We start from the raw sequence: 60,948 nt of genomic DNA, 5'->3' as shown, positions 1-60,948 counted from the left end.
TTTGCATAATTATACACTACTGCACTTTTTCCAAGAATCATTCTCTATTCTCTTAACATGTCACCTGTTCAATATAGGAGCATATAGTCTATAGTTCTCAGAAAGTGAAGCGCTGCTCTCTTTCAGGGCCATTTTCATTAGGACTACATTGCTTCTTCCCCATGCAATAGGTATAAAAACCTCAAGTCTGCCAAGTTTAAAATGTAGCAGTTACAGCACACCTGCTATCAGGACTCATTTGTATATGCAAGTGTTACCTGTAGCCTGCTGCACAGAAAACTCCAGAAATGCAAAACCAATGACATTGAGAGATGAGACAACTGGAACAAATTTAGACCAAAAGCAGTGGACATTTATTCCTCATTTGTGCAAGAGTGTAAATATGCATTTGAAAATGGATGGGACAGATCCCTGTGGCTGGAGAGCTGGAGGCTACAGCCTCTCCTTCATTTTGATGGCTTGGTTTACAATTTACTAAAGGAGATAAAATTGCAGACTCACCTACGTCACATGAATGTTGCTGGCAAATACACTTGTTTACAAAGTAAAATTTCAAACTACATTTTCACTAGATTCAAGTGAAGACTGTTCAAATAAAAGACACATACAAATACAATTTTAAACCATATGAACATTTGCAAGTGTTTAGTGCAAAGTAAGCATGTAAAAGCTACATTTTATGAACGTTTGTGCTGATGTGTTCGATAATTTTTACCCTTTTACATCCATTACTTTGTTACATAAGGTTTCACTTACCTACATATGCATTGCGTTAAGTCCCATGCAAGTGGGAATAATACCATTAGGCTTCATAAAATGTTGCTCAGATCCTTATTAAGTAAACTGTTTTTTGATTTAACAGTCAAGTTGCTGGCACATTACACATCATGATTTCCTGTAAGTGCTTTAACCTTACGTTTGTCTTGTTCAGGTGCATAGCCTTTTCTGATGCAAACTGAATTGCTTCATGATTCTGAAATGCAACTGTTTGTGAATGCAGCCTCCATTAATTTTAGCCTGTAACAAACTGGTCTTAAAATTAAAAGCCTATTCACACAAAGTTATATGTAATGACTGTAGTAATCAGTTTATTACACAGATTAATCATTTTTGAACGTACAAGCCCCAGGGGAGCAGTTGGGTCTTTAAATATACACGAGTTTTCTGTCAAATGAATTTTTACCCTTACATCCAGAAAGACCTAAGCGGTTAAAAAAATTAAGAAAAATAAGAGCTATTAGCTAGGTATTAACTGAGAAACCACATACAAACCAAAAAAGTATGAGGGAGGGGAGAGAAGAGTTGAAATAAATCAACATCACTTGATGCACTAATAGCTCCAATCCATTTAAATGTTGACCATTTAAACTTAGACCTTAAACACAGGATGTGGGCACGGGTTAATCTTGTTGGTCATAACTTTTACCTAAGATGTAGATCCTTCAGAATAAAATGAATACAGAAACAGCTTTGAGTTCTTCACCTTGTTTTCCATAACTGTTATGAGTTTAAAAGGATTCCATTTAAAAAAAAATCCTCCCACAAGTCAGTGAACTGTCCCCAGAAAAACATGAAACCCATCACTCCTCCCCCCTCATTTTAATACCTAATTTAAATCAATAAAGAATGCTTTTAGGCTCACAACTAAGTTATGATTGAAGAACTGGCTTTTCACACACACACTTCTCTGCTAGGAGTCAATGTTGGTACGGGGAATACAGTATTTCTATTTTGTTGTTCCAAGTATGTACAACACGCAGCACTGCTGTATCAGGTAAACATGTGCACAGGGGAAGATGAGGCGTGGGCTCATAGAAAGCAGTCAAATGGAAATCAAAAGGACTTTCTCTTTCAGAGTTCCCCTATCTTTATTTGTAGAGGTTATCCAATAATTTCTTTAATTACATCGCATACTTCTGAGTCCATTCCCGAGCTATTCTGTTGTACCTGTATGTATAAAAAGAGGATTTGCTTAACATATATCATCCACTCAAATGCAATTTTTATGTTTTTTTTTTAAAAACTCCAGTGGCATGTTCTACACATGCCTTTAAGCTAATTTTTCTTCAGCAATATCAGAACTTTGTCAGGTAATTTGAAGAGCAAAAAAGTTTCATGCAAATAAGTGACAACTTTGTCAGGGCATAGAGGGTAATATTCACAATGTTTATAAATATTTCAGTAAGCAGCAGCAAAATAAAGTCTTTGGGGGTAGAGTTCATAAAAGATCTAGTTTTTTGACAGGAAGACTCAAATTTACCTGTTTTCTAAGCACTATCTTTGGGGAACAGTGTGTTACTGTTGTAGATTTTAAATTCACAGGATTCTGAAAGCTCAGTATGATGCAATAACTGTTTTGCAATGTTTTGCTTTTGCTTTCTCTCCAGTCATCTTAGGTTGTAAGGAAAAAGTATTAACAGTTTTCCATATATTCTGAGCTGAAAGATACTGCCAGACTCAGAATAGTGTTACATTACAGCATTTGTTCATTTTGGCTCCAGCTGTTATGGTTGACTATTTTGAGGTAGCAAATGAGGGACGAAACCTGGGCCATGACAAGATTCAATTTCTAAGGAGCAATGTGCTCCTTACAGACCCAATCCTACAGCTGTTTTGCACCCAGTACACCCACTGGGGTCAGGAATTGTACACACAGGACATTTAGGATAGAGTCTTAAGTAAAAACTGCAATACCATCATAATGTTTAAATTGCATTACTGGTATTTGGGACATCTTAGTTCCTCCAGTCACAAAAATGTGAGCTATGTTTCTTTTGCAAACACTTCACTCTGGAGAGTGGGAGCTGAGTGCATTCTATTAACACTTGGCCACCATTATAATGCAGAATTCCAACTGGATCTTTGTTCCAATTAAGCTATTTAGTCAACTTAATCTAAGAATGGTTCTTTGCGACATAACAGGTTTTAGTCGGACAACCTATTATATTTAACTTCAACATTGTTCAGACTGTTCAAAAGCCAAGTTCAAGTGTATTGACAGCACAAGACTAATGTATTTTCATATTCCTTACAAGAATATTCTGTGGATTTTTCACTTCTACAAGTGTACCTCTTGCCAAACTGCTGCCTAATGACCATGCAGCTTTGACTGCAGACAAGATGCACTGACTTTACCCAATACCTGCTTCTGAATTACCAAACATATTATCCAGAAACTTGCTTAATTTCACCTCCCTCCCTACTCACAGGTTGCTGAAGTGCTGTCTTGACTTCATTAGATGGTCGTGTAAGGGAACTGCTGATCAGTTCTGGAGTGGGAACAGCTCAAGGTGGGGAATTAGTTTACAATAATCATTAAGCAATTGCTCAGACAAGAAGTTCCCTTTTAAACTGAAGCAGTTTGAGTTACATTAATGCAAAAGTTTGATTTTTGCAATTTGTGCCTTAAAAGCTTGTAAGTCTTCCCCATATCTCTTTACCACTCTTATCCTTCCCTTGCACCCTGTGTGTTATCAATGAAGCTGAATCGGGGTATTGATTAATTATGTGTTCATGCACCACCATTACCACTATCTAGAATGTTAGCACTTCTGTGATAGGAGTTTAACTTGTTCTCCTTCTGCTGGCTATATAGAATTGAAGCACAGACAGTGAAGGGCTTTTAAAGTGTGTAACTCAAACTGATGCTGCAAAATCTGTCTAAAATATGGTTCTTAGTACAGATTACATTTGAGAGATTTTTCAGTTGTATCAAGCTATAAATCATGAGGACGTAAACCTGTAGCTAAAGCAACTAACAGACAGAGATTTGCTTACGGGCTGAGAATTTAGTAGAGTTTGTTTGGTTTATCATCGCTTAGCTACAAGTCCCTGAGTATAGACTTGAATTAGAAATACAGACTTCCCTCTAGCAAAGCAGGTACTATTATATTAGGATTAGAATCAATGTGCACTGTATCTACAGTGCCTTTTCTGAGCAGTGTCTGTATAAGACCAAGGTTTCCAACTGATCAAGACTAATTTAACAAATTGAGAGATTAGCTTTTTATAAAAAGTAATCCCATTTTCTTTTACCTCTGTTCTTTGAATACTGATCCTGCGGTTTTCTCATTAACTGAAGCATTTAACAAGTTTTTGGCTTCCATACTCACTTTTCTCTATCTGTTTTGTAGATCCGTGCAATCTCAGGCACTAAAGGATCATCTGGATTGGGATCACACAACAGAGAACAGATGGACAAAAGTACTAGAGAAAGAAAAACACTGCATTAGAATTTAAGTGCAGCTGAAAACACGTGTAGGAAGTGAGCCTACCTGGGTGCTATGTTAGCCCTTGATGTCTGGAATCAAGGTTTGGTGACCAAAACAAAACAGACATTAGCACTAAGGAATAGTAAATTCAAGAAAATTTAGCCAAATGGCTTTATAGTAAAGTAATTTTATTTCACAGATGAACTATGGCTTTGTATGACCATAAAATTTTATTTTGAGCATACCATGCTAGTATGGAGACAGCTGGACATAACTGTCCAATTACAAGTTGAAATCACCTTTAAAAACGTGGCATGTAGATAAAATATTAAGTGCTACGTATAAAGTTGTCTGAAAGGTTTCAAGACAGGATTTTTTTTTTTTTTTTTTTAAATTAGAAATTTAGGTCCTGACTTGCCTGGAAGATTATGGTAACTGGAGAACCAATGATATGACAATCAAAGAGTGAACGACCAACTGAGAAGGGTAAGATTTTAAGCCCAACTGTTCACAACTTCATTTTAATGCTTAATATTCTTTATCAATAATATTACTCATTTAAATTTAAGATTAGACAATTGAGGGCACATCTAGATTAGGAAGCGAGATCATATTTGCCAACATATTTTAAACACTGTTCTGCATCTAGTGTAAACAGGGAAAGTCATATTTAGAAAGTAACGCGACCGTCCCTGTTTGAAACCCTGTTTAAAAATACTTAGCGAAAGTTATAACAAATGGCTTTAAAAACAACCAATCTACCAAGAGTAAACATAGCCTGAGACATCCAACAGGCCCTCCAGCAAAGCCAGGGAAGGACAGAGTTGACATTGATATTTCAGAAGTTTAAAAATAAGCAGGAAAAAAGTCCTGATCTTTTTAATACACAGGAGCAAAACTAGGCACACATCTTAAAAAAAACCACACATTTTTACATCTTGCTATGACCAGTCCATTTTATCAGTTGATGCAGCCACTGCATTAGAGACAAGGTCTCCCACTCCTCACTCTAGATGTTCCATAATTGCTACCAGGAGTTCAGCTCCATTCATGGTAGCAACAGGAGTCCTAGCAGACACAAGGCCTGCTCAGGTTTAGATGACAATGTTTAAAGAGCCAGCAGCCCACCCAGCACCTCATCTATGCGGGGGCTCCCATCATCGCCACTACTAGTGGAACTGACATGTTGGCAGTGCTAGGAAAGCTTAAAGGGTGTATCTACACTAGCCGCTTGAATGCAAAATGAAATTAAATATTTGTCTAATAATATTTTATGTCTGCTCCACAGTGGTTTTTGGAAACTTCTTGTATAGGGTCTTCTACTTATTATTGTCCCAGATGCTGAGTGCAAGAGTAGGATGGATTTCTCACATTCTCCTTAGCATGACAAATTGAAGATGAACCTCAGAGCTAGACTGAAAAAAAAAAAAAAAAAAGAAGTGATCCCAGGTTTTGGGCCAGGTGCTTTCACTAGCTAAGTTGTGTTGGATAGGGATGAGAGAACAAGAGGTAATCATAGATGTTTGAGTTAATGCAGTTTTCATTGTATTACTGTAGACCAACTTTACTAGTGGGGTATATTAAGTGTCAAACTCTAATTCCAGGTTTAGAGAATTATTTTAGGAAAGAACAAGTTTGATTGGTATAAAAATCAGGTTCTGTATTGGATAAATACCTCCAGAGTTGGGATTTCTGAAAAAGGTCATAATTTTAGAAACCTTTAAAGTTCAGGAACGCTCACACTGTTTCAGACTGGTAGTCCCTGACAGCTCAGTCAAGTACTAGATGTTTTGGAGGAAGGTACAAGAAATCCTGCAGCAGGTAGTTATGGAATGGGGATAGAGCTTCCCATACAAGCAGACTAATACTTGTCAGAAGCTGGCTTGACATGACATGGTATATTGCTTCCAAAAAACTAATATCCTTATTACTGTAAGATCTGGATGTTATCCATAAAGCATCCAGTCCTTTCAAAATTCTGCTAAATTCTTTGGTCTCAATACCTTGTAGCAATAAGTACCATAGGCTAAATGAGCATTTAATAAAAGGAAATACTTTTTCACATATTTCATTCAATGTTCCCTTATTCTGCTATTACAAGAAGGTGAAAAGCAGTGCTTGTTCCATCTTTTCTATACCATTGTTCTGAATATCAAGCCCTTTATTCAGTAGTTTCAGTCTTTTCAATCTCTTCACATGAAGTTTCTGCTTGGCTGTAGTCACTCAACTTCTTTCCCTTCCCCAGGTGCCTGCCTTCTCCCCTCCCCCCAATTTCATTTTTTGTGACCTGAATAAAGTAGCATTCCAGGTGAGGTCATCTCATCGATTTATATAGTACCTTTATTTTCAGTGTTGGCCATCCCTTTCCCCTAGGGATTTTAACATTACATTTTCATCTGTACAACAGCAGAGGTTTGATTTGAGCAGTCCACAATGTCACCTTGATCTTCCCCCAAACCTACGTTGTTAGAGGATTTAGAACCCACCAAGGTTTCTCCTTAACCTCTGAGGACAGAGGAGAAGCAACGGGTTTAAACTGCAGCAAGGGCAGTTTAGATGGGACATTAGGAAAAACTTCCTGTCAAGATAGTTAAGTACTGGAATAAAATGCCTGAGGAGGTTTTGCAGTCTCCATCACTTGGAATTTTTAAGAGCAGGTTAGACAAACATCTGACAGGGATGGTCTAGATAATGCTTGGTCCTGCCATAAGTGCAGGGGACTGGACTAGATTACCTTTGAGGTCTCTTCCAGCCTTATGTTTCTATAAGCAGCTTCTCCATTTTGCACCACTGGGCATGTTAAGACTTTCATCTGCCATTATGTTGCCTGTTCACATAGATTGGTTAGCTCTTTGACAAAGTCATTAGCAAGTTTTTCCCCTTATTCTTTACCTTGATTTTGAAGACCATTAACACAGACATTTATCTTAGTATAGAACCTTAGGACACTCGTTACCTTTTTGTTGGTCTTAATTCCAATATAGCCTGTAGACCTTTTAAAGAAAAGGCAAACAAACCTAAACATCTGCTACCCTCCCATCGTTCAACAGAGTAGCTACTTCAATGAGGTCATCTGGTTTGCTAGCAACTCAGCCACTTCCGTTCTTAAGTGCTTTCAACACTCTTGGATATAGAGAATCCAGTCCTGGTGACTTGTGCTTTACTTTAAATCAAGTTGTTCCAGCATCTCTGCCCTTGACCACACTTCATTACCTGAGATGAGCAGTATCTCCCGAACCTCTGAGGTGAAGACGGATGCAAACAAGTCATTTGGATTCTCTATTGTATCCTTATGTTCAATTGCTCCCTTTAATCTCTGGTGATGCAAGCTATCCCTAGTTCTCTTGCAAGCTTCCTGCTGCTAGTACAATCTGTAAGGGTTTTCTACATTTAGCTACTTGCTCTTCATAGTCCTTCTTAATTTCATTCTTAGAAGTTTTGCCCACTGAAGTTACAAGTGTTCTTGTCTTCACTAGGCTTGGTTTTCATTTTCAGAAAGATACCAGTTTTGCTCAAGTAACCTCTTGAACATAGCCATTTATCCAAATTTGTTTACTACATGGCTTTCCACTTCCCTTTCCTTTTTAAAAACGTCTCCATGTCACTTTCAAGGATTTGTGGTTTCCCTACTTTTGATTGGAGGGAATTTAACTTTCAAAAGCCCCCTCCCCCTTCTAAAGTTTATCATGCGAAATCCTGTCATTTTCTTCACTGAAGAGGAATTTAATTATGCTTCAGTCACTATTACCTAGTGCTCAACCTATAGTTACTTCCTAAACCAACTCTTGTGTATTACTTTGGACTAAGGAGCACTTGTACCTAAGGAGACCTTGTACTCTGGATCTAACTGTTCCAAAAAAATCATAATTTAAAGTGTCACAACATTGCTTCTCTATACCAGGTCTCATTTGACCAGCTTGAAGTCTTCCATTACAAACCATTTTAGATTGCTGCCTATTTAATCTCAGTTTTGTGCACTCACTTTTTTTTTCCCTGATTGTAAGGCCAGTAGTGTAATCTTAAGTACATTTGTAGAGCTTTGCAAATCTGCAGATTTCCACGGACCATGTTTGAGGATCCATAAAAGTCACCTGATCTTTCCAATCAATTTTTCTCACTAGATTTTATGGAGTCTTTAAACATATCTACAGCCTTATCTGTCCAGTCTAGTTTATAACCTGGCGTTAAGGTACCCCAGCATTTTAGGCAGTGTGGAAATATGGTGGGATGCCAATTTCAAGATCTTCTATTGCCAGGCATTCTAGTTCACTAGAAGCTTAAAAGCACAACTATATATTTTAAAAGTTTATTTTTGACCATGTTCCTATTTAACTCAGTCCAACACCTTGCGAATTTCACTTCTAATCTCCACATGCTCCTGCTCCAGAGCAGCTGTAATTTGTTCTATCCTTTACAGAAAGGGATTACTGCCATACTTAATATCAGACTTGCATACTCCTCAACACACAGCAGCATTCCCCCAGCTTCTCATTTAAATAAGTTATCGTAAAACCTTAGTTTTCTTTGCCAGCAGTCTAGTTCAAGAGCAGTAAAAGCAAAGCCTATCACTTCAATGTGGGCTAGCGTCTCCAAAAATATATCCTGGAAATTAGTACTTTAGTAAGGAGATTTGACTACTTTTAATTACTTCCAAGAAAAAAAAAAAAGACTTGAATTTTGAAATATTCATCTTAGACTGGTTTGATAACCAGATATCTTACTGTTGCCATGAAAGTTAAGACTGAAGAGGCAAAAGACCCTTCCTCATCTAGAGTGTAACAATTAGAAGTTAGAGAACTTTTTTACTTAAGAGACATGCTTCCCTGTATACTTAGTCATTCCATTTACAGTTTCAGCGTTTACTTCACTGTCAGAATAGAATCCAGCTCTCAGTTCTATCATCTCCACAGTGCTGTCTTACTTATCAGCAACAGAGTTAAGTCTGACTGAAATTTTGGTAATAAGAATCCAGTTCCTTCTAGCTTGTGCATATCTCAGACTGTGTTTGCAGGAAGGCACAAATTTGATATGCAAATCTATTATAGAAATATGAACTCCACAGTATTTGTTTTGGACTACTTTAAAGAGCAGAACAGCACCTTCAAATAGCTGATGAAATTGGGATAAGATTTTTGTGTCCAGCAAGATCCCACTGCACCATTCTAGCAGCATAAAGGGGCTGTAACCTAACAGGCTAGTTAAGGATTCTTTCAGCATGGGGGAATCCCCAGTAATGATAAGTGCTTGGAGTGACTATGCAATCCTGGCTAGCAGACTTATCCTTTGGGGCTTTTCACAGCTTTGAGATAGAACATTCCTGAAGCCAAAATGCCCCCTGGATCTGGGATAGGCACGCATAAAGTTACTTCCCCCCCACCCTTCTAGTTCTGCCTCAAGCACAGTTGTATAGACCTCAATCAAGCCATGCAATACTTGAGTTAAAACACAAAAGTATCACTTCCAATGGATTTTATGTTGTGCCCTAATTCTCATCTCCCTCCCCAAAAAGCCCAATTAACTCTTAACTACATTCCGCCCTGTTACGATTTGAGTTTGGCTATACATAGTTAGGGTATTCAATATACTAAAAATAGGCTGTGCTATTTACTAAGTCATGAGTATATTTTAAGTAAAACTCTTTCAGCCTGGCATCATGGGCATAATACTGCCTCCATTTCACCACTGAAGCCATCACAAGTTCTCCAAGCCTGTTTGTATTTTCCAGCTTGTCTTCCCACTCTGCAAGTCAGAGTTCAATGCTCGCGGAAGATTTCAAAGCTCATGGACTAAGGAGACTCTCTTTCGTAATAAAGAGGCTTAAACTTTTACTCCTAGAAGATGAGCTATGTCCAAACTATCATGCTACAAATACAGGACACACTGCCCAATAATGGGATGACTATCTAGGTGCCTTTATTTTCCTTAGCTAACCTGAACTTTTATTTGTGCCTCTAATTTTTAGGCTACACAACAATAGGCTTGATTTGTTTTAAAAAGAATGGGGAACATTGCCCTATTTTTCTGAAGTCCAAAACAATGGTTCGGGTTCATTCAGCAAGATACAGGCTCCTATCAGACCAACTTCACTATACATGAAATGTGTATGAGTTAAAGTAGTATTCTTGGTACACCTGGTGGAATTCAGTTCAATATAATTATTTGTTTGGGTTTTTTAAAGCAAGGCCAAGTTGGGCACAAAGAATTTAAGTGTTAAAAATTGCAGTTTTTTAATTTGAGGGAATCAGCTCAATTGTGAGGACAACTTAATTTCCTGACCTGAAACTTTCAAGAGTCACATTAGAAACTGATAGCCTACCAATAAACTTAATATTTAAATTGGAATGTAGTCTATTTTAAATTTGCTATTTAAAAAACTAGGGGAAAAGTACAGCAAGCTCAACCTATAGATGAATCCAGATATTTTAGCCATGCTTTACTTAGAGCAAGCAATCAATTATTAAGTTCTTAGGTACACAACACTAGTGTAATGGTATTTTACCATTATTTTCACAAGAAAAAAAAAAGCAGAGGAAAGAGTCTTTAGCTCCAAAATCCTTCTAGATGTCAGTCACCAGGAATAAGGAAAGACTGAGCTTCAAAACAACCTGCCATGAGCCTAGCAAGCACCAAATTTGAGTCTGAAAATAGTCAGGTTTCAAACTTAAGTTTACAAAATTTAACCTTTATAGGAACAGTTTCAAGAGGAGATTAACAAGAGACCCTCTGAACAGGAATATGGCAAGCTGAAATGATTGTCCATTAATATCAGGGTTTTCTTTCTGCATTGCCATCAGGAATAAAATGGAACCCAGATGGACAGGATTCAGGGTAAATTATTTTAGCTCAAGCTGGGTCAATGTGCTTTCATTTAGAGTACAGATAATGTTTTGTTACAAAGGTCCTATATTTCTTGTCCATGACTAAAAGAATCCTCCAACACCATAGCAATAGATCTGCCAGGTGAAAGGTCTTCATCTCAACACACAACACCTAAGCCTTTTGCTGTTAAAGTGTCGATTAAAAAAAAAAGGGGGGGGGGGGGAAGCTATCAAGGACATTAGTAACCTTAGACTGAACTGCTGCTTGTCAATCCAGAGTTCCATACCAAGGGAGGTTTTACCAATGCTATTCTAGCCATTCTGACATCTGTATCATAGCAGCTTAAGTACCACCTTGATATTTCTTGGCCTTCCTTCATAATTACTAGGACTAATATCCTGTGCCTTTTGGACTATCATCTGCTCAAGACAGTTTGGCCAGGACAAGAGGCCTTGCTTACAGCTTTGACCTCACAAACTGAACTGACTAGCCTTTTCCAAACATTCAATTTCTTGGGTCCTTTTTGTCTCCCAGAGCTAGAAAAGAGAGGGCTTCCTTGAACGGGCTGTATGCCAAGAAAGCTTTAGCGTCTCTGAGGAAACTAAGAAATTTCTTAGAGACTGTTTCTGCAGTACCCATACAGGCTCCAAAGCCTTCCCTGTGGAGGAGATCCATACTCCTTCGCCATCATTTAATGTATCAGTTTAAAATGAGTCTTAAATTGTCTAAAGAACTCTTTAAAGCTGCCTTCACCCATCATACTCAGGCCTTTTTCCTACTGCTCTCCCCTAGACATTGTAGAAAAAAAAAAGTTTCCCCAATACAAAGTATGGTGATCAGCTACAGGAGCACTATTACATTCATCAGCTCTTCTTGGGATAAGCTATTTTTATTTTGTCTACACTGAATTACACTTGCCATCTATTGACAGTCACTTAACCATCCAAATCCTCTACCTGAGGCTAAAAGACAACATATAAGCACCAGTTTGTGCAATGCAGCAGTTTTTCCCCACATCAGAGGAGAGTTGCTAAGATATCTTACAAGAGCTCCATGCCCCCTAGAGGCTTCCCATTAGTTTCTGGATATAATTAAAAAATTTGATCCTATTCTTGAGGGCCTCAATGGGCTATGAATTTGCAATGTCAGAACATTATAACATTCATTCCCTACTGTGACAGCTGCACCCACCACAGGGTCCGAAGGTGGAAGTTTCAGGAGCTAGAGACAGCATTTTCCTGAGGGCCCTAAACTTTAAGGAAGTTCAGTTGAGAGCCTTAGCTAGAAGAAAAAGTGAATAAAATCTTAGTTCATTACAGAAGTTCTTAGTTATAGGTGGCACAATTAGCAATGCCTATAGTTAAGGTTGCCCAGCACTTTCTGTATGAGAAATGGAAAATAGGGTCTTAACTTTGTTAGCCAACCATTTCATTTCGGCTGAAGTTCTTCAGGCCAGGTATTTGCCTCAAAATCTGAGTTTGAGAGAGAGAAATCTCCAGCTAGCAGTTGAGCGATTCATGAGAATGAGATTAGGGGAAGTTTTACCTGTTCTTAAAAACATTACAACTATCTCACTAAAAAGTAGCGGTGCCTCCATACTGAAATTTGGCAGAGGATCAACTGTATTGTCAGAGAAACCTTTCCCCATCCCTATAAAAATCTTCCCAAATTTGGCCAAGTTATAAGGCTCTGAAAAACATAGTTCACACATGCTCAGTAGAAACTTGTTCAAAGTGTGGCAACTAAATTCTTCAAAGATTCTGCTGAATGCGCTCCGGCTGAGATGCAGGGGCTGAACAGGATACTCCCTGCAACTGCTCTTCCCAACCACTGGGGCAATGCGTTGCTGGGCATAAGAATGCTTTCAATGCTCCCCCTGCCTACTGGTACACAGGCATCCACCTGACTCAAATACGGAGGAAGATTAGGGCAGAAGGGCTTCTACAAACCATTAGAGCCCATTCCCTTCCAGAATTTGGAATCAAACCCATTATTCCCAAATTTAAACATTCCTTTGCTGTCAAGCAAATAGCTGTGAAACCCACTGGCAAAGTGAGAATGTCTCCATCCTCCAAGATGGGGGACAGGAGGGGAAGGGAAGGTAATATGCTGTGCTGAAGAAATAAAGATACCAACTCCCATGTTCATTCATGTGGAGGAGAGGCCAATAAGATTCTACACAGCTAAAGAAAAATCAATTAACTTTTCAAGTTTCACATTTAGGAAATTATACAAAAAGCTACAATGAAAACACAAACAAACAGATTGTTAAAGTCAAGCAACTCAAAAGCTAAGAAATCCCAGAGAGTTAAAGTTGCCCATGCAACCTTAGTTCAGCCCCCTTGTGCATAAGCATTATGCTACAGTCTTTAGTTACATGATCACATACTATCTCTTTCCCACACTCCCCCTCTCATTCAGTATGCAGGACACTCTACTCTGGGAATGAATCAGGGCTGTGTGGTGAAGAAGACTGTCTGTAGGATCCCCTGCTTCCTTTGTTGAGGAAATTGGAAGATGTGCAGGGAATTAGGCAGGAAACTGAAGAGAGGATGGTCTCCTGGGTTAAGGCAGTTAAAAGCTGCCTTGGCGAACTGGGTTCTATTTTTGCACTTACCACAGAGGTTGTGGTGTTGGGCAAGTGAAAAGTTTTGGTGTTTTACAAGTGGCTAATAATTGTGTGTTCCTCATTTTCTGGGTGCCCCATTTGAAACGCCTGAGGTTTGAACAACAGAAGGGCTGAGCACTCAATTGCAACTCCCACTGGAGACAATAGGAACCATGAACATATCTATATCCTAAAATTCCAGGATTGTCAGTCTGAAGCAATGGAAACAGCTACAAGCATGGCTGAAAGCTCTTTGGTTTAGAATATCACCAGGTTCAATCACTGGGATTCATAGTCTGTTACTGTCCAATTTTTAAGTTCTCAGATATTTTGAACTTACAAATTACACCTGTGTGACAGCACAGGCTTTCAGCTATTTGTAAAACCATAAAATGCCAAGTACTCTGAAAATTCAGATCCTAGGCTTCTCAAATGGGGCACCCAAAACTAGCGGGTACTAATAATTTTGGCTTTAATCTTTGTGCCTCAGATCCCCACATGTAAAAATGGGGATAATCTCTCACTTCAAATGGGTTATACAACATAGTATCTTAATGAGTTAAAACACAAAGCATCACAGAAAAGCTCCAGAGGAACTTAATTCTGTATTCAGTGCAAGGTTTAATTGGCGTGAAGTAATATAAAGAGCCACACTGAATGAGGTTAAAGAGAAATATTGAATACCTACCCATTCAGTGGGCACAGTCTATTATGTGCAGTGAATGAAGTAGGGGTCCTGAGGAACAGACTGTATGTGATCATGTAAGTTAAAGATTGTAACAATACATACCCACAATAGGGCTAAACCACAATTGCATGGGCAACCCTCACTGACGTTTCTTGTCTTAACTTTTTAACAAAAAGCCATACGTTAAGAATGTAATCTATATGTAATTTGGCAAGTGAAGTCATTGCACACAACACACAAGCAAAAGCCACAACCTAGAAGTGGTTGAAGAACAAGTTGCATTAAATTCGTCCAAATTAAGAGGTCTTGAATTTATCCTTCCTTTATATCCTATGGTGACAGGAATCACTAATGCACTTAAGAACGAACAGTTACTTACCTTGTAACTGTTGTTCTTTGAGATGTGTTGCTCATGTCCATTCTGAATTAGGTGTGTGCATGCACCACATGCACTAGTGTTGGAAATTTTTCCCATAGTCATACCTGTAGGGCTGGCTCTAGCACCCTCTGCAGTGACACATGTAGGCGCCCGTATATAGGGCGCTGCCAGCCCCCCTCCCTCAGTCCCTTCTTGCCAGAACTCTGAGGGGACAGAGGGTGGGTTGTGGAATGAACATGAGCAGCACATCTCGAAGAACAACAGTTATAAGGTAAATAACCAATCTTTCTTCTTCGAGTGCTTACTCATGTCTATTCTGAATTAGGTGACTTACCAGCCGTATCCCAGAGGCAGGCAGGCAGTTCACGGACATGATGATTGTAACACTGCTCTGCCAAAAACCAGCGTTGTCCCGAGCTTACTGCGTGAAGGCATAGTGGGACGCAAAGGTATGGACTGAAGACCATGTAGCGGCTCTGCAGATATCCTGTATTGGTACATGAGCCAAGGCGGCCACTGAAGATGCTGGAGCCCTCATGAGACAGACAGGGATGTTGGGGGTACGGCACCTACCTGCTCATAACTGGCCCGTGATGCAGGCCCTTTCATTCAGTCAGCAATTGCAATGAAGAGTTGCGTGGATGGACAAAAGGACTTTGTCCTGTCAATATAGAAAGCCAGTGCCCTTCTTACATTAAGAGAATTGAGATGCCTCTCCTCACTGGAGCAATGTGGCTTTGGACAGAAGACCGGTAGAAAGATGTCCTGGTTGACATGGAAATGGGAGACTACACTGTTTTTTTTACAAAGATACGGTCCAATTACAACTGCACCTGGCGTTCCTGGCGAAAGTAGAGAGCTTCCAAGGTTAGGGATCTAATTTCTGAAACCTGCCTCGCAGAGGTGATAGCCACTAGGTGATACCTTCCATGACAGATGCATGAAGGAGCACGAAGCCAATGGCTCAAAGGGTGCTCCAGTGAGCTAGAAGAAAATGAGGTTCAGGTCCCCTTGGGGAACCAGATGTTTGAGTGGAGGGAAAAGCCTCTCCAGGCCCCAGAGGAATTGAGCTGCCATCTTGTGCGAAAAAACTGTTCTGCCTTGAATGGCACTTTAACAGATAAGAAAGCCAAATCTTCCTGTTTCAGGTAGAATAGATAATCTAAGAGCACCTGGATAGGTGACATCGTAGGCAAGACGTTTTGGCGAGTTCCCCACCAAGTAAGAGCGCTTCCAGTTAGCCAGGTAGGACGCCCTTGTGGAAGGCTTTCTACTTTCCAGTAGAATCCTCTGTATCAGAGTTGAGCAGCGCCGCTCTTCCCTGTTTAGCCATGAAGCCTACATGCTGTCAGATACAGGGAAGCCAGGTCCGAAGAGAGCAGTCGACTCCGGTCCTGTGAAGAGTCCGGCCGCAACAGGAGCATCCAAGGGCGGGCCACCGATAACCCGAGAAGCATCCCGAACCAATGCTAGCGAGGCCATGCCAGGGCCACCAGGATAACTCGTGCCCTGTCCCTCTTGATCTTCGAGGGCTTTGTGTATAAGAGGAAACGGGGGGGAAAAACAACATATGATACCACCCAATCATGACAAGAGAAAGGTCAAAGCAACACTGTCAAGCCTCTGGAGGGAGCAGAAGAGATTGCACTTCCTTTTCTCAACTGTCATGAAGAGGTCCACTAGGAGAGTGCCCCACCTTCAGAAGATCAGGTCGGTCACCTCTGGATGTAATGACCACGCAGAGTGAGAGCAAAAGGACCTGCTTAGGTAATCCGCTAATGCATTCCTGGCCCCGAGAAGATGTATTGCCTCCAGATGAATGTCGTGGCTCACGCAGAGATCCCACAAGCGCAAGGCCTCCTGACAGAGGGCCAAGGAACTGGCCCCCCCTTGTCTGTTGACGCAGTACATCGCAGCTGTGTTGTCCATGAGGACTTGCACAACTTTGTTGGAGAGGTGGGGCAAGAACAGCTCGCATGCTAGTCAGACTGCTCTGAGTTCTTTTATACTGATGTGTAGATTCATTTTGTTCTTGGTCCAGAGACCTTTGGTATGGAGTTCCCCAAGGCAGGCTCCCCATACTAGGGCTGAGGACTCTGAGACCAATGATAACATCGGCTGTGGAGCCGCAAAAGGCACCCCTGCCATCACGTGATGTGGATTCATCCGCCATGACAGAAAGGTAAGTATCCGTGCAGGGATCATAAGTCTAGATGTCTCGATGGGGAGTATACCATCACCAGCCACATCTGCAATGGTCTGAGGTGCAGTCTGCCATGTGGTCCAGAAGGCTGACACACACCCTTGCCACGGTGAGGGGATGGGCTATGAGACATGAAATTGCCCTTAGTCTGGCCTCTGGTAGGAGTGCTCTGGTTCATATAGAGTGTAGGACTGCTCCGATAAACTCTATACCTATCCAGAGGATAAGCATTGATTTCTGTTTGTTTATTAGCAGGCCCAGTGTTTGACATGTGCCTCGCACAACCTCGATGCTGTGCAAGCCCTGCATGCTCAACTGACCCCAAATAAGCCAGTTGTCCAGGTACGGAAAAACTTGTACACCCTGGCACCTGAGATGGGCCACCACCACCGCCATGCACTTGGTGAATACGCATAGTGCTGTAGACAGGCTGAACGGAAGCACTGAGAACTGGAAATGCTGCTTGCCCACCGTGAATTGCAGAAACCGTCTGTGGCCCAGGAAGATGGAAATAGGCATCCTTTAGGTTGAGAGCGGCATACCAGTCACCTGGATCCAGAGAAGTGATAATGGCTACCAAAGAGACAATATGAAACTTCAACTTCTTGAGATATCTGCGGAGGCCTTACAGGTGCAAGGTGAGATCCCTTCAACTTTGGGATCAGAAAATATTGAGAGTAGAAACCCTTCCCCCTCAGATCCTAGGGACCTCTTCTACTGTGCCCACCTGCAAGAGGCCCTGAACCTCTTGTATGAGGAGTTGCTTGTGAGAGGGGTCCCTGAAGAGGGACTGGGGAAGGGAGTGTGGAAGAGAAATGAACTGAAGGGTGTAACCGGTAGCTACTGTGCTTAGTACTCAAGTAGTCCGATGTTATGGTAGCCCAGGCTGAAAGGAAAGGGGCAAGGCAGGAGAAAAATAAATGGGAGTCTGGTAGGTTGCTGTCGGGCACACCCTCAAAAGTTTCATTTCCCTCCCGAAGCATGTTGGCTTGAGCCCAACTGGGGGACAAAGACTGGTGAGTGGCCCTGGTGATTTTTGAATGCCTTATTCTTTTTCTTGTAGGGCTCCCCTGACGCTGTGCTCTGAATCGCTGCAGTTGATAAGGTCTAAAATGCCTTCTGGAAGAGGAAGGAGTATAAAGACCCAGGGAAAGCAACCTAACCCTCCACTTCCTCAGCTCATGTAGCCTTGAGTTTGTTTGGTCAATGAACAAGGCTGTGCCGTCAAAGCGGAGGTGTCACAGCTGGACCTCTGTGGAAAGACTGGACGAGTGGAGCCAGGAAGCTCTCCTCATAGGTATCATGGACCTAGCTGCAGAATTCGCTGCATCTGACGCTGCTTGCAGGGAGACCCTAGCTACCATTCTCCCTGCCTCCAGAATTGTCTCCAATTCTTGTCTGGGGGCCTGTGAACTTTTCCAGTGACTGCCAGATGTTAAAGTGGTATCGCCACAACAGCGCTCGTTGGCTGTATACCCTCAGTTGTAGGCTTGCTGTTGAATAAACTTTACAATGGAATAGATCTAGTTTCTTGGCCTCTATCCTTCGGAGTGGAACTCATCTGGCCCTGCCTGTCGCACTCATTGGCAGCCGCAACTACCAAAAACCCAGGGATGGTTGGATGGAGAGGTACTCAAACCCCTTGGCCGGCACACAGTACTACTACTTTCCTTGTTTGGACATGAGGGACAGAGGCAGGGGTCTGCCATAGCGCTTTGGCCAATTTTATTACCACTTCGTGCACTGGGAGAGCATCTCTGGATGGGGATGCTGATGCCAGTATGCCAAAGAGTTCGTCCACCAATTCTTTAAGCTCCTCTATGTTGAGGTCCAAGCTAGCTGCCATGTGCTTTAGCAGCTCCTGGTATGCCCAAAAGTCATTTAGTGGGGCGGCAGTGGAGGGGTCCCCCATTGCCTTGACTGGTGAAGAAGAAGAGGCTGGTAATTGTGGGGAGGCCGGATTCTCTTCCCTAGTCAGGGTAGCCTCTGATGGACCATCCGAGTATCCCCTTCTGGTCGGAGGACACTTCTAGATTTGGTGCCATGCTTGGGGCTATTGAGGATCATGGCACCAAAGCTCCTGTAGAGGAGTGAGTTTGTGGAACCACTATCTGTGGGAACCCCCATGGGTTCCAAAACTGCCAAGGATGGGGTCACTGACCCTGGGGCCAAGCACCCATCAGTGGTAGCATAGGGAACCTGGTTGGAAGTCTGTCCTTTTGTAGGGTCTATGACCTCTCCATCAGAGGATGAGAAAGTGCTCCTGGGTGACCATGGGGGCGCCAACACCGTGTGCCTCTCCATGCCGCCCTCTTGTATGCTGGCGCTCCAGTGCTGGGAGTCCGAGAGCCAGGTATCCTGCTACCGCATTTTGTCCTTAGGCTGGGTGAGCGGTGCCAGAGGATCCACCTCTGAAGTTGGCTGACTGGCGCCAGTGCTCCAGGGACGGGATCCCGACCTCTCACAGTGTGGTTCCAGGGAGCAGTACCAAGAACTTGTTGGCCTGCCAAACGTGTCCTGATGACAGGAAGCGCTGTGCTGATGTTAATGCAGGCTTTCCTTTGACAAGTCCCCCAAAGGGGTAACCTGCTCTCGGTGCGCAGGCCTCCCTTCCTTTGGTTTAGGAAGCACTGGGAAAGTCAGGAGGTCCTTTATCACTAAGAACACCTCAGGTGTAGTGAGGACCATCAGGTGCCGGGGCCATGCAGGAGACCTCTTCAAAATCAGTGGGGACGAGTGGCCTGAAGCAGGTCTCACTGAAGTCCCTGTGCTTTTCTTAGCTGACTCTGGTGCTGCTGAGCGTCCTCTTTCAGTGTGCCCCGTCTTTTTCATGCCTGGACCCTGGGACAAACACACTAAAATAACTCTAAAACTAAACAAGACTAACTAAATACACTGGGTAAACAATCGAACCACTAGGTCTTCTAAGATTTGCGGGGAACAAGATAATATTTCAGCATGGTCACAGGCAATAAGAAGGAACTGGGGGGTAAGGAGGCCCTGGCAGCACCCTACATACAGGCACATACACGTGCAAGCCCTACAAGTACCAGTAGGGGAAAAATTTCCAGCACCCGTGCACACCTAATTCAAAATGGACATGAGCGAGCACTCGAAGAGGTGTACTTAAACTGAAGTCTATACATTGTTGTTGACGAAACACCCAACTTAGAGAATTTTCAGCCTGAGTCTTCAACTACCATTGTTACTAGACCCAAAATCACTACAAAACAGCTTACAGAAAAAGTTTCTCCATTTCAGTTTATGAAAAATTAAAGGAAGCTATACATAAAGAAACAAGGAAAAGAAATTAAGACAAATTGCTATCCTGCAAATTGGCAAGGCACCTCCAAGGTGCAATACCCAAAGCTACTTTTGGGAACATGACAGACCACTAATGTCAAGCCCTGCAGCCTGATCAGTACCAGATGCCTCAGAAGGTTATGTAATAATCATTGTAGTGCAGTTATGCTACAACCTGACCTACAGAAAGCTTCTTCCTAACCCTTCCCCCTTACCTCCATCAGTTAGTGGTTGGCTTAGACTCTGGTGAATAAGGCTTTATATGCTATTTTCTGCTAAGCTCTTAACCTCAGCAACAAGCTGTAGTAATGGAGCTCTACAAATTAATTATGCTTGCTATAAAAATTATTTCCTTTTATCCATTTTAAGTTCACTGCCTTAAAGAACAACTTGATTTTAAATCGCTGTTCTTTAAAAAGAGCACTGATTATTCAATTAGTCACATCTTTAAAAGAAGATTCTCTTGATCTAATGGCTTTAACTGATTGTTAGAGCTGACTGAATAACCTGACAGAACGGATCTGTCAGAAAATGCAGTTTTGTCAAAATCTGAACACTGTGGAAGTGTCAATTTCGACAAAGGTTGAGAAGATAATATCCAAACAAATTGCTTAGATCATATAGTTAAGATATTAAATATTTTTGTATTATGTCTCAAACTTATTGAAAGGATTCAATTTTTTTCCAAACAAATTACCTCTTGTTGTGAATTAGAATAAAGTAAAAATTTACCAAAGGAAAAAAATGTTGAATTTCCATGATTCAGCTTCTATTTTTTGATAAACTTTTAATTGTGCACCAAGAAGAAAGTTTCTCTAAGATCCCTGAACTTCTTCCAAGAAACTTAGCTGATTCCCCACTCTGCTTCTACATTGAGAAAACAAGGTTACTTGCCAGTAACTGTTGTTCTTCGAGATGTGTTGCTCATATCCATTGCAATTTAGGTGTGCGCGTGCCCCATGCACAGATTCCCGGAACCTTTTTCCCTAGCAAGCCCCGCAGGGTCAGCTCAGGCGCCCCCTGGAGTGCCGCGCTCATGTCGCGGTATAAAGAGCGCTGCTGACCCCGCGGGTCCCCAGTCCCTTCTTTCTGCCGACTCCGACAGCGGGGAGTGGGTTTGGAATGGATATGAGCAACACATCTCGAAGAACAGTTACTGGCAAGTAACCTTGTTTTCTCTCTTCGAGTGATTGCTCATATGCATTCCAATTTAGGTGATTGAGTAGCCATACCCTTGGAGGCGGGTAGGAGTCACTGACGAGCGGCTCTACTCAGCACAGCCCTGCCAACCGCTGCGTCGTCTCTCGTCTGTTGAACAATGGCATAGTAGGTCGTGAAAGTGTGAACTGACGACCAGGTGGCTGCCCTGCAGATGTCCTGCAGTGGCACGTTCTCTAGGAAGGCCGCCGATGAGGCCTGAGCCCTGGTCGAATGTGCCGTTACCATTCCTGGCAGTGGCACTTTCGCTTGCTCACAACATGCCATAATGCATGACATGATCCACGAAGAGATTCGCTGGGTGGAGACGGGAGAGCCCTTCATACGGTCTGCCACTGCTACGAAGAGCTGAGTCGATTTCCGGAAGGGCCTGGTTCTCTCCACATAGTGTGCCAGGGCCCGCCTGACATCCAGCAAATGCCATCTCCGTTCCTCATCCGAACCATGTGGTTTTGGGAAAAACACAGGGAGGAAAATATCTTGGTTACAGTGGAATTGGGACACTACCTTGGGAAGGAAGGCTGGGTGGGGCCTCATCCTGACCTTATCTTTGTAAAAAACAGTATAGGGGGGTTCTGAAGTTAGCGCTCTTAACTCAAAGACCCTCCTGGCCGAAGTAATGGCCACCAGGAATGCTACCTTCCACGAGGAGGAGCAGGGAGCATGCAGCCATAGGCTCAAATGGGGGTCCTGTCAACATGGTGAGGACCAGGTTTAAATCCCAGGGAGGGACAGGGTCTCGAACCTGTGGGAACACTCTCCACCCCTTTCAGGAATCTAACCGACATGGAGTGGGAAAACAACGACCGTCCCTCCTTCGGCTGATGAAAAGCCGAGAGAGCCGCCAGGTGTACCCTCAAGGAGGACAAGGCTAGCCCTTGGAGTTTAAGATATAGAAGGTATTCCAGGATCACCTGTATAGGAGAGCAGGTAGGTGTGATACCCCTGGTCTCCGCCCAACTCGTAAAGCGCCTCCACTTAGCCCGGTACGTAACCTGCGTGGAGGATTTTCTGCTCCCAAGCAGAATCTGTTGGATCTGTAAGGAACAGGCCCTTTCACCCTTCGTCAGCCAGAGAGTCTCCAAGCTGTCAGATGGAGAAAGTCCAGGTCCGGGTGCAGAAGGCGCCCCGGTCCTGGGAGAGCAAGTCGTATCGGTTGGGAAGTGTGATCGGCGTGGCAATGGATAGGTCAAGCAGTGTACTGTACCAGAACTGCCTCAGCCACGCTGGGGTGATCAAGATGACATCCGCCCTGTCCCTCTTGATCTTGAGAAGGACTTGAGGGAGGAGTGGGATGGAGGGAAGGCGTACATCAGGGACCCTGACCATTCTATTAAGAACACGTCGGACAGGGAGCCCGACTCGCGACTTCTGAGTGAGCAGTATCTCGGGCACTTCTTGTTGCACGAGGACGCAAAGAGGTCCAGAAGGGGAGTGCCCCACGCATGGAAGATTGAAGTCGCTACCTCGTGGTGAAGTGACCACTCATGCCGGGGAGAGAACGACCTGCTGAGACGGTCCACCGTGTCGTTCCTGATCCCGGGGAGGTGAGAGGCAAATATGTGAAAATTGTGCCTCACTGCGAAATCCCACAGAGTCATAGCCTCCTGGCACAGGGCCGAGGAGCGCGCTCCGCCCTGCCGGTTCATGTAGAACATGGCTGCTGTGTTGTCCGTCAGGACCCGAACCCCCTTGCCCCTCAGGAATCTGAAGGAAGGTTTTGCAGGCCAGCCGGACCACTCTGAGCTCCCGAACGTTGATATGTAGAGCTCTCTCCTCTGGTGACCATAACCCCTGGGTGCTCAGGTCTCCGCTGATGTGGGCTCCCCATCCCACATCCGAGGCGTCCGTGATGGAGTCAGGTCTCTGAACGGAACTCCCTTGAGCACCTCTCTCGGATCCCTCCACCAATTGAGGGAGGACAGCACCTGTGGGGGAACCGTGACCACCTTAGTCAGCGAGTGTCTGGAGGGTGCATAGACCGACGCTAGCCATGTTTGTAAGGGCCTTAGTTTAAGACAGGCCAGCCTTACCACATACATGGAGGCTGCCATATGCCCCAACAGCTGCAGACAGCGTCTGGCTGTCGTCACAGGAGACATCTGTAAGTCTGCGATAAGGGATCCCATCGCCTCAAAACGTGGCCGAGGTAGGAAAGCTCTGGCCTGTATGGCATCCAGGGTGGCTCCTATAAAGTCTATGCGCTGCACCGGGGCAAGTGTAGACTTCTGCTCATTAATGAGCAGCCCCAGTCTGGTGCATGTGGCGCAAACCAGCTCCAGGCTGTCCTGCACATGCTCCCATGATCTACCTTTGATGAGCCAGTCATCCAAATAGGGGAAGATTTGTACCCCCTTACGGCGCAAGTGGGCCGCCACTACCGCCATACACTTAGTGAAGACTCTCGGGGCTGAGGACAGGCCAAATGGGAGTGCCGCAAATTGGTAGTGGCCTCCCTGTATCCTGAACCTCAAGAACCTCCTATGTCTGGGCAAAATGGAGATATGGAAATAGGCATCCTTTAAATCGAGGGCAGCGTACCAGTCCCCTGGGTCTAGGGCGGGAATTATGGAAGCAAGGGAACCATACGGAACCTAGTGTGTCTGATATATTGGTCTCAGTCCCCCCTTGGCCTTGGGGATCAGGAAGTATCTAGAATAAAACCCTTTTCCCCTTTCCATCTGTGGAACCTCCTCTACTGCTCCAAGCTCCAGGAGTGAGTGGACCTCCTGTAGCAGGAGCTGTTCGTGCGCAGGGTCCCCCCATGGGACGGGGTGGGAGGTGACTCCGGAGGAGAAGTCGTAAGCTATAGGGCATTGCCCTTAAGGACGACACCCAGGACCCAATGGTCCGTAGTGATTGCTTCCCAAGCATGATAGAATGGCCGAAGCCTATTCGTGAAGGGTTGGTTAGGGCTCAGAGGGAAGGAAAAAGTGCCACCCTCATAATCGCTGTCAAAAGCATTTATTACCATTTGCGCCGCCGGTTTTTCCACCCTGTTGCACCCATGCTGAGGAGCCCTGCCAATCCTGGCAGTTAGGCCCTCGAAAGCGGTCCCGCCCCCTCCTTTGCTGAGCGGGTCTAGGGGCTGGCCTGGGCAGGGGAGGTGGCTGGTGCTGAGGTTGTGGGCGAGACTGGTGTCTTGCTGCTTGAGGGGTGTACCGCCCTAGGGTCCTCAAGGTGGACCTCGAATCTTTGAGGGCATGCAGCTTCTCATCCGTCCTCTCCAAAAAGAGGGCAGACCCTTCAAAGGGGAGGTCCTGAATGACTTGCTGGACTTCCACTGATGGCTACAGGCGTCTGGACTAAGAACAACGGCGCATGACGATGGCCGAAGCCATCGCCCTGCTGGCAGTATCGGCCGCATCACAGGCCACCTGCAACGCTGCCTGGGCCACGGCCTCTCCCTCCTGTGCCACCGTGGCCAGGTCTGCTGCCTGATCAGGGGGAAGAGCAGCAATCAACCGTTTCAGCGATGCCCATAGATTTTGGTTATACTTGCCCAAGAGGGCCTGGTGATTAGTCACCCTCACTTGTAATGCCGCTGTAGAGTAAACCTTGCAGCCAAACAAATCTAACTTTCTCCCCTCCTTATCTTTAGGGGTACTCCCCTTGGCCACCTTGGCGATCCCTCTGATTCGCCGCATCGACTACCAGGGTTCCTGGAGCCGGATGGCTATAGAGGAATTCGAAGTTCTCCTTGGGCACATAATATTTTCTCTGTGTTCCCTTGGATGTTGCGGAACAGAGGAAGGCGTTTGCCATAGGGCCTTGGCAATACTCATGACCCTGTCATCTCCTTAAGTGGTAGCCCTAGATTATTAGCCACATGCTTAAGGAGTTCTTGGTGCACCCTGAAACCAAAAAGGGGTGTCTTATGGTCCCTGGAAGTACCTTCATCAGGGGATGAAGAGGAGGACAGGGGGAGGGGCCCTGTGGAGGGACCTTCCTCCGGGTCTGATTCCCCATCAGAGGGAATGTGCAGAGGCAGCTGTGAAGGGGGAGGTGGAGGCTGCATCACCCCAGAATGGAGCGAATCAGCTCCCTGAGCCGGCTGAGCTGCCCACAGACCCCAGTACAGCTAGTGCCAAGGTCCTTGCTGCCACCCTGGCACGGGTAACTGCAGGGCATCATCCTGGCGAGCTCGGCGCTCTGAGTCCCAAAACAGTTTCTTACGCCGCCTTTGCGGGGAGCGGCTCCGGGAAGAGGAGGAAGAGTGGCGTCGATGTCTACGATGCCTCCTGGAGAAAGACCGACTAGACGAACTAGTGGATCTCCTCCATCTGCAGCCCGACCGCTTGTGTCTACGTTTCCCGCCACGGGAGGGGGAGCGGCGGCTTCTGCGGCTACGCGTCAAGGACTGCGACCGTGGACATTGCGCTGCTCCCAGCGCGAAGCTCGGTGCCGAAGCCGTCGGGACAAGTGTGTGCCTCGGTGCCAACAGGCTCAGTGCCGTGTACGACGGTGCCGACTAGCTCGGAGCCGGTGCCGCTGGTGCCAGTGCTGTCGCCTCTGGTGGCGGTAGGGTCGGTGCCGGAAGCCCTGGAGCCGTCGACAGCTGGGTCGTCGTTGGTCGAGACACCAGAGGAGCCCGAGGCATGGACGGCGTCGACCACGTCAGGGAAGTCTGCTGCCCCGTTGGGTCTGTCAGCGTTGACAGCCCCGGTGCCGGTGCTCCCACAGTAGCAGATGGTGCTGATACAGCCGGTGCCGTCTTGGGGGCGGGGGGGTGTCTCCCGGACATCGCTACAGCGTCACGACGTTCCATGCTCGAAAGAGCTCGAGTCCGACCCCGGGGTGGAGCTGGAGTCAACTCTAACACCCCTGTGCCGGCTCTTCATGTCTCTGGACTGCCCCTGGTGCCGAGGCGCTCGACGACCTAGAGTTGGAGCTCGGAGGGGATGCGCTCTCCGCCCTCCGTGACCGTCTGGGTGAGGGTTGAGAACGTTGGTCCCTCCACCCACCGGGGCTACCCAGCGTGGGTTTGCCCCGAGACACAAGTCCCTCGGCCAAGGGGGGGATGGAGGCGTGGGCAAGGCCATGAGGGCCCTTGCCGCATTGAACGCCTCCGGCGTCGACGGCCCTTGTAGAGGCACTCCCCCACCTTTTAGAGTCGGGGGAGGCTCCCTACAAGGAGACATCAGTGCCGGAAGGACCTCCATGGCACATGGCTGGGGTGTCTCCTGCTCCTCTCCTTGCTTCGGTGGTCGGGAGGAGTCTTTGGAGGCGGTGCCAGCTGTCTTGATCTTCTTCAGCACCGAAGCCTTCGGTGCCACAGCCGATGCCGGCTGTGCGCTCTGCACCGAGCATACACTCGGTGCCGGTGACCAGGACAGCTCGGATGCCGGTCGGAGCGCAGCCTCCATGGAGGAGCGCCTTCAGTCTCACGTCCCGTTCTTTCTGGGTGCGGGGCTTGAAGGACCTGCAGATCCTGCATTTCTCCTTTCGATGCTGCTCTCCGAGGCAACGGAGGCAGCGATCATGGGAGTCGCTAACTGGAAACTGCTTAGAGCAGAGGGAACAGCTCTTGAAGCCCGCGGAGCCTGGAATGGCTCCAGTCAAAAGCCCCTAAGGGCCCCTGAACACAAAGTCAGTGGTTTCAACTAACTGTCCTTGAATAACAATAGTTTCTTAACAACTGATCTCTAATCTTCTAGTAGATGCAAATAGCTAGGGACTGCTGCTTGCAACGGCAAGTGGCAGAAGTTCCAGCAACCGTCAAAGGCGGAAAGAAGGAACTGGGGACCTGCGGGGTCAGCAGTGCCCTTTATAACGCGACATGAGTGCGGCACTCCAGGGGGCGCCTGAGCTGACCCTGCGGGGCTTGCTAGGGAAAAAGGTTTTGGGAATCTGTGCACGGGCCGCGCACACACCTAAATTGAAATGCACATGAGCAATCACTCCAAGATAGAACTGGCATTTAGAAATGAAATGGCAAAGCTAGTATTTCCCACTGCCTCATTTTTAGTGGGCTAGTGGTTTGTTCTTGTATGACAATTTGGAGAATCTGGGTAAATTTATGAATTCCAGTTTGAGATGAGCTCTTTATCATACCATTTTGAATGTGGGGCTGTATGCTCATTGTATTTTTACCTCCATGCTAGCTGAATTTCCAAGGGGTAGTGACAGGGCTAACACTGGAGAGTCATTAACTCATGATGGTCTCTAGTCACATGGAGGCACCCTAGGACAAAGATGGCTACCAATCAGGGATCCCCAGTTTAAGTCTGAACTCCAGGAGGGCATAACTAAACCTAGTGGGGGACGGTACCTGATGATGCTGATCAGGGGTCCCTTGACAAAGGGGACTGGAAATTATTAAACATAGGATCTTGCTGGCAATTTTGGGAGAACAGGGAAAAGAGACCAGAGAAATGTCATGTTCCAGAGAAGCAATCTGCAGGAGGGTAGGAGTGATAGAAGACTGACAAGTCCCAAAGAATAACTGAGTGGTGAAAAAACTGAGGAAGGGAAATATATAAACAGATTCATGTATGCATCTATATTTCTTGTACTATTTAATATAAGGCATAATTGTGTAACAAACCTTTGCAAAGCCTGTGTATTATGTGCTTAAGTTACGTGCCCTTGGAGAGGTACTGTAAACCAGATTGATCAAAAGGTTGGATCTGTGAAGGGTGTAACTTGAGCTACTGGGATATCTTGGGGTCAGTACAGAAACTAGGGCTGTTGGACCTGAAGGACCGACTTCCATGGAAGAGTGACAGTCTGTATGAGGAAGTGTGCAAGGGAATATGGAGCCCAAGACAGTGGCTGGAGCCCATCAAGACCCAGGAAGCTTAAGAAGTGTGTAATTCCAGCATGTGGGGATCCAAACAGCATGGGAAGCTTTACCGGAGCTGTGACAGCCTCCTTTTATTTTATACCATATATTATACATAAACAGCCATTTTCAGTTGTCCTGTTATCTTACACTTTGCTTTTAACAGTTTTGTTTCCAGCTTCTCTAGTTTCCTTTTTTCTATTTTATATATGCTATTTATACTCTTCGCTCATTGTTCCTCTTAGAACCTTCCCCACATAAAGAAAAGTGTATTTGCTTTGGAGAACACTGTGTGGTAAAGTACATAAAAAAAACTGTGTGGTGGTGATCAAAGTTACTTATTCTTCCACGCCTTGATAGATTTCATTGATATGACTTTGTCTACAGAAACTTGTAAGTAAGGAAATTGGTATCTTAATTTGACAGTCAAAGATATTGATCTCTATTGATACTGGATCTTCACTTCACAGCAGTAACCGCTTCACTTTCAGCTTCTTGCACTAGCAGTGATACCTGATTAGCTGGCAAGTCACATGGTACTAGCTCTATTTCGAACTGCTTCTGCAGATGTACAGGTTCTTAAAGGCCACACTATATATGATAGAGTAGCTGAAGTGAGCCACCTTAACTGCCCCCACTAGGAACCTTTCCTATACAAGAAAAGAGGTAACAGGAGCTGCCTTCATGGACAACCACCACCAGCATTAGATGAACATCCAGGAAGAAGGGAAATGGGAACCTGGAAACCCATGTAGTGGCTTGGGAGAGAAAGGTTCTATCAAATTGGACATGAATGGCCCTTTAACAGAAGATACTGCATGCCCAATACTTCATAAATTAAGATCCTCTACTCTCAGAGAAAGCCATTTATGCCGTTGTGTGTGGCCCACTGTCATAAAAATAGGACATACCAAGATGAGATTTTTCAGGACATGTAGGGCTGTATATTGTTCCAAAACAAATTCTTATTCTCAACAATGTGATTTGAGCAAACCCATGCCTCCATGGTTTTATCATTCAGCCCCACTAAGATACAAGAGTTTGCCTGTATGCACATTTTCCTCTGAATAAAGGAAGCCTGCTTTAAGATGTTTTACTCATGTAAATTGATTTAAGTAGTCTCATTTTAACAGCTTGTTTTATTATATATGGCTATACAAGTTATTCTAGAAGAGCACCTATACACCATGAGTTGTTATTCCTTTCCAAGTAAAAAAGACTACCAAAACAAGACATTCCACTGCATATGCAATTACCCATGGAGAGAAAACAAAAGAATATGTATCTGGCACATGGTATTTAGTCATATTGCTAAGCACACTACATGGCTCGAAACCAACAGAGACATCTCTTGCCCTTGACGTGGCCAGTATTTTTGTTCAAGAGTTGGACTTGCATCTCATCAGCATGCAGGAAAGTGCTAGTTTCTCTCTACAGTTATCGTTTCTGGTGGACAGCCAAAGAATACTATGGTCACGTGTGGTATGACAACTTATCACTACAGACATTTTCCCTGCCTCACATGCTTAAACTCCTAAAACATTAGTTCACTGTTCAAATGCATTTGAACAAAGTAGAGACCAGCGAGAATGGGTTATGAGACAGTTACCTTTACTTATATCACTGGGATAAATCCTGGGCCCATTGTTATAACTGAAATACTGTCTTCCTATGGTCAAGATTCTAGATGTACAGTATATCCAACACTCATGGTATTAAATAATGAGCTAGAAGTTGGGCTACAAGACTAACAAGTTGTGATCACATGAGTAATTAGTAATAGACATGCAGCAGTTTTCCATATTAATACATCCAAATCAATAATTTAACAAAAATAAGGTTACCTCCAATGCTCATTTAGTTACCTTTTGAAATAGTTAGTGCTGGAGACCACTGTGACCGTAGAATATCAAGACAAATGCTGCCATTACTGTTAATATTTGGATGATAGATTCTTGTTGTGAATGCAACCTGAAGAAGAGGGGAAATTTCAGTTTAGGCTCATTGATATAGATAAACAACATGACACGAAACAGATTTTATACAAGCCACTCACCTTAGGTGGTTTGAAGGGGTAATCTGTTGGGAAGTGAATTGTCAAGAAAAATACTCCACCCTGATAGGGACTGTCATTCTGTTAAAAGAAAAGAATCATTATTAGAGGAGAATCAATTTCAAGGGTTCTTTACAGTGAGATGTAAAATTCATATACTTACTGGTCCCATTATTGTAGCTTGCCAATGGAACACTGAAAAGAGGAAAACACAAGTTACTATTATTACTAAACTTAAAGACCAAGTATTTGCAGTCATCACCAAAGCACTGGTCAGTAAATTGTATGCATATGTAAAAAACCTACTGAAGAAGGGGTAGAGTGTAGTAAGCCAAGAAATTCCTACATGAAGGCCCAAGACTCCACACTTACATGAGCTGAAATACTTAATACCATACCAGCAACACAATCCCTAGAAATCTACCTAGCCACATGCCCATCCTATAAGCCACCACACATTATGCTACAGTACAAATCTACACTGCCACACATCCAACACCACAATATCAAGGTCAAATATTCAACTACATGGGGGTAGTTCACATGATTTTAAGCTAGCTTTTAAAAACTTTTTGTACACTACAAAAGTGAATAATCTTTAGATATTTTATAAAGGAACTTTTGGGCAAGAAAAAAGCCTGACATCATACAGGCAAAAAATGAAACTTACTACACAAGTTAAACTACACAGTTAAAAATGAGTGCTTTTTGTTAACTTTCAGTTTTAATGATACAGAGGTATTAATTCTAGTATCTTGGTATCAGTAAAGGTAACACCTTAGAATACAAGATTCAGACAACTGTAATCCTCGAGTTTACTACAGCCTTTTAATTCCTACTTTGGACATGCTTGAATTTTTTAGAATACTTCTGACTTTCATAAATGTCTATTTTAAACAAGAGAAAAATATTATATATTTATATGAAGCAAATGAGCCCTAATCTTGAAACTAGACCAATTTTGGATGTGTATGTGTAGAAACGGTAGGGGAAGGCACATGCCTGCACAATGGGGCTCCACACAGGCATAAAGGTCAGCTGCATGGGTCCGTGTGCAGGATCTAGGTCTAAGTTTAAAGACAATGACCAACATGAAAAGTACAAGGAGAATATGAAAGACTGATTTCAGAGACTGTAAATTGACAGTAGATCAAAGAATTTATAATGAGTTAAGATTATGCACTTCACTAATTGGTTATATATTATGTAGAATGTCTAGAGTTACACAGGATACAAGGACTGCTAAAAAAGTCTGTGGGCCTCAACCCTTTTGGGCTCAGAACTCATTTGTAAACCTTGATGGCCAGTCACAACCTAGAGATTTCCCCAGACTGCAGAGACTTCCCCAAACTTCAAGCTTCATAAATTCATCACAAAATCATGTACTGCATTAAAGTTTATTTATGTATATACTATACTATATATTTAAGTATATATTTTCAGTCTTTATACTGGAATGAATGCTGGTATTTACATTTTGCCAAAATTCTTAGTCTGTTGTGCAGAAAAGCTTTTTAAATCAAGGTTTCCTGCTCATTGATTTAAATGAGGATTAAAATCAATTATTTAAGTTACTGATTTTAATCAAGTCACCCCAATAGGAACTGTGGGATGTTCAGCATTTTTGAGCTTCAGAACACATTTAGGAGTCTAATATTAGACATGCAATTTAGAAAGTACTGGCCCCAAGCGACTGCATGTTTGTAGGCAGAGCACTGGGAGAAGCCTCTGATTGTAAGGAAAGCCCAGGCCTTTCATTTGTTCCAAAATACAAAAATGGGAGAAGGGGTGGTTAAAGAGGAGCCTCCTACAGGGTAAGGAATGCCTTGTAAAAAAGCTCACACGCAGAAGAGGAAGCCTTCTCTCTTATGTAGATGTTCAGCAAGTGTGCAAGCAGAAGCTTTCTGCGAGCTTAACAAGGGTGTGGAGAAAAGAACTCTACCTAGTCTACTCAACTGGACTGGACACATGGTTGATTTGTTAATTCTGTCAGAGATATAGAGCCTACATTTTGCCCTTTTTGGGAACGGACTAGATTTTGCGTATATTAACTAGAACAGTGGTTCTCAACCTATTTACCATCATGGACTGCACATGCAGCTCTCTGTGTGTTATGTGGGCTGCATCCACACACTACCTGTGTGGCCTTGAGGACGTCACATGGGCTGCAGCTGTGTGCTGACTGGGCCACAAGCCAACCACGACTTGAGAACCACTGAACAGAGATAAAAAGCTTCTCAGTTAATGGAAGAGTTGCTTTCCCTCTTTGGTTTGTAGTGTTTTGGGGGCAAAATGACTACATTTCAGCAGTGAACAAAAGATGCCGATATGTAGTTTGTAGGGCACTGAGATTTTCAGGAGGAAAGATGGTATAACTATGAAAAAAATCTGATCTGCATGTTTATAAAGAACCACCGAGTTGGCAGTCTTATGATGGAGAGAGTAGTCTCTACACATTTCAGTCTGAAGCTGGCTTTCCATTATAAACCTATGTAGGTCCCAACTCCCTCTCCAATTCCAACTCTGCTAATAAAACCATTTCACCCGAAAAGTTGGCATGCATGACTATGTCATGGTAGTGGAGTGGCACTCCCATGTTACCAATCCTTTAATAACGCTATAAATAAAGCTCCAAGGAGAAGCAAACTGAACTGCAAGCATATGCTGGAGAGAGATTTCTTTTCACATTTTGCAAGAAGTAGGGAACTGAGCGCACTAACATTAGGGATGATCTTTTCTGCCAGGTCTGAGTGATCTGGAAATAGGCAAAGGTTACAGGTTCCATTTAGGTCATGTAAGGGTATTTGAATCCTGAGTTCTTTCTAACTTCACACAGTACCATCTGCTCATGTACAGTGCTGGCAGTTTCCCAGTTCACTGGACACCAGAAGTATTAGCTTGTCATTTTGATTTGGTCATCAGGGAAAACAATCTTTAATCACTCACTCTATCAAGTTTTGTTAACTTAGAACCCCAGAAGAAGTCAAACTCCTAGGATGTTAACATGCTGTTTTTAATACACATGGTGGACCCCTAGTTTTTCTTCCCCTTTTTATATAAAAAAGTGAGCATGACCCTTGATACAACAGTAGTTTGATGCTGAGATTGAGGATGTAGATTCTTTTAGCATCTATGTTTTTTGACCACAGAAAGAATGGGCCTCACATTCTTCCTCAGAAAGGATGATATGTAGTCCTCCTCAAGGCTAAAGTAGAGGTAATCGGAGTGTGCAGTTTGTATCAGACTACAACACTGCATTGTTATTAATTCTTTAGGTTTTTTTAAACTAACGTTCTTGTCACGTATCTTGTGCAAGGATTATATTATTTTATGAAGGGTTACATTTAATGTGACAACTTTAGTTCAAAGCCGCTCCTATATACATTGTAGTCCTGATGGCACCCTCTATATAAAGGCAGATAATGCATCATAAGTTCACAAACAGTTGATTTGTTATGCCTGGGTACCTTGCTGGTTTGGCTGGAACTCTGATAGCTACTCCAGTATTTCACCTGCTGCTGTAGAAGCAAGGCATATCTATCACTGTTCATACAAGACAATATGTAACAAAGGGTAAAGAGAGTTTAAGATGTCTACAGTATAGAGAGCTGCAATAATTAAGAGTGACTGGAAGATCTGCACGGTATCAGGAGGAAAATATTAAGGTGTTGGTAGTATCTGGAAGTATATATGGAATAATATCTAACATTTATTTAGGATCTTCCATTCAGTGAAACCTTTACAAGTATTTCCTGGGGCTGGCGACTCCTGTTAGTTAGGATTCCCATTTTAGAGATAAGAAAATGGAGGCCATTGCCAATATTGTCTAATGCCTTACTACTCAGGCAGTACTTACTGTCATCTCCAACAGGCCCTGCTGAACACTGCGCTGGGGGATCACGTGCCAGGTCATTCAACTCCTAAAAGAAAAAATGGATGGACAGTTGATGTTTCACTTAATCCAAAAAATCAAATCACATTTTGCCCCTCTCACAAAAGATTGACAACAGTACTTCAGCAGCACTTTTCCCTCAGTGGTGCATTCCTAAACCTCAAATGGAACTTCACAAGGGAAGAAATGGGCCTCACCAGGTAAATCAAGTTGATTTTGAAGTTTAACCAAAACCTGCACTTATGACACCAACATCCATCTTTTGTCCCCTGTAGGCAGTGCTGAACTAGCCTCCCTTTCAGCCAACATATTCATAAGACCCCATGTTCCTTTTTAGCCTTAAATTCCCTGTACTTCTGTTACCTCCCTTTAGACCAATTATTCTCAACCTGTGGCCCAATCAGCACACAGCTGCAGCCCATGTGACATCCTCAGGGCCATGCAGGTAATATATATTGTGTGGCTGCGGCCCACATAACAGAGAACTGCATATGCAGTCCACACTAGTAGACAGACTGAGAACCACTGCTTTACTGTTCCACACCCTATCCATAAATTAGGAATAGGATCTCAGATAATATAGAACCTAATCAAGTCCAAAAACTATTATCCTGTCTCAAGTTAGCTCTGTTTAGCTATTTGCTCTGATCATGAACATTTAAGAATGCCTTACTAAGTTAAAATAGAGAGCATTAAATCCCACTCTTTATGCCTGGGCATAAAAAACAAAATTAGGAACACAGCCTTAATCCACAGCAGAACTCACAAAATCAGACTTTTACACAGGGGGTAAAAAATGGCCTAGGAACAGAGAAATGCAAGTAACCTGCCTGTTTCTACTGTAGTGATCAGCAGCTATTAGTTCAGTATATGCTGAACTATGTTCAGTCCCTGCATGCTCTACAGCATTAAGGACAGTGATACCTTTTTGCTGGCCCAATCTCCTCCACTCCCATAGATTAGGGAAAGAATGTTATCTTCAGAATTTAAACGTGTTATGCATGGAGTTGCTGAGGAGCAACTTTACTTTCTTTTTTTAAGTTACAGTGTACACTAAGTGCCCAATGGTCAAATTAGGCTGAAGAATCCCTTTTTTGAAGTCTCAATCATAGGGCTTGTCTACATTTACTGCTACAGCAGCGGAGTGCTTCAGTGTAGATACTAGCTATGCCAATGGAAGGGATTCTCCCATCAGGGTGTAGATAATCTTCCTTCCTGAGAGGCAGTAGCTAGGTGAACAGAAAAATTCATCCACTGACCTAGCACTGTCTATGTGTGGACTGAGGTCATCTTAACTACACCATCCAGGGATGTGAAAAATCCACACTCTAAGTGAAGTAGTTCTGCTGACCCTAACTTTCTAGCATAGACCAGGCCTATGCTGGAGTCAGTGTTCCATGGCTCAGAACATTTCTGAAGGAATTTCAAGTTTTACATAGCTATAGAATTTTGAATTTCAGAACAAAAAAAATCAAAAAAACAAAATTCTAAAAGCTTCATGCTTTATGAAGATTTCCAAAAGTGACTGACTATATAGGTTCCAAAGGAGTAGCCATGTTAGTCTGTATACAACAAAAACAACGAGAGTCCTGTAGCACTTTAAAGACTAACAAATTTAATTTCTGCAGGCATAAGCTTTTGAGGGCTGTAACCCACTTCGTCATATGTAACTATAGAGGTTTATATTTTATGTAAGTAATCGATTATCACTGCTAACCCAAATGTTAGTAAGTTGGTCCCACTTGTTTTTCATAGCCATCTTATTCTGTACGAGAAAGTGTCTCAAACACTTCAGAATACGGGAGGTTTAAGCAGGAAACAGTGTTGCCTAGTAGACAGAACTACTGACTAGAACTCAGATGTGGGTTCTATTTCTGACTCTGCCTCTGTCCTGCTAGGTGACCTAGGGCCACTCATGCTGCCTGTGATTCAGCTTTCCCATCTGTGAAATGGGGATAGATAACTTCCTTTGTCAAGCACTACTGATGAAAGGGGCTATGAGCTAGATATTAGGTGGACTGGAGATGTGTAGTGCCAAAAGCGGTTCTTGTTATGAGTTTCCTTGTATTTACTGAACTCCTTACCTTCAAGGTGTTATAAATTAGCTATTCTGATTACAGCATTAAGGTGGTTTTGAGAATTCTAGGTTAGGGCATAGTGCTTTTAGTTAACTTTTGGCAGAATTGGTTCATTGCACAAAATACTACATAAGCAACATGAAGTTATTTGCCATTTGAAATATTACCACATTCTTCTTACTAGCCAGTAGATTATGCCTACACAGGTAACGAGATCCAGCACCCTCCACCCTCCCCCACAAACGGGGTTCACTGTGTGTGTAAGGAGAAGTCAGTCTTCCCCAGCCAGAAGGAACCCCTTGGAACTTCTGTTCCTTCTTATGCCAAAGCCTGAAGAATTCGGCACTCCCAACCTCCTACCGCTGACAGAAGTGCATCATCAGACTCTCTCCTACTGCCTTCTGGACGACAACAAGCTTGGGGAGACAGAGCTTCCTTTCCTGCTCACACCCAGATGGCCTTTCCCACTAATTCAGTTCTAACTCTGCTGTTTAGCGTTTTCCACAAACTGTACAGAATAAAAGTCATCTTCTGCTGAATATTGCTCAGGCTATAACACCCGAGAACGAGTGGAACAGAAGCATGACCCAAGGAGCATTCATATGGAATCCCAGTTTCAAGAGCCTTCTATTTGCAAGTTTCTGGCAAGTCTACAAATATTGTGGGTTTTTAATCTAATCCATACTGACACGATTAAATTTTTAGTTATAATGGAACTGAAACCAGTCACCTAATAAATCAAGAAATATTTCATTAAACAGTTCCATCAAAGTTTAGTTACACTAACCTGCTGTTTATGCACGTTTCCTCTATAAATGTCACTGGAATAGATTTCTAAAATAAATCCTTTATGGACTTAACTTCTACCTCCCATATCACAGCCAACTAGGGTAATACTCAAGCCTCAAAGAGAGGCCTTGAATCAAAATGGAAAGTTTTAGTGGTTCTTAGTAGGATTTACCCACATTAGAGTATCTATAGTTAGAGACAGTATTTGAGGGTTGACAGGAAACAGTGGTACTGAAGAGCAAGGATCAAGACAGTTAGCTGTAATGGGAGGAAAGTTTGCTGTGTAACTGCCCACAATGGATCTATAGGTAATACCATTAGAAAAGTTAAACTGAGTAAGTTTTAAAATCCCCATCTATCCCCTACCTCCTCTAGGTTGGGAGGCAATTTAATAAAGTCCACATTTAATTAAGGGTCAAATCTTTTTATTGAGGTGTGTAAGTGAAGCTTTATTTAGATTTACTTGCTATTTCATTTCTGTACTGTGACTTTGCAACACAAGAATTCTCTCTTGGGCTAGACACAGTGGACAACTAAAAGCTTTTAGATCAGATCTTGTTCTTAAGTAATCCACAGTTTAACTGCTTCCAAAATTGGATTAAGACAATCCTAAATTGTATGTACATCCCTACATAGGGACCCCCATGGATCCACTTGTGCTTGGGGCAGTGGTAGTTTGCATAGGTGATCCCTACCAGGGGTCTCCAAGTTGCAATGCTCATCAACTGAACTTGTGCCCATTCAGAAAGAGTGATGCTTCAGCCCCAATCCACCCCAGCAAAAGGACTTATGTGATAACCCAACCCCTCCCACACCAGGCAGTCTGAAAACAACTCCAGAGTCGCATGGAGCTGAGGTCCCATTCCCATCCCTCTATCTCCTTGACTGGACTGAGAGCATGGGCTCCAGCCAGCCTGAAAACAAGCAGTGGCAAGCCCACTGCCTGTCATTCTGTGCAAGAGAGGCCCTTTTATGCACCATTACAGCAGAAGAACCTATGCTTGAATGTAGTGTTGGCTGCCCTGCATCAAGCCCTATAAGCATTAGTCACTGCATCCCTCCACCACCTAATAGCAGCAGCATCACCCAGTTCTGCCCCAGCCATTTTAACTACAGAAGCAGCCCTCAAACCTCAAGTGTTTAGCTGAGAGCCTGAGCTACTCAGGCCTCCTTTACTGCAGACAGCCCTGACACAGGCACTGTGCTCTGTCCAGACCCTTAGGCTGTATGTGAAGATACCACATGACCCCAGTCCCAAAACATACAACCCTGACTATCTTACTTTCAAGTAGATAGTAACCCAAAATAAAGACTAAAGACAGATACCTTTAAAGTGATACGGGGGTCTACATCATAATAGTGTCATTATTTGAATGGAGGTAACTAAACCAAACTAAAGCTAGGACTGACAGTACTTAAAATTCCAGCTCCCCAACCATATCTTCTACCCTAAACTAGACCTCCCTCTTACCACTCTTCAACCCCCTCGCTCCATCTTAGCTATACACTTGTATTGCTGGACCCCTACTACGCATAGGATCAAGACTACTACACCTCTTTCACAGGCTACATTCCTTATGGCCTGTATGTGAAAACTCCAATAAGTCTTCTGATTCACAACCCCACTACAGGCCTAGGAACCCACTACATAGCCTCACCACTATAAAGCGGAGGCAATAAGCTCCACATACAAGCTGTAGTTTTAGCATGAAACCTGTTCACCCAATGCACTGTATAAATAAGTCACATGACTTTTCCAAACTATACTATATCATCTTGCGGAGTTGCTGTTTTGAGTTTCACTACAGCACTCATTAGGCACCATATATAAGTCTGCTGCTGTCATGCTGACTTGTGAGATTTTCTGATGTATATTTTGAATGGTAGATGAGGATACAGGGTACAGTTATGGCTGTCATTAGAAGCTGAGCTGTTACCACAGTGATGCTATTTCCCCCACCTCTAATTAAAAAGGAACTCTCACAATGAACAATGCTCTGCGTATTAGTTTCCCAAGGAAAGCCATGATTCAACAGAACAATCAAATCATATTTATGTATTATGTTAATGATGCAACTCTTACCCTAAGCTGCAAGTTCAGGTTTGGTCTACAGACCTATGTCTGTGTACACCAGACATTCCGAAGAGTTGTGTGGAATCTAATGCATAAACTCACTGAACCTGGTAGAAGTAACCAAAGTCCTTTATTTCAGGCCTTGTTTCAGGAAAAAAGTAGCAAATTTCATGAAGCACTAGAATGACAAACTTGAGGAATTAACCTCCACAAAATATTCTCTTCAGAGTTCAGGTCATATTAGCCTCAGTACGCAGCTGATTGAGTTTGAATCCTGAAGAGACTAAGATTACAAAACCTGCTGGCAAAGCAAAGGCACTAGTAATCGTTAGGTACCGGCACATTGGCAGTTTGATTTCCACTAATTTTTCCACGATTCGGCACAGCTGCATTTGCCCATGCAGTTACAATTGCATGTGAAACTAGTGTTGGGGCAGGCCCACTTCTTAAGTGTGTGCCAAAAATACGTGCACCCACCAAGTGGGCTGCCTTCTGAAAACATTGTGTACCACACTTAAAAGAACTTCCAGCAAAATTCCAGAATTTAGAATTGGTGCATCCTTTGTTTCTAGATGTCACTGACTTCTCAACTCTGAAAACGTTTGGACTTCCATGACCTAAAATTAATGTTATGTAGTCCTGAATCAAGCATGAGCTTAGCTCCTGAGATGCACAATGCACTTTACTCAGTTATGTGTCAGATGATACAAAAATCAATTGTCACCACATGACAGAGACATCCATGAGTTACAAGACCCACTAAAACACCCACAATTCCTATGCACCTTGGTCCAAATTGAATGAATCATGAAGTCTGCCATCTTGCTGACACTACTTCTAAAGCCAATTCCTGACCGAAATGGTTCTTGAGGGTTATTAGCTCTACCAGTCTACCTGCACTATGTGTAAAACACACTCAGATTAAGAATTGACTGCAATCTTGTTCAGCTTTATAATAAGACCCCTATAGCTTCCAGGAGGAATTTAGTTTCAAGTTCTGCCAGCTCACCTATAAGAGACTCCATGAACCAAGTCCTAAATTAAAGCCTCAAAGCTTCTGCAAAACAGAGTTTGATCAAGGTTAGTATTTACCTAGAATGGATAGAAAAAGACCAGACATATTCTGCAAGTTAACCCACAGTAGTACAGTCCTATCCCAAGCCGCAAAAATATAACAGTGGTGGTCCTCCTTAAACTAAGTCACAGGGTCCACCAGTTGAGCTACTAAAACCACATTAATGCCATAAGCTGTTGGCTTTGCCAGAATGCACTATTTGTAAGAGTCACGAAACAGTTATTTTTCATGGCAGTTAAAAGCTCTGCATGTGCCTAGCAGTTAATAACCATACCTACTTTTCAATGTACTTTTATATTCCATCGCTTTGCCAGCAAAGCTTTAAAGTACTACGTACTATAAACCACAGGAGATTTACAATCTGCTGTCATAGCTCATAAGTTCCATGAAACATCCCGCATGGGACATAAAGCAAGTTCTCTTTTCACCCTCATCTGTAGCTTTGTCTCACTGAATTTTAGCCCCGCAGATACAATACTTGAGTTACTGTTCACTTTAATAAGATCTATTAAACTAGTGGCTGTAGATGTTTAAAGTTATGCATCCAAAAGAACTAATTTTTCCCCCACATAGCCTTAGTAAAGAGTAGCCGCTCATTAAGGATTTAATATTAGGCAAGTGTGATGTTTAGGCAAAGTTACCGGTATGACGAATATAGAATAGTGACATTTGCCTCTACCTTAAAACTGGTCAGAGCAATTTCCAGAAAAACTTATTCTCTGGAAAGAATAGATAAGGGACCATCTGTATTACTTCTACAGAAACTATTTCATTTGCCTGGCCACACAACATTGAATATTAGTTGACAGTTTGTGGACATGTTCAGGACAAGCCCTACATTCCATAGGCTGAGGATATAACAAATATCCTATTCCCCCTGCCCCAAGTTACTCTATACCCACAGATGCCTTTGGAGCTGGATTCCAGAATGGAGGAGTGGGAGGAACAGATTACTTCCATACAGACATACTGTTCTGAGAACAAGACTTACTGCTTATAATGAGTACTGCTGCTTTGGTCAGTTTTTATATTTTATCATCTGCTTGTAAGAGTCTCAATACATGTCAAAAGTGCCCAGAGCTTTATGTAGTCTCCCTTTGGTGTGGAATTTTAATAGAACTAAAGTCTAAGTAACCAGTTAATGTTTTTACCAGTACAGACTGATCTGGTGTCAGTGTTCTGACAAGATAAAATGGTTCACCTAGTCCTTCCACTACTGTCCCACAATACATCAGTGGTCTTGTGAAGTCTCCCAAAATGCACTGCTTCTGGAGCAGAGCTGGAATTGTGGACTAAGTACCCACACGGTACTGCAAGTGAAAGTGTTTGAGTATAGTGTGAAGACAAGAAAATTTAAATTAATAAAGCATAGTGGCCACAGCGATCTGTGCTTGAGTTAGCTCAATACAATCTATTCAGTTACCAGTGGGTCTGTTCTCTGGTTATGATGGTAGCCCTGGTGCTGGCAGTTACTGTTGTCCAATTTGAATCTGAGCTGATACTTGAGCCTTTGCTTTCTTCCACATGTTGGTAAGTTATCCCCAGAGCAGAGATGCCCTAAAGCTGTTCTTAGGGTTGGATATAGGTATTATACTTTGCAAAGAAACTACATGGATTTTGATTTCTTCATATGTTTGCAGAGATTCAGACAACACAGACTATTGAGCCTCTCAGGGATAAGGAAACACTAGAATAAAAATCTTTTCCCTTAGTAAGATTCAGGCATCACTTCTATAATATCTGTTTTCAACAGGCCTAAGACCTGGTCTACACTAGAGAGTTTGTCGACAAAAGGTGACAAAAGCTGCCCTGTTTTGTCGACAAAATAAAACCATCTTGACAAAAGGCATAGGACTTTTGTCAGCAGAGATAGGGCGACAGTGTCAGTGTAGACACTATGTCCCCTTAGAGAGGTGAAGGGGCTGTCATACCTGTCAATTTCACTGCTTCGCTAGTGAAGGGGAGGCTGGAGCCCGGCTCGCAAGCTGCTTGGCTCCAGCTGCGGGTCGCAGGCAGCTGTCACCTGGCTGCGAGCCTGGGCAACCCAGGCTCCCAGCTGGGGCAAGCCATAGGCGACTGCTGCTCCGGGATGCTGGCAAGCCACCCAGGGCTTGCCAGCATCCCGGGTGCCAGCGGGGCTGCAGCCGCCTGTGACCGAGCTCATAGCTGGGCAGTTGCAGCCCTTCTGGCATTCCAGCTGCATCCCACTGTCAGCATCCCCCCCCGTCTCAGCTGCTGCCTGGGAGCTGGGAAGTCCCTGCACCCTGGCTGGGATCGGTAGTGGGCGGGGGCAGCCGGGAGCTGAGAGATGGCTCTCTCCACTCCGCCCACACACTGCCCCTTAGGTTGGTGGAAGTGATCCTGGTGAGGATGCACTCCACCGACCCAAGGAGAGCAGTGTGGACATCAGCCACCACTTGGTGGCTGAAGGTCAATATATCTTATGCTGACAAATTTCTGTAGTGTAGACATAGCCTAAGATCTTTTATGAAAGAAGTTTCCCATAAGGATTCATGAAGAAGCACGTGAGCTGGAATAAGCAAAACGTATCTTTGAACAAGACGACAAGCAAAATGGTTTCCCCTGCCTGAAGGAGTTGGAAAAAAGTGTTCCCCAGATAGTGGAGAGGAAGGAGACTCTGGATCTTCTGATTGGTTTGGGGTCCTCCAGCACACCCTCAGGTTTGTCTAAAGATCTGCCTCTTCCAACAGGGATGGAAGTGCTTTCCAAAGTTTCTAGATATGTGAGCCAGCAGACATGCAGATAAAGTCTGCTGAAATTGCCCCTTGTGTAACCTGAAGGAAGATTTTCTGCAAGAAACAGACCAACACAACCTAAGAGATCGGACTAGTATCCTTTAATTTCTCCAAGACCTCATCTATTTTAGGATTAAGTTTCTTCAAAGCACAAATCTATTACTTTGACTAGAGAATACAGAAGAACTCCAAAACCAAGTGTTTCTCCTGTGGACACCTTCTAATAGAGACCTGGCCTCTATCAGATTTCATACTAGACCCTCTAGAAGTGCCTAAACGCTTGACAGACTTCAAGCAACTTTGCTTTGTCCTCTGATATGACCTGAATCTGAGGATTCTGTTCCTGTGAACTGATCAGCGGCTTCAACTTTTGGATGACACACGTAGGTACTTCTGTAACTCCCATCCCCACAGTATTAGAATACCTCAGTCATTAGTGAGTTAGTCATCCAACCCCCCACTTCTGAGACAAAGACAAATTAGACAAATTGACTTTGCCCAAGGTCACACAGAAATTCTGTGGCAGAACTAGGCACTGAACCTTGATATCTCAAATCCCAGTTCACAGTGCCTTAATGAACATCTCCCTGCAGGACAAAGACTGATACCCCTATTTATTAACATAGTTAAGAAACTTTCATCTTATCTACCCTGTTCCACAAAGTCTATTGAACTGCTTTAGCCACTTCTCACAGCTTGTCCTCTAGTAAAGTGTGAGAGAATTAGCTATTCAAGCTTTGAGGGGGTTTTTTAAGGGAGGGTCTTCCTCCATGAAGAACTCCACTGCTTCTGCTGGACTAATTTAATGCAAAGTACTAACCTTTACTGCATTAGTCAGTGCCTGCAACATCAACACAGAAGTTACTCATCAGCACTTCAGTGCACACTGCTATTCACACCCCACAGTCCAAACTGCAAAGCAGTATAGACATGGCCTAAGTGTCAAGATATTTTAAAGGGCTAGAAACTTTTTCAATGAAAGCTTGAATTCTGTAGAAATGTGTGGCTTAGGCATTCCCACACAAAGGGATGGATTTTGCCACCACCACGCTGTTTTAAGTTAGCATTTTACTCTACTGGAATGTCTCCTATATTAGATAAAAAAGGTTATATGTAGCTTTCGTTGTTACAGTACATGTGCCATAGCCATTTTTCAAACATTGAGACACAAGTTGTCTAGGGCCAACATTAGGCTTACACAGTCATGTTACAGTATCCCATCCTTCCCCAAAATTCTTATAATTATCGTGGAACATAAAAAACCAGCATTCATGAGCAACCACCGTACCAGTACCCAATGCAAACAGATGAAAGGATCATTAAGAAAATTCAGTGTCAGTCTTCCCTCTGTTACAAGGTCTGAAACTTGTTTAGGCCTTGAGTTGTTAAAACACAAAGAAGTAAAGGTGGAGTGATTAAGCCATGCTATGACCTAACCACTTAGGTATAGACTTCAACACTGAACCAAATACCTAGTACAAATGGTGAAGTCCACACTAGCCATGCCTACTAGTGTTCTGCATGACATTCCCGCTATTGCTATAGCCAACTTCCTCTGGGTACTTCTCAGTTCCTGGCACAAAGCAGCAGAGGCAGTGGACTCTGGGAGACTGAGAAGGCCACAAGGGCATTGGGGGAGAACTGTCTGAACCACTTATTTTAGTGCTGTCCACATGGGTGCTAGAATGGTGTAGTCTGAAATGATACCAATTAAACTGGAATTTAACCCGGTTAAAAACAAAGCTAATCCAAATGGTATTTGATAGGCCTATCAGTTTAATGAACTTGTGTATACCCAGTGCTACCTTTAGCATAGCGTACCTGTAAAATCACAATTATTTTCAATATGGCAAATTACCAGCTAATGATAGTGGTATAATTCCAATGTGTACAGTCTTATTCCAGAAGAAGAGTGCCTTTTTCCAAGTTAGCTTAAGACACTTGGAAAGTTCTGCTAAAGCAACAAATTACACCAGAAAAAGGCACTCTTATCCCGCAAGTACAGATCCACATGGGGTAATTATATTGCTATAGGTAACCTGGTATAATTATGCCAATAACTTTCCCCATGTAGACAAATCTTAAGCTTACAAGCTTTTTTCAAAGTGGTATTTTTTGGTACTCAATGAGCTACTTTAATTTGATCAATGCAAAAACATTAAATGAAAGCTTCCTGAACACTTAAAAATGCCATGCAATCACAGCAGAAAAAATTAGTCTGCATGTGCAATTCAAATCTATTGCTGGGCACATCAGAGCAGAAATGGCCCCAAAGATATCCACATCAGCCACCAGTTACACATTTTATCTAATTTTTGAGTTAGAATCTAAACAAGTAATCCACAGTTGAAAACATAAAGGAAGGTTACACATATGGGGCTTGGGCTAAAAGTTCAAAATTCAGGGCTGGATCTTGTTTTGGGGAAGTGTGCTATTTGTTTGGCAATTAAGCAGAGCTGCAAAAGATTCCTAAATAGTCTACTCTGGGACAGCTATCCTTTGCAGATCTTTATTAAGTAGTATGGAGATGGCTACTTAAGAATTTCTTATAATGTTTTTCAGAGTACAAGAGAAACTGACAGTCTCCTGCAAAAAGACTAGGAGACAATCGTCTGGAGACATTTCTGGCCTACAAAGAGGTGTATTTTCCTGCAGATATGTTAAGTGACAATGTTCTGATGATACCCCTTGTAAATCAGCAGTAACATATAATAAATAGCACAATTATGACTAGCTAAATGTATTCCATTACTCAGTTTGACAACTATGGTCCCTTCACCCTCCACTAACAGACAACCTGGTAGCGTTATAAGGCAGTGGTTATCAAGCCAGGGTACACCAGCTCATTTAGGTATTTGGCTAGTTTTGCAACCGGCTTCATAAAAAGCACTAGCAATGTCAATACACACTAAAAAGTCATGCAATGACTTGTTTATACTGCTTTATATACTATATATTGAAATGTAAGTACAGTATTTATATTCCAAATGATTTTATTATATGGTAAAATGAGAACGCAAGCAATTTTTCAGTAAGTGTGCCACACTTTTTGTATTTTTATTTCTGATTTTGTAAGCAAGTAATTTTTAAGTGAGGTGAAACTTGGGGTATACAAGACAAATTTTCCGCCTTTTCAGGAGTCGAGCCACTGTTATAGAGGATTAAAAGGGAGGAATAGATTAGGAGACTTCAGTAGATACCACCGCCTACCAGATTCAAGAATCTGATACAGTGTAACTTTAGATTAGCAAATATTAAATCTGAAACTGGGCAGACAAAATGTTTATGCAGAGTAAACATCTATTAGATGTCAGTTACAAAGCTAAACTAAAGCTAAATTTCTCCCTAAAAGGTTTAAAATTCTTACTGGGTACTTTTTCCCAGTTGGAAAACGTACACACTTAATACAGCAAATAAGTGTATTTATTAATGCCACACACAAACTACACTGAAGTTAAACAAAAGCAAACTTACCCTGAAATTCAGGAAGTCCTTCTCAGGTGCATGGGGTTAGTTGGCAACTCCTACAAAAAGGAATTACCTCCAGCCTCAAAAGAAAACTCCTGAGGAGCACCTTACAAGTCCTCCATAGAGGAGATTTTTGGGGCCTTACTCAGATCCTAAAAGGATTTCTGCTCTGGGAGTGACCAAAAAAAACACACCATCTTCTTCCTCAGCATTTTTATTCCTTGTATTAGAGTCTTGTTTAACTTTACTGATCAAAATGAATTTACCACTTTTTACTCCTGTGGACTATGCAGAAACCATACAATTAAGGATTCTGTTCTGCCTCAGATATGTTACCAACTAATCTTTTTTAAGCTGGGTTTGTGTCCTTCAAGTTATAGACGAGATCTAGAAGTTTTTCTGCTTGTTTACCCTTACAAATATCAGCTACTGGGGATGCGTATTGTGAGCACTAAACCCCTAATTGAAGGCAAAGTATTCAATATTTAACAATAGTTTTCTTTAGTCAAGAAAAGTTATTGACCTAAAATGTGTCCACAACACCCAGGCGGTTGGAAGAGTCTGGCTACAATCCTTCATCGTCAGGTTTTCAGCTTTCGCTTTCTGCTCTTACGATGTCACTATTTCATTCGTCTCTCCCTCTAACCTATATTTCTCTTGTAAGAGAGACTGCAGGGGTCTTGGCAAGACACCTGCCAGGCCATCTTCGGGCCTCACAGCAACAAAGAGACGCAAAAACTGCCCCGTGCCGGGCCGCTCCAGCTCCCTCGGCTCCGACAAGCCTCTCTGCCCCGGCCACGGGAGGCGGTTCACTCCCGATCCAGAGCCCCACTCGGGGGCTGCGGGAAGCCTCTTTCCGAGCAAGCTCGCTGGCGGCCCAGCGCACATGGGCCCGCGGGGACCCGCTCGGAGCTCGCTGTAGAGCAAGGGAGCCCCTGCCAGCGAGGTTACGTAAGGGGGGGAATGGGCCGCCTCCCACCCTGACCTCCCTCACGACTAGGCCATCTCCGGCCCCGTGATCGGGGCGACGAGGGAACCCAGCCGGCGGCCCCGGCGCTGCACACGGGAGCCGGGCCCCTGAGCTCCCCGGGGGGCGAGGCCAAGACGGCCCGGCCCTTCGCAGGGCCTACAGCCCCAGGCTGTGGCCTGGGCGCGGAGACCAAAGTAGCAACCGGGAACGGGATGAAGCCGCTCTCTCCAGCGGGCTAGGCTGGGCCCCCCCTGCGCGCGACGCCCCGAGCCAGCCTGGCCCACGGGCCCTTACCTTGTGGATTCTCTTCAGCGCCATTGTGTGTGTGAGGGGCTCGGTGCGGGGAGGGGGCGCGCGGCTCGGACGGTGCGGGGGACTCGCTCGGGATTATTTCGCGGGGGGGAGGGGCGCGGCGGCGCTGCTGGGCGGGGGAGGCGGCGTGGAGAGCGGCTCGGTGCGGCGGATGGGCCTCGTTCTCTACTCCCCCAGCGGCCGCTCGGCTCTTGCTCGCTGCCGCAGCTGCTACCGCATCACTCCGCGGGGCCTTTATGCGCTGCCGCCTCCGAGGCTGTATCACTCCGCCACCATCCCAATAGTCACCACCAACGGGGCAGGCAGGCGGAGGGGCAGCAGCACCTGGTGATGGGTCCCATTCGAGCACAGGGACTATTTCCTCACTCTCCTTACACACAGAACTCTCCAGAAAGGGTCTCGGGGAAGCGGAAGGATACGAACCGAGGAGGCAGTGAAGTAACTTCTCGCGATAAGAGAAAGAAAGAAGTTCCGGTGGAGGGGCTGGCAGGGAAGAACAGATCTGGTGGTGTGCAGCTGCGCAGTACTGAGTGCTGCTGGCGGGGCTGGGAGGTGGCTCTCCACCTCTCGGTCCGGCCGGGGCCCCCCACCCCTCTATGCCCCCCCCCTCTGCCCGGCGCCCCGTGCGCGCCTCTCCGCTCCCCTCCCCCCCGCTCCCGTCTCTGCCTGGGGCTTCTCGCCCCCCTCGTCTCCAGTCTTGGCTCCTCCTCTCCTCTCGGCCGCGGTCTAGCTCCCGCTCCCTGAGCTAAAAGCTCTGCACGCTGGGTTCCTTCCCTTGACTCCCGCCAGGGCCTGTGCCCAGGGGCGCCGGTGGGCAGGGTCGGGGCACCTTGCCTACCCCCTAAGGGCTCGGAATGGTAACGTGCAGCACTGACTCTCAAGCATTGGGCCCCACTCTCCTACTTAGTGACCCCTACTGGGATCAAAAGGGGGGGTCTCTTTGAACACCATGGGGAAAGGAGCAGTTGGTGGGCTGTTGAAGTAATGGGCATCTGCACAGAGACTAGCCCTGTGAAAGTCCAGACTTTCTACTGCACAGGCAGTGCCAAAAGGACTTGAGGCCTATTTGGGTGGATGGACAGGGGGATATTCAGTTTTAGACTTAGGTGCTAAAGGCTGTAATAATTCTTGTTCTCTGTTTCCCCAGGTTGGTAGTTAACCCTGCAGTAGGGAAAAGCAGGCATATGTGGCTTCCTGCAGCTCATCACCATACATACCAGGCTGAGAAACTACCTTTTCTTCCAGACAGCATGATTTCTTGCCACTCAACCTCAAAATGTGAAAGTGTCTGCAAGAATGTTTCTTCTGTTCCCTTCTTCTCTTCTTTTCCCACCCTTCCCTTGCTTGCCCTCTTTGATGCACATTTGATGCCATGTTCATAGTGTGCCCAGGTCTTGATATTTAAAAGTAGTTTACATGAGTTGCATCCACACTCAGTTGAGTTAAAGAATATTTTGAAAAATCATGGTGTTGAGTACCTGAAGGGACAAGGTCATAGCAAAGTGTGAGCTGTTAAATACACACAGAAAGCCAGGTAGCACCCAGTTTTCTGGAAAATAATCAACCATAGTTCCACAATATTTTGGAACAGTAATTCATGTTTATTACAGTAGTGCTTAAGGATCAATGGCATTGTACAAACACAGAGTAGTAGCTCTTCAGGACAGGAATTGTCTAACAATCAAATAGACAAGACAGACGCACTGGGAGGAAAGAGGTAGGATACACAAGAGTGAACAAGGTGATGGCAACAAGTGTCATGTTCTATGATTTTTGGTGGGGGATGGGATTTTTTTTACTTAGGAGGGGATAAGTTAAATGAAAAGGAAAGGGAATTGGGTGGGGAGTGGGACAGGTCAGGAGAGAAGAAGGTTTGGCGTGAAGCTGAGATGAAGAGTGAGGGAGAGGGAGCAAATAGCCAATTAACAAGGCAAAGAAAGTCCACTCAAAAGTTTAGAAAGTCCCGTTATGGTTTAAATTACAGAATGGACAATTTGTCAACAGCAGTTTTGGAGAAGAATAGCTACCTCCAGGCATTTTCTCAGCTTTGGCATGTGTTATGTGGAAGTAAAAACAGCAATTCCAGTTATTTAACCATCCTCATAGCTGGAAATATCTAATTTTTTTTTTTAACTGATTGTGTAGCAACTCTGTGATCCCAGCACTTCCACCACTAACAGTGGAAGTCATGATCATGACTTATTTTGCATTTGAAGTATAATAATATATATATTAGTCACTATATTTGAATAAGCAAAAAAAAAATCAAATTCCTTTATTGGTCTCACCACTTAATTGCGTATGATTTCTGGTTAGAGACATGCAATCCTGTCACTACTTGCTGTAGTGGTGTGCTTCTGCAAGGGACCCACCATGGTGCTTCAGGAAGAAGACACTTCTCTTGGCAAGGATCCTCCTCCTGTGTGACAATTGCAAACCATCTGGAGACCCAAAGCTAAGGAAATGGCTCATTAGTTCAAGTGAGCTGGTAGATGAATCATTGTCATGTAATCTACTCTTGCTGACACAGAAAGCTGGGAGGGTTGGACAAAACAACCTGGAAACTTCCTTAGTCACAGGCCCCATAACACAATCCAGGTTAAATGTTCAACACCCTTTCAGGATAGGGTTTTTAACAACTACAACCCATACTCACTGGGGACCCCATCCTGAAAGAAATCTTTCCTGAAACATCCTCCCTTTTCTGGCCTTCGAACAATCCCCCCAACATCTCCAAGATCATTATCAGAAGCAAACTCCCCACAGACCGCAACACATCAACTCAAAGCAGCCCTAGACCCTGCCAGAACAACAGATGCAAAACCCGCAGACATATCTCCACAGCTACAATGATCAACACCTCCCCTTCTCCCCACAACAAACCTTTCAAGATTATGTAGTCTTACACGTGATGATCACAACATGTAGTTTACCTCCTCCAGTGCAGTAAATGTCCCAAAAACAAGTATGTGAGTGAAACCAGACAATCAGTATGCTCTCAAATGAGCTCACACTGGAAAATGATAAAAGACAAAAAACACCGTATTACCTGGAGGTGAACACTTTTCACAAAGCAATCACTATATCTGACCTACATCCTCAAATGAAACCTGCACAACACCTTCAAAAAATGAGCCTGGGAGCTTAAATTCATAATTTTGCCAGACACTAAAGCCTTGTGTACAGTAGCACTTACGCTGGCAAAACTTTTGTCGCTCGGGTGTGAAAAAATACACGTCTGAGTGACAAGTTTTGCTTACATAAGCAGTAGTGTGGAAAGTGCTACGTCGGTGGGAGATGTTCTCCCATCAATGTTGGCAGGAGAGCTCTCCCGTTGACATAATGTGACTATAAACGCACTCTTACAGTGGCGCAGCTACACTTTAAGTTGTAAGTGTAGATTACCCTTTAAAATCATAGTCTTAATAAAGAAAGTGGGTTTATGGCTCATTACAACAATCTGTAACTTGCTAATGCCCTTTTTTGTCTTATGAGTACAGGGATGTTAAAAGATCTTTTTTACCTTGAGGGGGCCCTTAGAATATGTGCTATGTGTGCTAAACTGTCCATTTAATCTTGTGTTTAGCTATGACACTCTTAATACCTTTCCCACACCTGGAGAAGAGCTCTGTGTACCTCAAAAGCTAGTCTCTCTCACTAACAGAAATCGGTCCAATAAAAGCTATTACCCACCTTGTCTTTTTAATAGCCTGGGACTGACAGAGCTACAACAACACTGCATACAACCCCCTTTATGTGAGTCAAATCAAATTCAGAACACTTGTTGAGATTATAAACTGTACAAATGGTGCACAACGTCTAAAAAGGACAGAACTCCTAGATCTCTGTCTGAACCAGATATAATACTCCAAAGATTTGTGCAGTGTTTCTCTTTCCCCTCAGTTTCAGGTGAAATTAACAGAGGTAGTAGGGGTTGCTGATGTCCTCTTAAGAAACTTCCCAAGCCTAATTATTTGTATAACTCTTAAAGACCTCAGTTAGGATAAGGACCATGTTATGGTAGGTGCCATACCAACACATAGAAAGACAGTCTGTGCCCCAAAAAGTTTACAATCTTTAGCCTGAATTCAGCACTGGGCAGGGGTGCTGGCACAATTTTTATAGTGGGGGTGTGAGAGCCATTGAACCACACTGTAAGCCCTGCATATAATGGAAACCACTTCAGCCAGGAGGTGCAGAAGCACCCCTAGTTCCAGCACCTAAGCACTGGGGTAAGCAGGGGCAGCTCTGTCAAAAGAAGTTGCTCCTCTGACCCCCAGTGCTGTTTTTATCCCTTTGTCTTTGCATCACAGCTTATGTATTACCAAAAAAGAATGAATGAGTTATAGGAAAGGACAATGTTGAGAAGTTATGGTCACTATTGTAAATGTGTAGGAAGTCAGATTTGATGGTCCCTTCTGACCTCAAAAATCTATAAACCTTGGTAGCTAGAAACTGAAATCCCTGTCCTTTGCTCTTTTTTCCTCTCTTATTATACCTATACTCTGACTTGTAGGGTTGCCCTGGAGTGCCAATTAGTTCTCTGTGTGTACATGAACATATGTCCAGATTTTTTTACAGTGAGTTCTACTTGTGCACCTAGAAATGGGCATTAGAATGGACAGGTGGCTTTTCAAGCTATGCAAAAGAAGGTGAAAATATACATCTGCCCTGTCAAAGGACTTATGGACTGATCTTGCACCCCAAAGTAATTGGGAGTCCTTCCCTAGACTTCAATGAGAACAGGATCGAGCCCTTATTCATCAACACTCATAAATGGTAGGAAGTGGAGATGATACAGAATGTTGCAAGAAAGTGGTGAGAACACCTGGGACAAATAATGACCATGGCAGAAAATGGAAATACCCCAGAAGTGTCAAACAACAGGAAAAATATTTCTGATCACTCATTTTAACTGCTAAAATGGCTCTAATGGATTAGATTATGCCTTTCAAGGCTCAGGAGGCAAAATTCCTTGATGCATAATAACTTGCATTTTTTAACCTCAAAGTGACAAGTTTTAGATAAAAGCATACCAAGCAGATCATTTTACAGCTCTGTACTATAAAGTTTATATCAAGCAAGCCATATTTTACCTGCAGCAGTAAAAAAAATTCTAATGTGTCAAACCTCAGAATTCATCAATATAGCATTGCTGTACTAAGGAGAACCAATCATTAAATTTAAGCAAATTTACTGTTTGTGAAAAGCACCAGTCTGTTTGACAGGCCTGAAGAATGAAGTTTTCTCTGCACAGAGCAGTTACAGCATATAGAGCCATAGTGCAAGAGTCTCCTGGAATGTCCTGTGTTACCTGTCAGCTCTGTGTTCTTGGGGAACCAGGGCACAAAACCCTTAATTTCTCTGGCTCACCTGAATCCCCCCAGCCTCTGCTTGAACCAGAAACCAAAAGCAATGAAAAGGCAGTGGGAGACACACCTAAACCCTTCCAAACAAGGGTGATAGGATTAAGGCAACTCCCCTAGCCTCATCTACATCAGAGATGTAAAAAGGAGGCATCCTGATTAGCACATCGAATGGAGAACAGAAGCCTCATCTACATCAAAGATGGAACAAGAATTAGCATACTGAATGGAGAACCAAACTCCAAAGCAGGAACTGCACTGAACTCTGGGACTGGCAAAGCTGGGACACACTGCATGATGGGAAATCTCTGCTCATGATGTTAATGAACCCACACCTGCTCACATCCAGCTCCGCAGTTATCAGTCTATTCTAGTTATTGATCTCCAAAACACTGAAACTGCCTGATTGCATTGTGAGCTCCCTCAGGGAACACTGCCCATAGCTAGGAATGACCAGCTCCTATTGTCCAACATAAACAAAACCACTCTGGTAGACTCCCTTGAGTCCTCATTTACCCATAAACAAACCTAGTGTTCTCCCTTGAACCATTGTTTCTTTCCTACAAAAACCCCTATCCAACTTCAAACCTGGGTTCTGATGCCTGGATCCAAATGCTGCATCAGCTCCTCTGGAACTTCCCCTTTTCCTGACTGATCATGGTGGGGGCTCTGCCTGTCTCAAGCACTCCGGACCCTAAGCTGAACAGCCTGTCTCCTGGGAACCTTTGAGCTGCCTGGAGTGGTGAGACACCCCCCCCCCCCCCCCCACCACTTTCCTCCAACACTCTCTCTCAGTCCAGGTATAACTTTCTACTTTTGTAATCAAACCTGGGATAGCTTTCTCCAATACCCCAATTGTAATGGTGTAGTATTGTAAGTGTTTGATTGTTTTTCTCTCCTTGTATGGTATTACTATTAGCATCATAAGTTTTATATACCTGGCAATAAACTAACTCTTATAATCACGCTGGTTACCAGGTTCTCTCTCCAAACATCATTTACTCTTTTATGTTCTTGGCTTCCCTATCTTGCTCTGCAGCAATGCTTCTTTTACCTAAGCCAAAGATCCCTAGAGTGCCCAAAAATCCCATGGGGTTTGCTCATCAAGGGGGTTACTACTAGAACAATTGTAGAGTGGTGAGGGGCAACTGAGAAGTGCTGCTCTGCCTAGCCTGTGGAGTCCAGGAGCATATAACGGTGGCAGCTGAAAGTCCTATTTGCAACCCAGCCTGCTCAGAAGTGGGCTCTAATCTGGTGTGGTACAAAGGGGCATATAAGGGGGGCCGCTGAAAATGCTGTATCACCCAGCCTGCTGAGTTCAGGGACATATAAGGGGTCAGCTGAGAATGCTGAAAGCCCGGTCCACTCAGATGCACTCGGTTAATCTGGAATGTGTGTGTGTATATATGTGGGGGGTTTATTTGAATCTGGGGCTGGAGGAACCCAGCCCTGAAACCCGTAGGTCGTGCAGGATAGCTCCATTGGGAGAGGACTTGTAGCCATATGAATACACAAGTAACACAAGCACTACATTAACAGAATCACACCTCCCCTTCCAGGAAGGTAACCCTAATAAATGAGCATACCCCAAGGCAACGGGCAAGTCTGGTAACACCTGCCAGCACTCAACTGTGCCTTGAAGATTACCACTTTTAGGGGTGAAAGGGAAGTTCAGTTTTCCATTCAGTTGCTGGCCTCTCCATCCAGAGCCCCAATAACAGTGAAGATTAGTGGTAGCAGTAGTTTGGGATAGATGCACACACACAACATGTGCATCTCATGTAGGCTTTCAAAGTCATCAGATAGTAACTTTTGATCGCTACCAATCAGGGATGGAGTCAAACCAGCAACCACGAGCTGAAAGATTCTGTGTCTTTTTACCAATCCTCTGAGCCATAGAATCTCTTCCTATTTGCATAGCTACACTATCAAGACCTGAATGAATGATTATCATGAGTGAGATCAGTAACAAAAGAGCAACCTCCTTTCTATGCTGGACTAACTAGAAGCAAAGAGAGTCAGGGCTAGAAATACTGACAGGAACACTGACTAGAAGAGTATTACTTTGAGAACAAAATCCTTAAACAATCATTTCTATAGTCCCTAAAAAAATGCAGACAGTTTTAAAAAAAACATACTAAATCAAACCTCTTACAAATCTCTGCTTCTCTCCAAACTTCTGAGTTACTGATAACATATTAGACTAAATTGGATGTTTTAAATTCTCTCAGTTTATAATATTTCTTTCTCAGCCATCTTGGCAATGTGGCAGGAAACCGTGCAGTTGTGTCTTACCATTAGATTTTCTACTGGGGTCTTACACTGTTGGGCTTGGGCTTCCAGCACGACAGGCAGATTTTTCAATTTGTAGCTATATATATTGAAATTCTCATGTACTGAATGCTGAAAAAGTTTCATATCAGTTTTGTAACCTTTAAGCCCTCTCAGGAAGACATCTGTGTCTGTTCCCTTATTTGTGTGCATGGGAGGTCAAGCATGAGTGGCATTATGACTGTAAACAGGTCTAAAAATAAATAAATAAATAAATAAATAAAAGATTTGGTGGTGAATAAGGAGTGAAGGTCCCAACTGCATGTGCTTAACTTTGTCAGTGGGACTTAACGTTAAGCATATTCATGATTGCAGGGTCTAAGTGACTGAATGAAAAGAACATCTCAGTCCTGTTTACTGATGTGAAGTATAACATGCCACCCATTCATTTTTAATTTATTTTGATTTAAAGCAATATATGTTCAAATAAGCACCTAGCCGAGGCACGTCTGCCAATATGTAAGAATGCAGTCAACAAAAGCAAAACCACAGCTGCGGCATACTCCAGAGCCAAAAATAACCAACCACAGGCAAAAATCAAGTCTGACAATAGCGCCTTCCCCCCCCCAACATCTGTTATGACTCTCTTTCCTCCAAGAGGCCTGGGCAAAGATGTTCCTTTCAACAGGCCGTGAAGGTTACCAGATTCAGGCTAGTTTAGACCAGGAGTAGATTCTACATTGAAAGCCCTTCACAGAGAAGGATCAGAGAGCATCTTTCTCCCTTATTTACTCCAAGGGGGCTCCAGCATCTCTGCTTATAACGGTGGCAGTATGGCATGGAGGAAAAGGTGGTCCCTCAAGACAACAGTTCTCAAGCCAGTTAGGGCTTTATAGGTTTAAAAAACAAAAACAAAAACCAAAGCCTAACAATATTTTAAATTCCATGCAGACAACAGAAGGCAGCCAACACACCTATCCATGCCTGTCACACGGCATCTCCATCTCCAACCAATGACCACTATGCCTAGCTACTTCAGATGATTTCAATCACAAACACACACCAGCCTATTTATCTTTCATCAAGGTATGTATTTATTCTCTTCTTACATAATAATACCATGCAATACAGGCTTACAGCAATAGTGGGCTTCCCTACAGCCCTCATGCTCCAGCCCAGGCTCAGCTTCTAAGCCTCCTTCTCAGTCCAGTCCAGTCCAGTCCAGTCCAGTCCAGTCCAGTCCAGTCCAGTCCCCCCCCATCTCTTGCTTCCTGTTTCCTCCCCTTTAATTCTCCCCAATTACCTTGTTAACCCAGTAATTAACACCTAGGTGCTCACAAGCCCCCAAAAGAAAGTGTATAATTGCCCTCTGCTGGGCCTGCTGCCTTCCTCAGGCTGCAGCAATGTTAGTGATTGGGGTGCTGCTGATCGTGCCCTGTCATAATCCCCATGCACTTCCCTATATCTAATAAGATTTCAGGATTGTTGCTCTGTGTCGGTGTCATTCTGAAGACTAGAATGTCTCTGGAGTCATTGTGAAGCGATGGAAACAACTATAGTCATGGTTGAGTGCTCTTTTTGTTTAGAATGTCATCAGGGATTATTTTAGGGATGCGCAGTCTTCTACCATACAATTTTTAAGTTCTTGGCCATCTTCTGCCCTTTTTTTTTTTTTTTTTTTTTATACACTTCTTCAATTCCAGCTGTATGACAGCATAGGCTTTGACTTTGGAATTGAGCAGAAAATGGGAAATGGTAAAAGGAATAAAGCACACTAATTTACTTATATGCCCCCCCCCCCCATCATAGTATCTCATCCTGTCACAATCTTTAATGTACTTATCCTTGCAATGACCCAGTGAGGTAGGCAAGTGCTGTTATTCCCAATTTAGAAATGGAAAACAAGCATAGAGATACTAATGCCCAGATGCTCAAAGGTATTTATGTTCCTCACTTCCAGTGAAATCAATGGAAGTGAGGAGCCTAAATACTTTTGAGCATTTGGGCCAAAGTGACTGGCCTAAAGTCACACAGGAAGTCTGTGACAGAACAGGGAATTGAACCCAGAATTCCCAACTCCTTGAGTAGCACCCCAACCAGCTTTTCCCCCAAACCAGAATTACCCCAATGACTAACTCACTTTGGAGAGGCAAGGAACCAGATAAGACCTTCCAAATTAGAGAAGGAAAATTTTAATTTTCAAACAATAAGCACCCAATGTTAATTTTAACCTCCAAACACAGACTCTGGAATTGCATATAACCCAGGATTTGTGCAATGAGAGTTTGCCAACAATGTAGTTGTAGAATTAATCAGTTAAAACTGTTAACCTATGCAACACTTCACCTTTAAAATTCTGTTAATTAACACAGCAGATCAGATGGATTCCTAGAGTCAATGTAGTTGTTTAGGGATGAATTGGGCCCAATCCATCTGAATTGTTAAGGACAGTAAGTGCCATAATATTGCAAGCATAGTGCCTTCAAGGATAAAATCATGTTTTTCCTTCCCCAAAACAATAGATCACTTTTTTCTGACCCCAACCCTTCTGGTTATCAAGTTCAGAATGTGAAGTGATGTTCTGACAGTACTTCTCCCCAGTGTGACAGAGGAGCTGCTAGTCCTGGTGGAGGTAATAGCTAAACTGGTACAGTGGCTTGATAACTGTCACCTGAGCTGACTTCTGAACTGTAGTAGCCAGCTGTTCTCTTGCTGTCTTCAATTCCCATCCTTCCTACAATAATGTTCTAGAAATTCTTCTCAGGTGATCAAGTGTAGGGCGAATTTCCAATTAATTCCTGTGCTTCTGTTCTGCATTTGAGTTCTTTCTATGGAAACCCTGGTCTCATTCCCTGTTTTGCCTTCCCTTCCATCCCTGATACTTGACTTAAAAAAAATAAAATACTCATAAAAAGTCTTTTTCTCTTTCCTGGGATGTTTTTTCTACTTGGATTCAGTTTATGCTGCTCGCTACTGTTTTTTCACCCCTTTCTCTAGCCTCTTCCGCCTCTTCTTGCTGCTAACAGGGAACTGACACCTAACCCATGCAAAAGAGGAAGACAATAGCCTCAGTCAGACTTCTCTGTGTATCACACTCATCTCTAGCTTGCAGCCCCATTGGATGCAATGAGTAGCTGCTCTCTTTCCCTGCCACTCGGGGGTGGGGTGAGTTCATGAACTTCCATGTGCCCTACTGAGCCTTGTGTTGTCTATATAGGTTCTATGCCACTCCCTGCTCTCCACTGTTCCTAGCAGGAGGAGTTCAGGAGCTGGGAAAGCTCACAAATGACATTTAGGTGTCTCAGCTGTCCCCTGGGGGGGATGGTCAGAATTAAAGGCTAATCCCAATGCTGGCACTTCAGGTCAGAACTCTCAAGTGCTCATTTTGTGGAGCACCCATTCTCATTTGTTTCCCAGCCAACCCCACAGGGTGACTGCAGCCTTATGCTGCTCAGGGAAAGAGCGTGAAGGAAAAGGGAAGAAGGGAGGGAGAAGGGAAAGCACAATCTGGGGGAGGCTGCTGCTATTAAAGCCCCTGGGGGAAGGACTGGGGGATGGTAGCAGAGTGGCAGAGGAAGACTATATACTGAAGTGATTGTTGGACAGCCCAGCTGTCTCCTAGAATCAACTTGATGGACAAAGCCAAAGGCTAATCACAACCCCAAAATCTCAGGAGGCAGGACTTTTTGACAACTCCCCTGTCTCTAGATCATCCTCTGTCTTGGTCTTCATCTGGCCCCATCATCATAGTGACTCTCAAGCCTTAGTAGAAGTATCACCACAACACCCCTGTGGGAAGTGTGATCTACATTTCACAGGTAGAAGAGTGAGGCACCAGAGGTTTAAGGCTTGATTTTCAAAGATACTGAGCACTCACGATATTCACTAGGCTAGGGGTGCTCAACAAGTGACTTGACCAAGGTCACACAGCAAGTCTATGGGAGAACAAGGAATAAAACCCAGATCTCCTGAGTCCCAGTCCATTGCCTTAACCACACAACTTTCTCTGTCTGTCCTTCTCTTTAGATGTGCATTTTAAGAAGGGTTCACTTAGCAAAGGCCTCTGTGCAAAGTTTACAAGACCCACAAGGTTGCCCTCCACTAAGTCAGCCAAGAACATTCAGACAAAGAAGCCAAGGATGGGCCTCAGGACCCCCGTCAGGGTGTGGTAGGCACAAGTGATACCTGAGGTCCAGTTCTCTACCAAGAGGAGTCAGATCACAGTTTAGAGACCTGAGGTCACCATAGATATCAAATTTTCCAGGCCCTGGAGGAACCAGTGCATTCTGAAGTGAAAGCCAAGAGCATGGGAAATTTGAATTGAATGTGCCATCTAATTATTACATAGTACTGCTTTCTCACAGCAACCAGCCATTGCTAACATGCCTACCACCATATCTGGTACCCAGTATCATTCTCCTCTTTCCAAAATGAGAGTTACATAAATGGCTTTAATGCCAACATTTGGCACAGGCAAATTTTAATTTAGAGTTTTGTGCTATGACCACTTGCACCCTTGTGCCTAGAAAATCCAGACAAGTTCTCCCACAATCCACTACAAAAGAATTCACAGAGTGGCTCAGCTTATTGCAGCACTAAGAACCATTAGGAAAGTGATCAATAATAAGACAGAAAATATCATATTGCCTCTTTTTAAATCCATGGTACGCCCACATCTTGAATACTACATGCAGAACCGGTTGCTCCAGCTCAAAAAAGATACATTGGAATTGGAAAAGATACAGAAAAGGGCAACAAAAATGATTAGGGGTATGGAACAGCTTCCGTATGAGGAGAGAGAAATAAGAGTGGGACTTTTCAACTTGGAAAAGAGATCACTAAGGGGGGATATGATAGAGGTCTATAAAATCATGACTGGTGTGGAGAAAGTGTTGTTTACTCTTTCTCATAACATAAGAACTAGGAATCACCAAATGAAATTGGCAGCAGGTTTAAAATGAACAAAAGGAAGTATTTCTTCACACAATGCACAGCCAACCTATGGAACTCTTTGCCAGAGGATGTTGTGAAGGCCAAGACTATAACAGGGTTAAAAAAAGAGCTAGAAAAGTTAATGGAGAATAGGTCCATCAATGACTATTAGCCAGGATGGGCAGGAATGCAAAACCATGCTGTGAAGTGTCCCTAAACCTCTGTTTGCCAAAAGCTGGGACTGGGCAACAGGGAATGGATCACTTGCTGATTACCTGTTTTGTTCATTCCCTCTGAAGTACCTGGAATTGGCCACAGTGGGAAGACAGGAGACTGGACTAGATGGACCCAGAATAGCCATTCTTATGTTCTTATGGGATGTGCTCCAAGAAGTCCTAGTGGTACACACAAGTACACTGCCAGTGTGGATGCAGCAATTCAAGTGTTATTTCACCAAGTGGCTGCTCTCATTTGAATAGGTTAACATGAGACATAATCTGATTGCAGATCACCCCAGTTAACTCAGCAGTGAAGATATACTGTAACTGAAGGGAGAGGGACTGAAAGATTTTAACAAGCAGATCTTTTTCTCCAACTGCTCATACAGTGTTTGAGTAAAATGGGTGTTAACAACAGCAAACAGAAATCTGTGAGTCTAAATAAAAACCATTTCACCTCTCACTTCGTTCTGTTTCACAT

The 60,948-nt window shown here is 43.7% G+C and overlaps 1 protein-coding gene and 1 long non-coding RNA gene across 4 annotated transcripts; one reads left to right on the top strand and one right to left on the bottom strand.

The window, feature by feature from the left end:
* Positions 1-1,061: 1,061 nt before the first annotated feature.
* On the bottom strand, positions 1,062-48,020 carry UBE2D2 (ubiquitin conjugating enzyme E2 D2). Of its 3 annotated transcripts, none has more exons than XM_067566815.1 (8): positions 47,663-48,020; positions 34,123-34,186; positions 30,430-30,461; positions 30,270-30,347; positions 30,079-30,184; positions 4,113-4,206; positions 3,208-3,284; positions 1,062-1,947 (listed from the first exon to the last, which is right to left on the bottom strand). In XM_067566815.1, exons 1-7 carry the CDS (start codon positions 47,684-47,686, stop codon positions 3,236-3,238), a joined length of 447 nt encoding a protein of 148 aa, XP_067422916.1. In that variant the 5' UTR covers positions 47,687-48,020; the 3' UTR covers positions 1,062-1,947; positions 3,208-3,235. The 3 variants fall into 3 exon arrangements, with proteins under 3 accessions (XP_067422916.1, XP_067422918.1, XP_067422917.1); XM_067566817.1 differs by having other exon boundaries at positions 3,208-3,269; positions 47,663-48,019; XM_067566816.1 differs by lacking the exon at positions 3,208-3,284 and having other exon boundaries at positions 47,663-47,981.
* Positions 48,021-48,141: 121 nt separating this feature from the next.
* On the top strand, positions 48,142-49,184 carry LOC137165191 (uncharacterized). The gene is made up of 2 exons (XR_010923298.1): positions 48,142-48,188; positions 48,828-49,184. It is a non-coding gene; the product is annotated as an uncharacterized lncRNA (long non-coding RNA).
* The last annotated feature ends 11,764 nt before the right edge of the window (positions 49,185-60,948 follow it).

The sequence above is a fragment of the Emydura macquarii genome, unplaced genomic scaffold (genome assembly GCF_026122565.2).
Source record: "Emydura macquarii macquarii isolate MOO-44397 ecotype Brisbane River unplaced genomic scaffold, CSIRO-AGI_Emac_v2 contig_2768, whole genome shotgun sequence".
Lineage (NCBI taxonomy): Eukaryota > Metazoa > Chordata > Testudines > Chelidae > Emydura > Emydura macquarii.
This window is presented reverse-complemented; position numbering and strand designations above follow the sequence as displayed.

Bases quoted from the DNA above. Each gene is read 5' to 3' on its own strand.
- UBE2D2 (XM_067566815.1), bottom strand. From the start codon at position 47,686: ATGGCGCTGAAGAGAATCCACAAG. The intron at 4,207-30,078 runs GTAACTAAATGA...TTCTTTCTCTAG, and splicing joins AGCACTAACTATTTCAAAAG to TACTTTTGTCCATCTGTTCT. The intron at 3,285-4,112 runs GTGAGTATGGAA...CCCCACCTTGAG, and splicing joins TACAAAACAGATAGAGAAAA to CTGTTCCCACTCCAGAACTG.